Source organism: Petromyzon marinus, chromosome 19, assembly GCF_048934315.1.
Source record: "Petromyzon marinus isolate PM22_M1 ecotype Great Lakes invasive population chromosome 19, UKy_Petmar_22M1.pri1.0, whole genome shotgun sequence".
In the NCBI taxonomy this organism is placed as follows: domain Eukaryota; kingdom Metazoa; phylum Chordata; class Hyperoartia; order Petromyzontiformes; family Petromyzontidae; genus Petromyzon; species Petromyzon marinus.
Genome location: NC_133685.1, coordinates 9,724,842 through 9,785,789, shown reverse-complemented (window position 1 = coordinate 9,785,789; position 60,948 = coordinate 9,724,842). Strand labels below are relative to the sequence as shown.

Genomic DNA, 60,948 nt, shown 5'->3' with positions numbered 1-60,948 from the left:
TCTTCACTCAAAACTGCTCTAGAGGAGTTGTACAACCCTAGCTGCCACTGCTATTCAGTGGCCTAAAATATGGCTCTAGATTTTGGTGTTATAATTAATTTATGTAGTTTATTGTAAAAAATTCGGTCACAGTCCCTATGATCACTGTTACATTGGATTTATGGCTTTCATTTTGGTGATTTCGAAAAGTTTTTTTTTGTTTTGGCCATGTTTTTGTTTATTGTAGTACGGAGTTCACTGATGGCCTTAATCTTAGTTGTCTTGTGGTTGTTGTTATTTTGACTTGCATCCCACTGGGATTTTTGCACACAGGGTTGGTGTACGGTGCTATTTCAGGAATATTTTGATATTTTTTTCCTGTATTTTCTGTTTGCACAGTCACATAATCACTTTAAGATGTTTTCTTGTTTGTGTTTTTTGTTTGTTGCGGTTGCACCCGATTCAAGAGCCGAATGGCTCACAGGGCTATACCAAATAAATGAACTATGAACTAAATGAACTATGGCACCCTATCACCCTGCACCGACACCGGGTTCAGTGCAATTCGTTCACGGCACCCTATCACCCTGCACCGACACCGGGTTCAGTGCAGTTCGTTCACGGCACCCAATCACAACCGCAACCGACTCCGGTAGCGGTGCGCGCTGATTGGGCGCAGAGCAGCGCGTTCGTGCCGTGGTGACGCCCCCCCCTCCTCTCCCCTCCCTCCCCGGCATTGTTTCTCTTGGAACACAAAAAAACATGGCTGCAGAGGTGGAGGGTGCTGAGGCGGCTCAGCCCGCGGCTTCCGCGGAGAAGAAGAAGAAGCTGCAGCAGCAGCAGAAGGCGGCGGAGGCGAGCCGGGGCAAGGCGAGCTTCCTCGCCACGGCCTGGCTCATCTTATACAACACGGTCATGACCGCCGGGTAAAAAAGTTGGAGTGTCTCTCGCCACTCCTCCTCATCCTCCTGTCGTCTGTACTCGGCAACTCTTGACGCCACCACCGCCACCAACACCAGCACCACCAACTCACAAACTCCCCACCACTGCCTTGTCGCTGGCGTGGGGAGAGAGTTGTGCACGCGCGCCACTAAACGTCTCGCGTTTGATATCGGCCGAGTTTGTTGGTTTGTTTTGTTATTTTTGGGCGGGATTGTGCCCAAGGCCTTTTGGCGATGCTAAGAAATCTCCGGCGCTGCATTCGCCTCAAGCTCTGACAATTGGCACGGTGCTTAAATATTCCGCTTGAACAATTGCAACGCGATAATCGTCTGCTTGCCATTGTGATCATTTAAGCTTGCGCTGCATTAACAATATTTACGTTTTACGTGTTGCATATACTGTCATGGGTTCACGTGGCATGTCCAGCTACTAGAGGCCGGCTACACTTAACGCGGCGTTAAAATTACAATAATGAACAGTTGCACGGGATCGCATAATTAATCGAATCGCGAGGATGGCGAAGCTTATCACCGCTAGTTATCGTTAGTAACAGGTAAAAGTACAGTCCTGTCATTGCCAACCCAGGTCACTGCTTGCCGAAGGGCCCACGCTCTGCCCCCATCACAGCTGACCTGCAATAAGTGGAACGTTCCACTTTTAAGTGTGTATTAATCGGGCTCTATGTCGCTGCGGTCATAACAATGAATCTTCAGAACCCTTAAGGATTGACTTAATCTGACTCTACGGAGCCCCCGGTGATTAAAGTAAACCCAACGAGTTTACACATATCACTTGGTTTTTGAGCCACGATAATTATCAGTGAACCTAATAAATCGTACAAGTTATCTTAGCCGGGCTCGTTTGTGCCTCGTGTAAATAATACTGCGTGCTAAGAATCCTAACGCTTATTTGAGTCTGGAGACTGTGATCCTTGGGGAATAACGCCGATTTAAAAAACCCAAGGATTGCTTTAGTCTGTCTGGCTCTATGATCTCCGGGTATTGACGATGAAACCTTAAAATATTGGTGACGTTAATCAGCATCTCTGAGTCACGCTCCCACATAGAGGCCTAAGAGTTTTGAGCGTGCGTTCATTTTATTTATTGCACTGATGCCCTCCCCCCCCCATGTAACAAGAATCGTAAGGGTGCCTTGGTCTGGCTATGTGGCCTATTTTTTTTAATAGATTCCAAAGTACAGTCCTGGATGAAAAAAAATCAAGTACTGTGCTTTAAATAGGTGAATGTGTACATGTTTATCCAAAGTATATCTAATGTACAGTAATGTATTTCTAAGGTTTTTTTTATTAAAGTGTGCTTCCTGGAAACAGACTGTAGGAGGTACACAGTGTCCGACGAAAACTAGTACCAGCCAAATACGCCCTTGTCAAGATGGTTTCAATTTAATCACAAAGTCCGCTATACCCTTGGCATGCAGATACGCACACTGTAGCAGTTGGACTTTACTTTTAAAGTTGTGTGATACCGAGTGAAGAAAATGGGTTGTGGAACTACGTTGCAGCAATTTTATAAAACATGTCTCCTTTATAAGAGAGACTTGGGCTCACTAAGCACTTCAAGTCTGAAAGTCAGATGCCTCCTTGCTCGCATGAACCTGTACATGTCAGCGGTTTGGAGCCGATGGTGAAACATGTTTCATGACAAGGCTCATCTATCCATTAGACAGTTACTGTATGTGCACCATAAGACGTGCTTATTTTTTTCACTTAGGTGAGACGATGGGCTGGGTTGAGCCCTCATAACTGAGATTTAAATGTTCGCCATCAAGCCTGGTTTAGATTCAACCTTAATTTTAAACCAAGTTAAAGTACTGTCCATCCGCTTACCTACCCAGCCATACAGCTACCGACCTACTCATCCACGCAGTGATTCATGGTGTGGAATGAAATCAGAATGGAGAAAACCCACTCTTTAGACAGGCGTAAGTCAAAAGCCTTCTTGTCATACTACCTTATACATGAGACTCCCACCAACGCCATGTGTGTGAGAATCTATTTCACATGATCAACTGCGCCATCTACTACCCCTGATAGGCGCGCCATCATGCACAGTATGCAAGCACTCTGTAAATTAATCAGCCCACAGGGAGACAAAAGCAGCTGGGTGTGTGGTTTACTGGCCACATCACCCCACTGTGACATATATCAAGCTTAATAGGCGTTTGCTAACATTGCCTGCATCTGGGAAGATTTGCTGACAACTGGTACAAGTTGTTTGTGAGGAAGAAGCTCGTGAAGTTGTACCACTGGGCATGGTGCAACTCCAGCTGGGATTCGGCAAGCTCCGGAAAAGTGCTTGAATCTTCTCGTTCCCGGATTGGCGTGAATGCAGACTGGCTCTAACTTACTTCACAGTCAAACACGCCACCCTCCAGTGCCGACTTCAATTCATCACCCTGCGGCTGTCGCAATCGGACAGTCATTGCCAACATGCGCGTCACGTTACAATAACTGGTCATTCTTGCGTGGGGTCACAGGCGGCCTAAAAAAAGTTCAGTTACAGTATCTTCTGGTTGTACTACCAGTGGCATGTGATGTGACAAATACGTTGTCATTCAGAAGCGTCACAGCAAGAAGTGCATAACCTTGTGATAAAGAACGCCTCCCAGAAAATAATGACAGAGGTGACAGAACTACTTAGTTACCTAATTTAAACCTCTTTTTTCCACACTGGGTGTCAAGCTTTTTTACATGCCCTGTTTGTGTTCACCGCATAGAAAGTTGACTTTTAACATTTATTTTAATAAATAGGTCAAATTCAGTGACAGTTTGGAGTAAAGTTTACTTTTTAGTGCAGTTACATATGTAGAGCTGAGACCATCAGTTTTCTACACTTGCAGAACCAGTTTAATTAGAGCTGTTAGAAACCTATATTAAAATGTAGGATCTTATTGTTTGCAGCACAATAACCTCAATCACTCGCTGATTTAATTTTACTAACTATTCCCCAAAATTACAAATCACAATTTCGCATTGTGTTAAAGAAAAGTATAGCTGTGCATACTTTACATTGCACACAGTCTGAGCTGCGTCACAAAGAGAGGTAGGAAGCTTTGTGGGCTATAATGCCTGCATCAGATCCATTGGACCAACACAGCCGAGATAACAGGTTTTAACCCAGGTTTCATTAACTGTTGATCAATCATGCAGAAGTTTATTGTGTGGTCTCAGCCGGGTCACCTTTTACTCAAGTCAAAATGTCTCCTTGTTCACTCATACATGGAAAGGGGTTCTCATTTCTGTTGTTTTCTCGTGAGCCTGTGGTGAAAATTCTACATTCCCATGACTTGGGCCAGTATGTTCATATCACTACTGCTTTTGACGTCTCAAAATGTGGAGCTAATTTAATTAACCCTGAATGGACATTGGGTTGAATGGGTCATTTTCAATGTTATTATGAGCCAAGCACTCTAACCACATTGCCACCATGCCTGATTATAAATCTGCAATATAAAACTAAACTCTACAATATATTCTTTCATACTCTTTGGTTCTTTCGGTAAAGTCACGTAGGTAATTTTTTAAAATTATATATTTTTACCTACGTGACTTTACTGAAAGAACCAAAAAATATGGATTCCAGCAGTCACGAAAGCTTCAAATCAATAATCTTTCATGTTTTTATATCTATGGATTTAAAAATATTGGCTTCACTTTACAGCTTATTTTCATAAAAATTAAATGCAAACAAAAAATGTGTAAACCAAGAAACACATTTCCCCATGTGTGCACTGTAGACTAAAAACTGCTCATGTAGAGGTGACTCTAAGCACAGCCATATCATTCACATTCCTTCTGATATGACCCACCAAGGTAATTGCTCATACAGCTGTATTTAACTCGACAAAGGTTCATTATCTTTGGCACGTTGGCCCTATGGGTAGTACAATTTGTACAGCACTCGGGCTGATAATACAGTGTTTGTATTAGAGTATGTCGGGACTATATTTAGCAGGAAGCACGTTGCAGAACACTTTCTAATGAGCAGTGCCATTCAAGTCTTGAGCTGTACTTCAGTTTCACTTTAAATACATTCGTAAATTTGACTTTACATATTGATTTTATGGCTTTTAGTTGATGATCTTCGTAATGGAAAAAGTATTTTTTTAAATTAAAATTTGTAATCCATACCTGTGTATGTGTGCAACCTACTAATATAGAGATATGTGGATTTCGTGACCGTCAGAAATTCATAGGACAGTGGCGTGTTTTGGCTGTCTTAAGGATATACATAATGCGCTCTCATGAGGAATGCATGGAATTAACCAAACTTAGAAATAGCAGAGAAGCCCTATGTGCTGCCTAGTGTTGTAATCTTAAGTCAACCGGTCAATGAAAAGTCTTCCATATCTGCTTGGTTTCCAAAATAGCTGATTTTGCCAATTTTGGAATAGGCTATGTAGCAAAGTTTACTGCATGGATCAGTGGTGTATTGTGCCATTCATTGTGGCATATTAATCTATCTATTTATAAAAGGGAAATGTGTGAATGTGTGTCTGTTCAAAATGTTTAGCGTACTTCCTGATATGCAACAAACTTTAAATTTGGCATGTAGGTACTTTCCAGACTGTACACCATGCAAAAATTTAAAAAATTGCATGGCAAGTGAGCTGTGACGTCACATCTGTCATGTCACCCGCATGCGGAAGCGTAACGCAGTTTGCCTGCTGATGTCACGCATCCCCCCCCCCCTACCTTCCGCGAGTAAAGTGGCATACAAATGTGTTGCAGGTCTAAGGCGTTCTTCGCGCAGCATTGCTTTATTATTTCAGTCGTTTACTGCCGTACGCACCCTGAAAGTTGCGTGTCTGCAGCAAGCGCGTCTTTGTGTACCTATGGACGCGCGCGTCTGTGTGTGTGGGGGGAGCGGTAGTGTAGTGGTTAGCGCTACGCTGCGCTACGAACTCGGCGACCCAAGTTCGATTCCCGCTCACGGCCACCACCGGTGACGATTATTTGAACCGGGGCCTCCCCTAGGTCGACTCAGCCTCAAACAATTAACTGGTGTGGTGTGTGAACATCGCCACTGGGGAGACAAAGGCGGCCGGGCGTGGTGAATTCAAGTCCCGGGCGAAGCCGGGTAGTAAAGCTAGCTTATAATAAGTATAAACACTCCATTTTCAATATAACAATACAGGCCTTAACACTTCTGTGCTACATTGTACTTGCATTCTACTATGCTTGTCTTTATAGATGTAAGAAACACAAGTGATAGTGGGGAATTATATATTTTTAAACCAATGGGACTAATTTTTTATTATAATTTCAAAAACAAGTTTTACTTTTACATGTTAGTGCTGATGTATTCGTTGTCTTGCTATGTGAAACAGGTGTTTAAAAAGCACACAGTTCATAAATGTTTTTTCTGTTGCACAAAACCTTGGATTGCTCGTAAGTTTACGGTGGTGGGGAAGGGATCATTACATTTCCAGCTGTGGAAATATTGGGCTGTGACTAATAATGAGGAGCTAAGAATGCATGACTGAGTGTGTAATGTGTGCAACACGGAAGTAGATTCTGCCTATAGGTGTAGTCTAGCCTTTCCAATCTATTTCAAACCTTATGTTTGAGTACATGTGGAACTATCATCGGGAAATAGTGCAAGTACATATTTACATGTAAAGCTAATTTGTGAAACAACTGCTGGATGAGGACCTCTCCCACGCCATGCAGGTCACGGACGTTATTTGAGCATACTTTACCATGCTGGTCAGTGTGGATTACTGCTGTTGCGGAGGTGGAAGCCTCATTATATAAGTACAATAATGCAGTGCTTAGGCCTTGCTTAGCTTATAAGATCAGATGAGATTGGGTGCATTCGGGGTGATTGGTCATAAACACTATGAATTGTATATCAATAGTAAAATAAATTGTGGCATTTTAAATGCATTCATGTATGTAATATATAATTAAGGGGCCTCTGTTACCCTAAGGTTGATAAATCCTGAACCGAGGCACTGTGTGGGGGCCTGCAAAATAATGGGTTTGTCTCTGGTTTCTTCACACCCAGGTGGCTGGTGTTGGCTGTGTCCATGGCTCGTTATGGGCTGGCCAAGGGCTCAAACAGGGGTCTCTATCGCTCAATCGAGAAGACCCTAAAAATCTTCCAAACGGGCGCTCTCTTGGAGGTAATTATGATCATGGTATCATCGTGCCATCATCGTGCCATCATCATCATCGTCGCGTTCACAATTAGGAACATCGTAATAGTATAATTATCATATTCTTGGTTCTTTCGGTGAAGTCACGTAGAAGGGAAACAGTAAAATAATAAAAATACAAAACAATAAAATGATCACGACGTTTCGACTGCAACACAAGCAATCATCATCAGGTGTCAAAACCACAGCAAGAAAATTTGAAAAAAAAAGTGGCGTTTTTTTAACGTTAGCACCGCCGAGAGCGATTTGGCAGTTATTCAGATGGACGAGTCCATCTATGTTCGGAAAAGGGGAGGGGGGAGACGAAAATAATGGATGCGGTCTGAAAGCCACCGTAAGCGTGAACAATCAATTAAGACCCGAAATGGTTTATTAAATCCTTCCAATGATTGCTAAGCCAGAATCCATCTTCTCGGTTGAAATTGTCTCTGTGTTTGTATATGTGGATAGCCTCATGAACTAATCTCTCATGGTAGCCAGATGGCTTTTTTTTTTCAAATTTTCTTGCTGTGGTTTTCACACCTCATGATGATTGCTTATGTTGCAGTCGAAACGTCGTGAGAATTTTATTGTTTTATATATACATTTTTTTAACTATTTTATTGTTTCCCTTCTACGTGGCTTTTCATCATCCCAGAAATCACTGTTTGCCATGATCATTATAATTGGCTATCCTAAATTATCATAAATCATGATCATTATCAAGTCCATGATTTTGTGTCACATTGCAGGAGTTTCAAAAGTGAATGAGTATCAATCATAATTTAATGAGATCTGAATTAGGTAAATGTACAGTAAAACCTTGGATTGCGAGTAACTTGGTCTGCGAGTGTTTTGCAAGACGAGCAATTTTTTAAAATAAGTATTAAGTTGATAGACGAGCGAGGTCTTGGAATACGAGTAGCACGTATACGCTTTGTCTGCCGAGCGTCACGTGATCACAACTGATATACGAGTGCTTTGATATACAAGTGCTTTGGATTACAAACACGTTTCCGGAACGAATTATGCTCGCAATCCAAGGTTTTACTGTATATGCAAAACTGATACGTGACTTGCATCGAGCAACAGTCAAATAACGTCCATCATCAGGAATCTGTTATAATAACAGCCCAAGCAGGTTTCAGCTTTTGACTCAAAGAGAGACAAGTGTATTTTAGTCAACTAGTTAAGCATTTGCTCTCGGTCGTTCAGTTAGTAAACATTGGAGGCATTTTACTGTAGTATATGTAGCTGTAAAGCAAAGTTCACCTGCCACAGAGCCGGCTTGAGAAATTACTTGGGTTTCTGCTGTATCCTTTTTAATATTCCAAGATAAAATCTCATAGTGCAATGATGACTGATATCAGTTTCTCATAGCTGTGTAGTTGTATTTCACAATTGTATTGTACTTCTTTTTGTGCTTTGCTGTGCTCGTGTACAAATAAAGATACTTATTAGTTCTTCACCTGCAGTTCACTTGGCTTCATCGGTTAATATTTTCAATCTATAAATTGTATTGTTGTATCTTTTATTTATCCAATAGATTAAATAAACCCATTTAGACACAATGCAACTTTTCAGCAACATTTTATCATTTTACTCTGAATATAAATACGCTTATTTAGAATACTGTTTATTATTATTGAAGGGGTTGTCTGCTGCTCAATAACTAATATTAGTTGAATTAGTCATATGCCTCTTTAAAAACTGATCAGAAAACATTCTACGAATACAATTTTCATCAGGGCCCCAATGTGTTAAGTGCTTGCTCTTTTGCAAAGGCAACCTGGTTTAGCACACATGCTGTCAGTTACAATGAAACGTGCTTAAATAATTAAGTGAACTGTGAAAATGACGATATAATAACCACCACACCATCAGTTACTCCAGAAAAACATTACGCAAATCACTAAATTTATGGATAATAGTGATTTATTACAACTTTATTGAGTACATTATTTCGTAAATTAATTTGTCAGGAAATATGATATTTGAGAAAAATAAAATGACCAACTATTATCACAATGTGATGATATTTTGCAAAACAAATAATAAACTTATCACGGATCTTGTATCGTACGATATATTGTAGTATCGCCATGTCGTGCCAACGATAGAAATGACCAAAGCCGTACATTGTATGTTAAAGACCCGGTAACATGCTTCGCAGAAGGAGGCCGATATATGTTATAATGGCCGATATTCAAATTCTATTGTAATTAAACTTCCGCAAAGCATTTTGTAGAGGGAGGCAATTTTATTTAAAGGAGAAACCCATGGGTATATAAGAGTTTGTTTTGTAATTTCCTACTATATAAAATACTGTTTTAATATATCCACATAACAGACAGGGGATACACCATGTGAAAACATCTGTAATAGCCTACACAGACAAACCTTATTAACTGTATATGGGGCAGTGCCATTTGCGAGCACCTGGTAAGGTCTGAAGCTTGTGATATAGCTGAGGACACTACGCCTGTCAGCATTCATCTCTCCAGTAATGATATTTACACACTGAACACTGGTACACATTTAAGGCCGAGTAGACCTGAATATATATCTTATTATATTATAGATAATCTAGCAATATTCGAACTGTACTTGTCAATTACTCTTCATAAACAAACCCGCTTTGTTTTTTTTCACAGGTGGTTCACTGTGCCACTGGTAAGTCTGTAGTCATCTACCTATTCATGTGTGCATTTGTAGAGTGGTGCATTGTTTAGAGTTCTCTTCTCTGATACCACTACAATCCACAATTCCCTTGTGTGTACCTTGCTTGCATTAAAAGGTCCTCACAAAAAACAGTTGCCTCTATGGTCTGTAAGTATAAATAGATAACTTCTTTGTGTATGTGTGCACAGAATGGGTGATTAAATTATAATGTACATCGGAAAGTATCTTTGTACACCATGTTCCTCTTCACCGGTTCAGTATAAAATGTTGCCAATTGTTGTGACCTTTAAGTAACTGCCTATGGAGGTCTGTGACGTCATCTTTAAGGGCAATTTCCGGATATGATGCCTGGTGACTCTAGGTCTCCAGGAGTTAAGGAAGAACCAGGGTTTCGTCACCTCGTGATGTGACTCCGATAACACAATTTGGATATATTAGGTTATAAACAGCTAGAGTCGGGTTGGCAACACTCCACTCTGAACCTGGCAACACAAGTTTGATTCCTGGCTGGGTGAATTATATGTTAATATATCCAGGGCTTCATTCACCGTTCCATATTGACCAGCATGAAGAAGTATTCTCAATTACCCCTAAAACAGGCATGGTGTGGTGAAGCTTTATCAAGGAGTGGATTGACAAAAAGCTGTACATTATGATAGCTTCAGCATACATATCCTAAAAAGACCCTTAAAATAAATTAAATCTGTATTCCCATTATTGATGGTTTATTGTGATATCGGCATTTATTAAAATGATAAATCCACAGCATTTCAAGAAAGCATAAATTTTTGTTCGTAATTTTAAGAAATGCAAACCATATTGCACGCTCAGCAAAGTGCTCAATTCACAGTCACAAAGTAAGCAAGTTCATATCCTGTTTGAGGGTTAACTCAACCTATCATATTTCCCAGGGACATTAAATTTAGCACTTGTGTCTGGGATGTCCACAGTTGTCATCTTAAGTTTGTCAACTGTCCCCTTGCCAAGAACATGTGCAATTTCCAGCACTGGCTTTTGGCTGCCGTTGAAAAGGACCACCTATCCCATTCAAGTAATTCGATGAGTGACTTACATTTAACAAGGGATGTTCTGCTGCTAGTTTGTAGTCATATGGTATTTACAGTTAGGCAGTACTGTTATCCTGCACAATATAAAAAGGACGTGCCTAAAATCCCGCTGCATCCTTGTTCATCCTTAACCTAAAATTGACAGTCTAGCCATAATGAAAATGCTGACTGCAAGTGTTACTATTTCTGTAGCAGCGCCGAGCTATCCCTCTGCCCTGTGCCTTGTCTCCGTCTCACATAATCCAGGCGTGGTTTACGGAGGCTTGTGTGGATAGAGCTGCGGCTAGAGCAGTGTTCTTCACAAACTTTCAGAGAGGCGGCCACTTTCGCAGATAATACATCGCCAGTGCGAGGGCCACCACATATTTGACACCATTGGGTTTGACAGCATGATGGGGTGTTTTCACATGTGTGTATTGTGGGGGGCCACACGTCAGGGCCCGCACTAAAGGCCGCCAGTGGCCAGTGGGACTTGCAATGAAAAACATTGGGCTTGAGCATTAGACTAGCAAACACAACGTTTGCAGGTTCAAATCCAAGTTGGTGAGCCATTCATAAGCATCCCTCTGAGATTTATAAAATGAGTACCCACCTTGTTGGAAATAAAAAGTGGTCCCTATGGTAAGATTGGCTTCCCGTAGTAAACATTTAGAATTTTAAACACTGGGCCAAGGCTGCTAAGGAATATGAACCAACTGTAATGCTTATAGGAGTATGAAGACACTTATACTTGAAAGAATATATAGATATAATTTATAACGGCGCAGCCCTTGCAATGCATTGCTCATGCCACTGCTGGTCGAAGGGCCTCCAAGGAGGTCCAGACATCTTGGAAGAAGTGGGAGTTGTTACGCTTTACCCCACCACACGCAACCTGCTGATCAGCTAATTGTTGTATACCATTTTATATTACTGGGTGCACAGAGGAGGGGGAAGTAAAGAAACTTGCCCATAGTTTAAACTGTGGTGCCGGGAGATGAAATTGAACAGCAGATCTTTTGATTGCAAGTCCAGTGTGCTACCCAATACATCACAGAAACATCCTTATTTACCAAAATATACTGTGTGTGTGTGTATATATATGGATAATCAATGATACTATTGGCATTATTTGAACATTAAATTGAGACATTTTCATCTGGAACACTCACAATGAGCAATGTAACACAGTGTATAAACAAATTTTGTAAGAGAATACTGGTGGACGTTTACACTACTGATGAAGCCACTTTAATCATTCACCCTTGCTGAACTTCAATTGGTGCTTTGTTTATGCCCAGACAATATTGTCAAACAAGACACAAACCTAAAAGTAATTGTATGTCAAACAACTTAGCTATAATATGCCACGTTAAATTAACACTACGTTTAAGATCAGCCTGCACTGTGCCACGGAGATTATGTTTTAATAACTTGCACCCGAAATGCACATTCAAACCAATGGGCCTTGATCTTGCTGGCTTTGTGCTCTAACATGTCCAACGTGAGCCTGCTGATCCACCCGGCCAGAATTTAATATTAAACACCAAGGCGAGTGAGTGCTTGTGTTGCTCTTCCCGCAGGGATTGTGCCATCTTCAGCTGTGCTCACCGCGTTTCAGGTGTCGTCTCGAGTTTTCTTGGTGTGGGCTGTCACAGACAGCGTGAAGCCAGTAAGACCACACATTATCACCATCTTCACGATCCATCCTAGCCACCGTCATCAAATGTACACGTTTTGTGCAATTAACATTTGAAGTAGCTGGGTGGCTCAGACGATGCCCAAGCACAACAACAATCGCCATTTGTCACTAAGTGGCGGTAACGTCACCACAGCGCTTGTGCCAGACAATGGGCACGTTAAGCCCATGTTAAGTGTTGAACGCCCGTTGGCGGGAGGTTACAGGTCAGACCCAGGTGCCATGGGTTGACTGAATGAGATGACTGGCCGATGCACCACCTGTGCCCCTACTGTGCCAACTTTAACCGCCCGGCACTGTGCTCATTGTTGTGAGCGTCGCTCCTGCCCTCCATTGTTGCTGGAGGGTGACTGCTTCCAACTGCTCAGTAACATCCTTCACGAGCCTCCTCCCCAGAGGCCAATCTTGACACCACTGTTATTAGTCATTGGCAAGTCCACTCAGCTCCACGTCCAAGCACGGGCATGGCAAGACCCTCCAATGATTAAACTTGATTCTCAAGTGGAATGAGTTGTATTTATTTCAAGAAACAAATACATGTTTGTTCCACTTTGGCTTATTCCAGCTGTGCAAATTAAACTTTTCGGTTTGATTGGCATAAGACAAACACTTTGCAGGGAATGTAAAACGAGTGCTTGTGTGGATAAAGATGCCTTTGGGATGGATTCATGAATTAGTTATGTGATGTTCTCTTTTGGGGGTTTTTCTTTTAACTCCAGTTGGCACCTCATAGTTAGATTCCCAGGTGAAATGTCTTCATCAACTTGGTGCCGATTGGAATATAATTGTGTAAAGAAGTTTCGGCCTGGGTGTGAGTCTGGAACTTTTTCTTCGTTACGACTTCCACACAGTACGTCACACATCAGGGAATTACTTTGTTCTTGAGCTAACCTTAACCCCTTTATATCCCTCCTTTTATTCTCTTCCACTTCCTTTCCAGAACCGATCTCCACCAATCTCCTTAATTTCTCCGAACGGTCTCCCAACCGACCCCTAATTTCCACTGAGTTCTCCCTGACGTCCAATCAGATTTGAATGTTCCCAACCTTCAAATCCGATTGGGTGTGCCCTACGTTGGCTCCCACCTGTGATAGCTCTTCTCCAATGAGAGTCGAGCGTGCCAATCAAACTCACATGCCGTTAAATTCGTGTATTTGAGAAGAGTGTATATTAATTTATTTTCTTATAGGACTAGCCTCTCACAATCCCTTACAATTGTCATCTAAAAACCTGATCATGATCACCATGTTCAATTCAAATGATTTTTCACTCTTAAATAATCAGTCATCAATTAAAATGTGTTTGTCATTCTAATAGACAACTAATGTTGACGGCTTCTCATGTTTGCATCCTCTAAGGAATCATGGACTGAGTCAACGCTATGCTGAGATTTGAACGCCACAACCTTAAGACTTTGAGTGGACTGTATGCAACAGCACCATCCAGCCAAACAGCCTCGGTACAAAGCAAGCAGATAATTAAGAAAAAAATGTTCATCTGATGAATAATTTGAAATTGCAATATCATAGCATTTTATTGCATTGTTAGAAAACTCCACATTCTCATGGTGGAAGCCATTTGAACATGAACACAAATTATGTTTTTCAGGTTCAGAATGAATACAGTGTCCTGATTTACCTGAGCGCCTGGACTCTGACGGAGATCGTCCGCTACTCATTCTATACCTTCAGTCTTCTCAAGTACCTCCCACGTGCCATCAAATGGGCCAGGTATGTGAGCCGCACGTCACTAATAATTAAGTTACCTCTTTGCCCAAGCGCTCGAGGGGACTAGGACAGTGTGCTGGATAATCACGTGGCTCTGACTTGTAGGCTGGAAGCGTGGTGCAGTGGTGCCACTTGTGCCTCGCAGCAAGAAGGTCCTGGGTTCTATTCCCTACTCGAGCGACATCCTGCGTGTAGTTTGTACATCCCTCCCCCCCCTGTTCTGTACAGGTTTCTTCCAGGTTCTCCGGTTTCTTTCCACAGCTAAAAAAAACACATTGTAACTGGTATTGGCCAAACACCCCTGCAAATTACTCAACTGGGAATACAAAGAGTAACATCGTCTCCTACTGCAATAACGTGGCAGTACCATCCTGAAAAAGAGTCTAAAGGAGTGAGTGAGGCTTTCCTGTTAAACAAGTGAAATAAATCAATGTTACTTTAAGCTTCAAACTTATGTTGGGATAGCCTTGGGACGCACAACATAGGTTGCGTATCTGCGGAATATGACTCGATTATTTTCTGAGTTGCATCTGATTTGGACGTATATATTTATTGAGGCAACCGTGCTAATCGGAGCGGCGGGCTTGGCGGGCATTTTGCTGTCACGTTGCCCATTTAGGTACACGCTGTTCATCGTGCTGTACCCACTGGGCGTGACGGGCGAGCTGCTCACCATCTACCATGCGTTGCCCCACGTCTACCGTTCCAAGCTCTTCGCGTACCCACTCCCCAATGCCCTCAATATCTCCTTCGACTACTACTACTTCCTCATCATCGTCATGATCTCCTACGTGCCAAGTGAGTGCTCAAGGCCTTTTTGTCATTTGAATAAAGTCATGAGGAAATAATTACATTGTACTGCATTTGCCCAGGAACGCCTCATAGTTGGACCATAACACTGGCGGCGAGATGTCAACTACCTCGCCTGGTATACAGGAGGGTGGTGGGTCGCGCTCCCAACCCTGATGCCTATATATTTGGAGTTTGCTTGTTCTCCCTGTGGTCGCATGGATTTCTCTCGAGGTCCTCCGGTTTTTCTCTCCACCACAAGAAACGTGTGTTTCAGAGTAATTTGGCTGCTATACATTTCTACGTGATAAGCCACTTCGTTGAGCTATTGTTTATTGCCAGGTTGCTTCTGAAAAAGAGCTGTAAAGCTCAGTAGGCCTTACTTGGTAAGATAAAAATAGTGAAAGTTTAAATTTAAGATTCGATACTGAATATTGCCAGATGAAATTTATTATCGGTTCAATCTAGATTTGACGTTTTCGTGACTGCAGGGATCCATACTCTTTGGTTCTTTCGGTAAAGTCACGTAGGTATAAAATAAAATAAGTTCAATCACGACGTTTCGATCGCAACACAAGCAATCATCATCAGGTGGGAAAACCACAGCAAAAAGCACAGTATCTCTCTCCCACTTCAGCAAAATAATTTTCTTTCTGTGGTGTTGCGATCGAAACGTCGTGATTAAATTTATTTTATTTTTATACCTACGTGACTTTACCGAAAGAACCAGAGTGGTATGTCTTATCGGTGATGGGTCTGAAACTACAAACTATGATTGAGAATCTGTATCCCTAGATTTAATTGTTTCTGGCTTACTGCTGTGACAGAGCCATTGAGCTTCTTCTAGTTTCCTAGCCACCTCACTAGACTCTTCTTTTGAGGCAGTAATAATAATAATGTTGCCCTTTGTTTATCCTGCAGAGCCGAGCTGAGTATCAGTACTCTTCTCAGTAGGCTCTTGCATGGAGATGCTTGGTCACTTGATTTTCAATGTGTTTTTGAAAATGAGAGCAAGATGGAGAACCTTGTGGAAGCACATGGATATTATTATCCTCGTTTATCTAGGAATGCCTCGCTGAGCCTCATGAATATTTCTTGGAGGGTCCTGCGAACAGTTGGGAGGCTATAATTGCTTAAGTTCCAATTTTGGAATTTGCAGGTAATTTTTCAAATTTGACAAAGATATGGATGTTGAACTTCTTTCGCACTGGACGTAACCATCTGTGCTAATTGGAGGTGCGGGGGGAAGGACTAAATTAAACACAAAATTCAGTTCTAAATAAATGGGTTTTCAATCCAGATTTAAAAGTGCATAGCTCCAGTGGCTTCCTAATATCGGAAGGAAGAACGTTCCAGTCGGCCGCAGAAACGCATCTGAAAGCACGCGATGTAGTTACTGTGCGATGCGGTTACCATCTTTGTTCGATGGCGAGCCAAAAAATGTACCAAGATGCCAATACACAACGGTCTGCTCTTGCGAATGATGTCGCAGGATCGTTGACTGAAGCAGACGGGATGTATTTTTACCATGAATTCACCTGCAGTACCAATCGGGCCAGTTGCTGGATTCTAACCATGAGCCTCTGCAACAGGCGGTGAATGCACAACCGCAAGGTGCCGTCGCTTTGAAGGCATCGCACTCAAAACAGTCCTCGGCAATAGGTTTTAAGGCCACTTGCTTCAATGCTTTTCCCTAGATACATACTCTGCATAGTGGATTCAGAGTTTCAACGCCTCATGTTAATACTGAATAAATGGCTCTCCATTGTGCTTTCGGGTTTTACCACGTGTTATTCGGCATGATGTCCGACATTTCACCAGACGAGTTCCCGAAGAAGCTCCCAGCACATGAAGCGACGTGTCAGATATAATGCTTGAACAATGCGCAGCACGACCCAAAAACACATCGGAGGGCAGTGCATGTTTACGAAACCTACATGAGCCAATCCCACACAAAATCTGCGGCATATGTCGCGACCACGTCTAGCTGTTGACGATTACATTGCGACTTTCCTTTGGTCCCTTTCCCTTGCCCTTTCGCCAGTCTTCCCACAGCTCTACTTCCACATGATGTCCCAACGCAAGAAAGTTCTTGGAGAGCCGAAAGCCAAAGAATCGTAACGGGCCACAACCTGTACACCAGCCGTGACGAAACATCAGGGACAAGGCTGTCAAAGGAAGATGCAACACAAATGGGCAGTATGTCATCATTAATAAAATACAAATCAACCATGATGCGACAGTTACAATCTGCTTCTTTTAATCAAAAACTGTCGGTTCACCTCCCAAATACCTCCTCCCGTTTACAAGACAAAGCGCTGCCAATACGGTTTCAAATTCCCCCCTCTTGAGTCGAGCTACATAAACGAATGTGAAGAGACTCTCACAATGAACCGCAGTACGTTGGCATGCAGAAGAAGTGTTGGGGCTGCTGCTGCTGCCTTGTGAACGGCTGTGGGTTTGTGTTGCGGTTGCTAGGATGCATCAGCTGTGCAGCTGCATGGTGCAGTAATAGACAGATTGTGAGCAGGGCTGGAGGGTGTTGTCCCCAATATCACACTTGGGATTTTCACCCACGCACACATAACACAAGTCATGTGATGTGTTTTACAGCCATGCCCTGGTGACATCAGTAGAGGGTGCTGTAGTGAATGCCCCTTTCACATTCATGCTCCTCTGCACGTACTAAAACTTTAAACTCGTGTCAGACGTCGCAGAATATAGACACTAAGTGTGCATGTCTGTATTTTGGATTGCTTCTTAACATTGGAAGTTTTTCTTCCTCACTGCGTGGAAGACCATTTGATTTTTAGAATCCACTGGAATTTTGTTTAATCTTGTTATAACCATTTGAGGTTGGCATCACTTGAAATTAATCATCAGGATAGCCATTTTAACCTTTAGCTGGTTATATATATTTTTTTCTTTTTTGCAGACAGTAATTTATCATTTGGCTTTTGATTTCAGAGTGTATAGCATTTATTTCAAAGCATTGGGCTGTTTTTTTCCCTTTTAAATTAGTAGGCAGCTGTAGACGTCAAGTCACATTGGCTTGGCAGCTACTGCACTAAATCCATAAAACACTGATTGAAAAATAAAAATACTATTTTTTTTTTTTAATATTGGTATGCCCCCATCCTAAAATGTGAAGGGTGGTGCTCATCTTCGTTGGCAGTGGTGGAATTCCACATTCCTATGACGGAGACCAGTGTCTTTCCCATTACCTCTTGCCGGCGAGCCTTCGCCACTATACTTTCTTTAGCTGGCAAAATTGCCGTGCTAGTCACAGCCACATGGTGGCAAAATGGTGGCTGTGTTGGCTGGTTGGTGGGGAGGGCAGGTGCAAGACGACCATCATGGTAGTCTTGATGTCCAGTTTTTTTTATTGGTCCTCCATGGACTGGTGACTACCATCCTCTCCGCTCTCTCATCGCTATTGCCCTCCACGAGCTCTCTGCTCAAGCAAAGCTTTCTGTTCAATCCATTAATCTTCGCTCCGTTGGGAGGGTTGCTCATTCTTCTCTACTGCACCCATAGGCTGGAACTCTTTTTCTACCGCGCCATCCGTGCTGTCAACTCCCGTTCCTGTTCCAGTCCCAAGACAATTTTTCCAACCTGCCTCGACAAAATATGTTCAGTGCTTCTCTACAGCATCTTGAGATGCAATTACATTTCAAGACATTTACATTTTTTATCATGTCTGCACCTAATCTGCTTAGTCATTGACATTTTGAATACGCATATGCTTATTTACCTTCCATATCAAGAACAGATATCCATACATTGCCAATTGATAGTGGAAACCTGTACACAAGACATTTACATCCTAATGTGTAATGTACTTGTATATGTCATCATACCTCGGTGCATAAACCGTACCTGATAGGTGAGTACATGATGTTGAGGACAATTCTGTTTTATGTATGATCTAATACAAATTGGGTTCAAATCTGAATGGTAAATTATAACATTTTCACCCTTATGTACATTATTTTGGTTTAACCCATATCAGAGTTTGATGCAACACTTATACTTTTTTCCCTCATTAACGAACGTTAAAAAGCTGCTAAATCACCCAGAACACAGCATATGAATCTCCTACATAACTATTTTTTAAGTTGCATCTTTTTAGTCTGAATGCATTTGTCTTGTGTGTTAAAGAGCAAGTCATCAAGTCACATACATCATCTGACCGAAACAGTGTACAAAAGAGCTAAGTTATAAATACAAAACACAAGCCAATTGAAACTGTGACACCAAACATTACCAAGGCTAAATGTTAGACAACTTGGGAAAACGTTGCACTCACCTGCTTAACGTTAGTGAAGTGTTCACATGCTACTTGCTGCCCTTAACCATGTTTACACGGATACAAGCTTACTAAATTATACACTTTTCGACAGTGCTTTAGCAGTAGGGCTTTATTGCTGATTTTAAAGTGTGGTCGGTTGAAGGGTTTAATTGTGGCAACGCAGTAGTAGAATACCCGTGAAGTTGGTAACAATACTATTGGGGAAATGTATACCTTTTTGTCATAGGGCCCCAAGAGATGTTGGTGAATGTTCTAATTCATCCGATTGTTGGTGAAACATGCTGATGTTTGTGTTGTCAACAATTACAAGCTTAGCGAAGGCAATGTGTTGCAGCTGTGTAATCAAGATGTGAAACTGGCCCATAGATTTTTAAAGCTGGAGGTGTTATTGGCCTGTTGTGCATACACTGGATTGCTTGCCATATGGGCTTTTCCCCACAACACAACGGACTCTTAAACACAAAGACACAAATAAACCAATGAAACAATTGCTCAAAAGTGTTCGGGTTTTTTTCTTCCATATACATTTACACAACTGGCAATATACAGCTGGCAACATGCAAGAACATTTAATGTCATATTCTTCTGCGGGCTTTTGCTTGCGTTATGGGCCCTTGATGTGCAGAAGAAACATTCGAGGGTGCAGCATCTGTAACCTGAAAAAACAAAGTTATACCTTGTTAAATGAAGAGATGCATACGGTACACGATATAGTTGCCAAACTATCCTGTCTTTAAAGTGTCAGAGTCTCTGCTCAACTCCACAATGGGGTATTGCTCATCTCTGTTGATGGCCCTGAACCAGCCCGTGGAAATACCACATTCCTATGGGGTCATTCCCTCAACGGGACAACCTCTTGACTTCAACTCGTTTTCGACTTGGGGAAGGGTGGCAGCCTGAATTGATCCCTGTATGGGAATGGATACCGATAAGCTATATTTGATTCAAACCCAGAAATTCAATGGTACTGGCTCAATGCATTACCAGGAACATTGATGATCTCCCCGATAAATTCCAGCCACCTCTATAAGATGCTACTCCTTAAAGTGGTGGTCACGTTGATGACATTACTGATCACATTACTGTTAATAACACTTAGAGTCACATGACGAATGTGAATTCTATTGATACTGTTACTGCGATTGAGCATGATGATAATGTTGATTTATTATGTTATGGTCCTGTTGATGCTGGTGACATGCTGTAGCTACGTGATACTTTGCTCATGCCACGATGCTCGTCGGTAAGTGACCTACCTGTCGTATGCGATCCCGTATAAGTTCGGCCGAGGCATTGAGCGAAGCATCTCCCAGGTCCACGTCCTTGGGGATCTCTGGAGGCAGCATAGGCCCAACCAGCGGCTCATTCACATCCTGATGAGACGTCCGTCCACCCATACCTCCCTCCAACCTCAGCTGATTCCGAGCCTCCAGCAGCGCTGATCGTGGCACAAACCGCGCCACTGCCTCATTCTTTCGCCGCGAGCCTTGGTGGGACAAGGGACCCCTGGATTCTGTATGTCCTGCGAGCGTTGCTCGTTCCCGAGAATCGGAGTACGCCCTGGATTCTAGGTACCCCTCCGTGCCTTCACTCCGGCGCCATGTGGGCGGCATGCGGGCGGCGGGCGGAAGGTGCTGAGGGGGCGGTGGGATCATGGGGAAAGAATATGTTGGAAATGATGGTCCCTGGTCCCCGCTTCCTTGCTCATCTTCGTTGTGTGGTTCTCTCCGTCCGCGTTTAGGCTCGTGAGGAGGGGAACGGCTCGTGGGTTTACCAGTGTCATCGTGTTTGTCGTCTGCAAAGACAATGCGTGTGGTTAGTATCACTGATTAAAACAGCATCTGCATGGCACCCATCAAAGGATATAGACAAATAAAATATATACTCTTTGGTTTTATTCAGTAAAGTCACGCAGTTACATGCTAATTTCTAACTTTAACACCCTGCTGTTTCAACACTTTAACACAGCTATTTCAATGCTAAATTCCCCTGTTTGATATGTAAACTCCTTTGTTAAGGCGCTCTGCTCCTCCCACCGAGCTTAAAAGACGCTGCGAATCTTAGCAGCGTTCATTGAAGTGCTGTCGTCCTGACAGTTCTGTTCCTTCACCTGAAGAAGGCCACTTGTGTTGTGGCCGAAACGTCGTGTTTTAATTGTTTCTTTTATTTTAATTTTGTTTTTTACCTACGTGACTTTACCGAATAAAACCAAAGAGTATGAATTCTTGCAGTCACGAAAGCTTCAAATCTAGAAATAAAATATAATGAGGGACATTGCTTATGTCGATTTGCTGCTCTGAGCCAGTGGTGCAAGTTCCTTGTTCTTATGGCAAAGGCCAGTCTATCCACAAGAAAGCACTGTTGCCTTCCCACAAAGTGGTGCTCATTTTGTTGAGGGGGGGGGGGATAATGGGTTTACAGTGCCAAGTATCATTTGTAAACAAACAGAATGTTTTCAATGTTGGTCTTACCAATGTATGTCTCATGGATGAAAAAGAGTGCAAAGATGGCCTTTATAGGCATGCATGCATATAAAATAGCTTGGTAGATTCGTACATCGCCTTTATTTAAACCTGATTATAGTCTAATAAGACGGACACCAGTTGCAATCAAATATCCACACTACGAACTACCTACAAATAGCACAAACGGTAAACTCCCCCTTTCCACCCTGCAGATAACCAGATTCTCAGAAGTCCCACGGCAAATGGCTGCACCTGGCAAGAGGGGGCCGGGCATGCGTGCAATTCGCTCGACGTAACGCCGTCTCGCCTGCAGCTTGCTCCGTGCCTCCTCCACGCTCTCAAACTCGGGAGCGTAGCACACGTGCAGCACTCCTCCAAAGAAGCTCCTCTCGTCCAGCCGCCTCTTGGCCACCCTGTAACAGCGAGGCAGATGGGATAGTGTAGAAGGGGCCATTAATAATTGGGAGTGGACACTGAAAATCCTCCATCACAGATTTCCTCAACTCAGTGTTATTTTCTTCTTGCTCGGTGCATCAGTGGTTGCAAAGCCAACATGCAACCTTCAAGGTCCACTCTTTGAGTATTGCCATCAATACTAATGCTCTTGGTAGCAGATGATCTTTTGGTGTCACTTCAGTGTCTGGCTCCATAACCTGCCCTCCCCTCTTTGCTGATCGTGTGCCACCCACCACAACTTCCTTTTCCTGCTATATATGCCATGCTTTCTAACTCCATTATTCTGCTGCTTTACCGTATTCCCAAGTTACTTTCACTATATCCTGCCAATGCTGGGATCTTCACCAGAACTTGGGGTGATGATGTCCAACGCTTCTTTGGGAGCTGAAGCTCCCAGCATGTGCTGTGAAACGCGAGGGCATTGTTCCGAACAACACGCGGCACAACCCAACAAAAATCAAAGGAGAGCTAGACATCACCACGACTGCGGCCCTCCATACCGCGGGTACTTGTGTGCAAGCGGCGAGCAGGCCTCATACCTGGCGCTGTGCACGTCGCCGTACTTGATGAGGTAGACGTCGGTGAAGGGCTCGGCTGGGTACTCGTCCATGGCGTGGTACTCCTGCACGGCACCGTACAGGGCAAACAGCTGCACCAGCTCCTGTGCAGCCCCCACGGCCGGGACACCCTGCACCAGCAGGTAGCGCGACTCCTGCGCAATGGTGTACACCTGCAGGAGGCCACAGTCATGGGTATCAGAGACGCACGTCTGGAAAAGCGGTGCACTGCGGCAATGATGATATATCACGGCCAATGAAGAGTAACGATTCAGTGAGTGAAATGCAGATACACACCGCCTTAAAATGTATATTTGGGGAAGTGCGAAGTTCTACGACCCACGGTTTGCTGTTTGTAGCCACAGTTGCAATCCTTACTGCACCGCAGGCATAAGGAGATATATATCGACGAGTGGCAGGCAGGCAGGCAGTGCTGGCTTCAAACATGTGTGTAGTAGTAGTATGGAGACGTGACGTCATATGCGGTGTGAGGTGCGATGACGTAATGCCACCTGGGGGTTCCTCGTGACGAAAGCGGGGTCGTCGTGGGAAGCCGGGGATGGAGAGCGTTTGAAGAGACAGCCAGGGGTGAGGCTGGGAGAAGTCTACAAGAGCCAGCTGGGTTTACGTGGGGCGCTGCTCTCCTCGGTCGGGCGGTGTTGGTGAAGCCACCGTCCCGACTCGAGTGAGCCCGAGGTCCCCGTGAAGGACCCAGTGTATGGGGCACCTAACCCTTTGTGCAGTTATTGCTTTTTTGTGTTAATAAACCGGCGCAAGCCCTTACCTGGAAGCCTGACTCCGAGTCGTCATTCACTACACAACACATGTGCAATGAGGACCCACTTTTTTTTAAAAGCACCTCACGCCAAAAAAAAGTGTGTGTTCGTCTGTATTCATGTCTGTTTTATTCCTCCATGCCGGTCTCCGTGGGCATCTCTCCCCTGGGCTCTGAATTTGTCTCACGGCATCTCTCCATGCCTGTTATCTCTTCATATCTGTTCCTTTCCGAGACTATCTCTGTATCTATCGCCGCTTCTATTTGCCTGTCCCGTGTCTGCCAGTGACCCGTGTCTTGCCTCTCATAAGTGTCTGTGTCTGCGTCGCTCCTCGGGTCTGTCCAGGGCCCCGGCTCGGACAATTTACTTTTGTCTGCGAAACAACACGCTCAAGGTTTCGACGTTTCGCTCCACTTCCCGAAGAATTGCGCAACGTGGCTGCGGGGGAGACGTAAAGTGAGGGATGAATGTGAATCCGTAGCTTAAAATCTTATCAATTAAATCACATCGAGGGGTGGGGGGTGGTGTGGGAAGGAATTGCCTTCCACTCAGGTGCAGTTAAATCATCTTGGCCACTGCAAAGTGTAGTAATGTACAACAATGCTGGAGAGTGAAAGTGTCTCCCACGCTCGCTGAGCAATCGATCGGTGGTGGAAATTACACGTTACTATGGCGGGCAGCACGCGATATTTGTCCGCTACTAGCGTGTATTTGCTGTACGTCGACGGAAAACAACGACAGCGCATTCGAGTGCAAGAATTATTAAAAGGCGACGTGTTTCGCTACTCAAAATGAGCAACGGGGCGGCGTCAGCCGCGGAAATTCCGTATTCATATGGCGGGCGCCAGTACATCCGCAGGCCAACCAATGTTAACGTGGTACTGTCGTCACCAATACCGCGGTTAAATGCGATACTACTGCTGCGTTGGCAGCGGTCCACAAGCCACAATTCGACAAAACATTCGTGAATAACACTGCGGCCTTAAAGGGAAGACACGTATAACAGGCGACGTTTCGGTCAATGGCCCTTCGCGGTGCTTAAACGCCGTTTGTAATTACCTTCACGGCCCTGGGCCGGTTCCCCTCACGGTATTTAGGTCGATTGAAGCAATGGGGCTGCTGCTGGTGATGTTTTTGAGGCTCCATAACGCTGACAATGGCATTAACAATCGGAAATGTTAAAAAAAACCTATCCCGACACTGAACACGGCGTGCGTGCCCATTCGCAAGTGGCGGCCATCTTACTCGGGGAAGCGAAGCGAGACACGTGGGGGGGGGGGAATCGTGATGACGTCACTCACGAGCGGTCATCTTCCCAAGTTCACATTGTCTGTATGTAATTTTCTTTATTTATTTTGGTATAGTCCTGTGAGCCATTCGGCTCTTGAATCGGGTGCAACCATAACCTAAACAACAAAAAAACACGAACAAGAAAAACATCTTAAAGTGACTATGTGACCGTGCAAACAGAAAATACATGGAAAAAAAAACAGCAAAAATATTCCTGAAAAAAAATCACCGTACACCAACGCTGTGTGCAACAAATCCCAGTCAAACAACAACCACAAGAAAACTTAGATGAAGGCCATCAGTCTAACTCCGTACTACAATATAACAAACATGTCCAAACCAAAAAGCGTTTTCGAAATCAACAAAAAATAAAGCCATAATTGCAACGTAACAGTGATCATAGGGACTGCAATGGAATGCAATGTCTGCGTACCCCTTACCAAAATGTCTGCTTATCCCTTACCAATATGTCTGCTTGTCCCTTACCAATGTTTGTATATCCCTTACCAATATGTCTGCGTGACCCTTACCAATATGTCTGCTTGTCCCTTACCAATGTTTGTATATCCCTTACCAATATGTCTGCGTGACCCTTACCAATATGTCTGCGTATCGCTTACCAATGTCTGTATATCCTTTACCAATATGTCTGCGTATCCCTTACCAATATGTCTGCGTATCCCTTAGCAATGTGGCTCGGCTCCTGTTAGGGGCGTCGGTTGTGTACCAGGCGTCATCACAGGGCGCCTCACAAACACCAACCCGGTCGGTGATCGCCTCTCTCCGCCTACGGTCAGTTCACGAGCTTATTATTGATGTGCTTGTTACGTTCATTTCAACATAAACACGAGTTCTTTTGCATTCGGTGATCCCTCTGAATTATTGAGCGCTTGCGCATTGCGAAATAAACCCGCGCGGCCGATGCAAAGCGAACACGGAACAGCAGCGTCCGTGCTGGTTATCCCCGTCTTGTCTGTGGGGAGATGGTGGGGGGGTGAAGAGCTTTATAGCTCATCGGATTCCTCCAGTATGAGTAAATATTCTGATTTTGATTCCGTGGCTACGCTGTTATGCTGTGAGAGCTTCCACGGTTCGGTTCGATTTTCGTGGGGCGCGGCAGTTTAAAGAATGCGCGTAAGTTTTAGTTTTTATCACCTCCCCACTTTCCACTGCATCGTAATTGGGTAACGCCTCAGGCCCATTGGCAGATTGTGGTGTGGAGTAAAAGTCTCCTAAAGTGAACTCTGCGCCTTCACCTTAGGGACCGTCCATACATGACGTCACGCTATTTTTGACGATTTTTGACCCCCCCCCCCCACCCTTCGTCACACGACGTCACAAAAAGTCAGACCCCCCCCCGCAAATATGACGTCACAAAGCTCTGCCCCCCCCCCCAAAAAAAATACATAAAACATGCTTCAAATCTGATGTTGTATGAGAAAACATTTATTAAAAGAAGTCGATTTAATTAAGTAGAACGTGTTGCTTATATTTTTTTTAAAGCTGCGCATTTTGATGTGACGTCACATTTCTCAACCAACACCCCCCCACCCTTCGTCACACATCGTCACAAATGTCTGACCCCCCCTCCCCCCCCCTAGGTGCGTGACGTCATTTATGGACGGCCCCTAAATGTAAAAAAAAATCTCGAGTCGGTTGCCATGACAGCATCTCTCAATGCACTACTGCTGCGTTGTGTACGGATGTGTGTGTGTAGAGTTTTCGTGCTTTGGTGCTGCCCGGGTTCCCTGCCGTGGTGTCGAGACGTTCCATTCACCAGAATGTAAACACAAAACGCGGTTGCCATGGGCCCGCATGTGTCAATGCACTTCTTCATCTTCTTCGTGTCTCCTATCCAACCTACATGGCCTTCCCCCCCCCCCCCCCCCCAATATTCTGTACATGCCACCGCTTCTGGTGTTAGTTTTTGCCAAACATTGAGGAGTGCATTGTCGTGCTGCAGGGCATCTCAGGAGATGATCTAATGGTTTGCTTCTCCTGACAAGCACAGTCTTCGGTTTGTGCAGAAGCCCCATGATTTCATGGGAGAGTTGCGTCTGCCAAAACCCACTCCTCAGTCTGTTTAGGCTCTGCCATGTGATCCATTTGGAATTGGAGCCAGGTGCCAGCTCCTCACTGGGGATGTTTCCTCGCTGGCTCCATTCAGCAGTTTTTGTCACCTGATTTTTTTTCCCGTATCTTTTTGGCAGAGGGAAGTTCTTGCAGATTCCGGTGATTTTTTTTTTGGTCAGTCGTACGGTGTGAGCACAAGAAGCTGTTTCTCAATGGCAGACGACGGTGGTGCTGGCTGATGGCCACGTAGCGGATGACGGACGTCCCACTCTATGACTTGCCGGTCGTGGTCACATGCTCACCTCCTCCTGATGTTAGGGGGCGCTATGCCAGTGCATATAGGCAGGGAACACACGGGTGGCGGGTGGCTCTCAGGCACCATGATATGATTCTACACGTGTCATTTAGGGCGGTGTCGACATGCTTTCTCTGGATTGAGCGTCCCCAGGCAGAGCATGCATATTCAGCCACAGAGAAACAAAGTCAATGCACTCTGTGTTGCGTTGTGTATGGATGTGCGTGTCGGTATTGAATGCTGGTGCTACCCCGGGTTCTCTGACGTGGCGCCGAGATGTTCCATTTACCATTAATGTAAACGACACCAGTGACGATTATCTGAACTGGACCTGAGCCCCCCCCCCCCCCCCCCCCCCTAGCCTCAAATGAGTACCTGGTACGGTGTGTAAACATGGACAATGGGGAGAAAAAGCCGGTCGGGCATGGAGCTGGCCACCCACTCCCTCGTCTGCCGCCGTGGCAGCCTCCATAGGTGCTCGCTAACAGCTCTCGCCCCAACAGTCTGTTAATAATACACGGGGGATCTTTGTCTGTGCAGAGTTGCGTGCTGGTGCTGCCCTGTTTCTCTGCTGTGGTGCTGCGATGTTCCTGGTCGGTCTCACGGGAGGCATTGCGTCTGGGAAGAGCACCGTCGCCTCAATCTTCCGAGAGCTGGGATGCCCCGTCATCGACGCCGATGAAATTGCTCGTCTTGGTGAATTTCAGCAGAATCTGTTCATCTATTAGCATGTAAAATGTGTCCAGGAGTACCGATCAAACATTCCCAAAGTACCTCGGCAAAATGAGCACTAGGTGGCGCCCATATGCACCTTTAAATTCAGATTGAAAACGAATTGTCTCTCGAACTGCTTTTTGTGCACAGTTTGTTGTCCTTCCCGTGCATCTCCGATTAGCACGGTTGGCTACGCTAAAAAAAGATGTTCAACATACATACATATCCGTTGTGGCAGCTTTGAACAATAGAAATACCTAATTTATATTCAAATGGGCAGCAATGGTGATTATTGTGCTTCACTCTGAACCTGACCACCCGAGTTTGATACCAGGCAATAGCTAAAATCAGTTGCAAGTGTTATATGAACTAGTCCTCTGCCTCCCAGGACCGATGCTAGGCCTATTGAACCTTGAGTTTTAAATGACAACCTATGGTTGCGTGGTGCATTTGGTCACAGCCTTGCTTGGTCAGATAACAACTAGAACATCCCAAAATAAATTAAACATATTTTAGACAATAACTTTTTTCGAATCAGCAGCCCCATGTGTTTATGTTTTTCTAATAAGACGGTGTTACCGAAAGTCGTTGCAGTCTTTTTAGTTTAGCTTGTGCTTTTAAACCACTGCCAAAACTGGCCCTTAATTTGTTTGTTAATAAACTGATTGATTCTTCGCTTGGTGATGTCATGCATGTGTGTTTGTAGTTGTGGAGCCAGGCCGGCCAGCGTTGAAGAAAATTGTTGAATTCTTTGGAGCGGAGGTGCTGCATTCAGATGGACGTCTCAATCGCGAAAAGCTCGGTGCCATCATCTTTGCCGAGCCACAGAAACGCCGACTGCTCAACTCCATTACGCACCCCGACATCCGACGGCATATGCTCAAGCAAATCCTGTGGCACTTTGTGCGTGGTGAGAGCTTCACCAAGTTTGGTTGCATTCCATTGCATTTACTTATCAATATTAAATTAAGTGTCTCTAGCTGAGATGGCCGGCGTTGTGATCCGAGTGCCGGACTCACAAGCAGGAGGTGAATTCAAACCAAAGTCGGGGGTTGTGTCAGCCCATCATTCCGAAGGAAGTGAGTAATGTTCTAGATTTAAAGCTTTCGCGACTGCTAGGATCCATACTCTTTGGTTCTATTGGGTAAAGTCACGTAGGTAAAAAAATAAAATAACAAAAATCACGACGTTTCGGCCACAACACAAGCGGCCTTCATCAGATGAAGGGACGAGACTGTCTGGAGGACAGCGCTGGAGTGAAAAAAGCCACGCTCAGATCACGACCTTTAAGCTGTGTGAGAAGTAATATTCTTTAGGAAGTCAACATTGGTCTTATTGGTATACTGCCACATAGTAAGACGACATATGATTGGGACAATTGTTTACGCTTAACGTGTTTTCTCTTAATGCAGTATTTTTCAGGAACGCATCTACCATGTTAAAGGAGGAATCTGTTTATACACATAGTTTTGGGACAATTACTTTTGAAAAGTGGTCAGTTCCTGATATATTTATTATTTAAAGGATTAGAGGTATAATTTGATACAATATTTAGGAGTTGTATTAACGTAGAAGTTTTATTGACGTAAAATATTTACTTGCAATAAATGAAATTGGGTTCATTTATTCTGGGAAATAACACTATGCTGTGGTTGTAGGCATTTTAACTTCATACATATGCATTAGCTCCTCCTGTCTTTGCATTGATGTAATCATAGCCAAAGCTATCGATGTCACCACATATCACTAATGTTTTCCAAGTCCCCTACCAGATCCTGCAATTGCTGCACAGTAGACATGTGACCTCCACGATTTGCTGTAACTGGATCCAGCCTACTTGTCCGAAGCCTTCCCCTAAGTGGATGTCCTCTTGGAGAATACTCCAATGCCTAACTCCGGAATCGACCCTTCCCCATCCTGCACGTGTCCCAACCAGCTCAGCCATTTTTCCTTATTGTATCTACAAATTACCTGCCCTGTTCTGTTCTGGACTTCTGCATTGATTATCCTTTCTTGCGGCAAAAGTCCGAGCATCCATCACCTATGCTCTGATGCCATCAAATTATATTAGAGCTGCATGGGTTCCAGCTCTCTCATCCATACAGTAATACGGATATCACTGACACCTCAAATACCATTTTCTTTACACTTTGACTTATCTTTCTTCTCTTCAACATGGTTTCCATTGCCCATCAACAATCTGAAATATAGCAATGTGCCTGTTCACCTTGAAGGGGAAACATCAAAATGGTTTTATGTTTGGACATGTTTCATCTAGAGTTGTATGTTGTCTCCCACTTAGTGTAATGTTGTGCTTGACTATGCCTAAACACTGTGTGTAGGGTTAGCACAGTAGAAAACCCAGCTATGAATACCAGTGAGATGAATGTGTGGGACTTTGAATGTGCAGATGATGCTGGTTTGGGGCCTGGAACTTGACCATTACCACATTTTTATAGTTTTTGTTATAAAATTAGTAGTGACATGGAATCACCTGGTTGATTCAAAGGAACACTAATCCAGTTGCACAATGAAGATATCGTAATCATGCAAGAATTCCAAGAGCTGGCTTTGACAATCTGATTACAGCAATGTACTAACCCTGGTATGCAGGAGGGTTCAATCCCGACCTTGGCGCCTGTATATTTGGAGTTTGCATGTTCTCGCTCCCCGTGGTCACGTGGATTTTTCTCCGGGTCCTCTGGTTTTTCCCCCCACATTTAGAAACATGGGTTTAGAATATTTGGCTACGATAATGTGCACATGATAAGCCACTTCGTTGAGCTATTATTTGTGGCCAGGTCACTTATGAAAAAGAGCTATATAGCTCAGTGGGCCTTACCTGGTAAAATACAAAGTTTCGTTTATATTTTGTTGTTACTTCCAACTTGGGTTGGCTCCACTGACAAAAATGTTTTTAAACTAAGTTAATCTTCAGCTTTAAATGCTGATGAACAGAATAATGTATTCAGATTTCGGCTGAAGAACAAAAGGTGCTCTTCGGTGCACCTCTACACTTCACTTTACTTATTACCCTCGGCTAACAGTCTTGGGGTGTACGTGTGGAGCTGTGTGACTAGCATCCCTTCTACACGCTGTGTGTCCACCCTTTCAGGATACCACTATGTGATCCTTGATGTCCCTCTGCTTTTCGAGAATAAGACGATGAGCAGATTCATCAAGCACTCCATTGTGGTCTACTGGTGAGTATAACACAACATCAGTGCCCTCTGTAATTGACTTATAGTAATTGTTTATGATAGTCCCTCCTACACGTGAATTTTCTCCCAGCTGTCTGTTTTCTGTCAATACCTTATGATCAATAATTAGACAAATATTCAAACAAATACTTTGCATGGATATGCAATCGTTAAGGCATACATGATGCAGTGGGTGAAACAGGTGGGTGCCTGATGCACGTGATATCATCTTAGCACTTTCTACAAGTCTTTATGCAGCTGTATATGTCGAAACAAGCAAATGTCCTCCATATACAATGCCTATACAGTGTATGTATATTGAACTTCTTTTGCATCGTACGTAGCTAACCGTGCTAATTGGAGGTGCGGGAGGAGGTCAACAAACTAAACACAAAAAGCAGTTCTAAAGAAACGAGTTGCAAGTGTGTGTCACTGCGATTTCTCCATTGCAAACAAGCCATTAACATCTTTAAACGGAGGATTTCTTCAATAGAGGAGTATTATTACATTTGTTGTAAATAATTTTTCTTCTAATATTTTTTTGCAGATATTCACAAGTAAGCTCTGCCAAAATGAACTACAATCTAGTGGATAGTATATCGGTCACAAATGCAAGGCTTTTTTAACAGCTGCTATTGGGCGCATAGTGATAGTCATCAATGGGACCATCCTAAGGATAGGCTTGGACCCACCATGCAAATGTAGACTTTTTGACACGGTTGGCTACATACGGTGCGAAGGAAGTTATACATACATATTATTTATATGTTGCCAGTAAGCAGGCTCCATTGCTCGCTTGACCACTTTAATGCAACCACCAGTGTGTGGTGCTATAGATCCATGCTGCTGAATTTCAGACTCCAAGGTGACCAATATAGCTTGCTGTTCTGTGCCCGTGGACAAGACTTTGTATCAGTCAGCAGTACGACACGTCTTTAGCAGAAACGAACTGGCTAGGTGGCGCTGCGGTCAGAGCATTGGACTCACATTTGGAAGTTTACTGGTTCAACTCCCAACTGGGAGTCACCTCTGCCTATCTTCCCCACTGGTGTCAGTGGGGAAGAGACTCAACCATGCCATGGGAATGTGAAATGTCACATGCTGGCTCATGGCTAGCAACAGAAGTGAGCACCACCTAGCATTTCCTTGAGGGTGGAGACAATGTTGTTTATGATTAATGATGTTCAAAGTAAATAAAAAAAGTGTCTCCACAATGCAATTTGGGGCAGCATTAATTAAAATAATTTAGTTTGGGTGATGCTACAGTTATTAATACCCATTTTTCAATCAGAAAAGTTGCAAGTTTAAATCCCAATCGGCTTTCAACTCAGCTTATCATTCTGCTGGGATTTACAGAGAGCTACTCAATTTGTGGAAATTCAAAAATGGTCCACCTATAAACAAACTAGTTACTGCCATGGGAATGAGGACTTTCCACCATTGATACAGCAATGCCATTTTGAACGAGTACCGTTTCATATTCAGAAGCCGCTTTTTCGTGAAATTAACAATATTTGTGTTACGGTGAGACTGGTCGCCAACATAAAACTCCGGAAATTCTATCACTGACTCAGAAACGCCCACACATGATTTCCCACCCACCCAGTGTTCGTTTAAGCAGCAAGACACTTTCACTCATTGAGGCTTCCCTGAATGAACGAAGCACTTTGAATGAAGTAGCAGCAGTTCCATGTGCACCGTTGTCTCTCTCTCTCTCCGCCCGTCGTGCCCCGGGCGCAGTGACCCCGAGAGCCAGCTCTCTCGCCTGATGCAGAGGAACTCGCTGCCGCGGCACGAGGCCGAGCTGCGCATGCGAGCTCAGATTCCGCTGGACCAGAAGCGCCTGCTCGCCGACCACGTGATCGACAACTGCGGCGAGCGAGAGGCGACGCGGCGGCAGGTGGTGCGGCTGCACGCTCTGCTCGACGCCTCGCTCCACCACCTGCCCGCCCGCCTGCTCGCCGTGCTTGCCCTGAGCGCGGCGGGCGGCGTCACAGTGTGGCTGCTTAGCAAATTGTGCGTCGGAGCCGGCAGTGGCCCTTTGGGGCTGGGTTGAAATGCAGGGGAGGGAGGGAGGGCGGTCGCTCGCTCGCTCGCTCGCTCGCTCTGCTTTGTACGAAGTATGAGGGCGATTGAAATTGAAAGGTCTGCGCCGTTGTGTAGAGGAAATGAAAAGTGGCACGGAATGAACGGTGGTGATTTGTCTGCAAGCAAATTTTTTTGATTTGGTCATTCCGACATGATCACCCTGAACGTGACCGATCTCGCCAAATCAGGTTGAGCCAGGGGTTTGGATTGGGCTGTGAGGTGGCCAGTTGATGGCAGTACAGCAATGGATAAAAGCCATCTGTATAGAGATTTGAGTCCTACTTGTGGTTTTCTTGGGTTTTATGATTTCTTCCAACATGCTAAACGGTTATGGCATTGGCCAAACATCACATTGTAGGATCCTCCTTAAATAAAGTCTTGAGATTCATGATTGTTTTTTATGATTATTATTAACTAAAATTGACTGTTCAGTTAAAGTGTACATTAAAGAATGAACATTGTATCGGAGTAAATGAATGGCATAATTTTCATGGGTGACGAAAATAATAAAAATTTCAAGTATTGGAAAATTGAATTTTTTTTTGGAAAAGCCAAAAGATTGTTACTCATTTTTTTAAACAAAGCCTACATCCTAAGACTTTTTCAGGAGACCTTGCTTCGGGATGCTTTGCCAATTCCTTTTGATCTCGCGTTTTGCATGTGGGATAAAACCAAGGCACCTGAAGAAATCCCACCCATACAGAGGATAGTGAAGTCAAAAAAATGTTTTTGTTAAACACGTGGACACCTTTCTGGCAAAAATCTGCAACTCAAAGGATAGCGCTCGAAGTTCTGATGGTTTCCAGACCCTGCCTTTTGTACTGCCATACTATTTCCACAAAGCAAATTTGAGAGTTTTACAAATACTGATCATCCAACCTTCATCTGCAAAGCACACTAATGTGGTCACGTGTCAGCACGCCCAACTAAAACCAGATAAAATACAGGGAAATCTGGCTAAAACTCGGACCAGTTTTGCCTGCTAGTGACTTCCGTATGTTGTCTGAGCAAAAGAAATTGCGTGGAAGAGCATTGTTTGAGTGACAAGGGATGTGTGTTATGAACTATTTTCTTGACAAGTGAGACAATTATTCTGGCTGTGGAGTAAAGTCTTGGAACGTCAGTTGACCAAAGTGCATTGAACTTCAATGGTGCAAAAATAAGATAATTACGTAGACAATAAGCCTCCTTTCTCGTGTCTATTACTCCAGGTAAAAAAGTGAACTTATCCCAACAGCCACACGGCCTTCTGCAAGTGCATAATTTCAAGACAATTGGTTTAACACAAGAAAACTGGACCGGTTTCAGCATTCATTGTCATGTCACCAAGTTAGACTTGCTTGAACTAATACTGATTAATTGCCAGATATGTATAGGCACGGACCCTCTTAATTAAATTGTTAAATATGTAACGTTAAATAATCATAAGCTTGGCTGCTGATGAGACACTCAAAATGGGCCCAGATTTTGCTGTATTGAATCAATGCTGCTGAAATTACGTACTCCCAGAAGCCCATGTGGCTAATGGAATGTGTAAATCATACTTTGAGCACATGTAACTTATAATACTTGTTTTTTTTTAAATCTGGATGAAGAGATATGGGAAGGAGGCGTATTTCCTGCTTATTTCTTAATTTTCTTCCCCACAACGATCCAAATACTTTTTTTTGTTTTGAGTAAAAATAACGGTTTTATTGTGGTCATTTGGTCAATCATCAATTTCTCTGTCAGGACACAGACTTTTAAATCAACCTCGTATGATATTTTTCGTTCAAATGTATTGTACGTCTTGCATTTAAGCACACAACCTTCTGGCTGTCGGTTAAGCACCCTGATCACTGGCAACACAATGCCTTGCAGTGGAATGAACTCGTCCCAGATAATGGCCCTATCTTCTGAAGACACTTCAATCGTCATTGTATCCACACTAGTCCCTCGTTACATACGCTGTAAAAAAAGGCATTTGTCACATTTCAATCAAAATGATATGAATAGTCCTCGGAGCTAAATTATGAATGTTATTTTAACGAGCTAATATAATGTTTTTTTATTTAAATTACATTTCAGTATTTGGTGACGAGGTGAGACCATCCACTTTCCCACATTTGATCAACCAGTTTGGCGTTTCGTTTAAGCCTAATCCAGTGGTGAACCACTCATTATAGAGCATCAAAGAGCACTGTTGAGTGTTAAGACATTGCAAGTAATTATTCGTGGTGTAACGATTCATATTGTAATGTCATCAATTAAGGTAGCAATTCCACTCAATAATCAATTGTTTTCGGTTTAATTTTGGCCGTCTCGTTTCTATTGTTACTAAATTATTAGCTTACATTTTTTGGTTTTGCTCAGCATTTATTTTGCACACTTTGGATTCATGGAGAGATGCCAGTTCTTGTCGACACAATTCGATACATGTATCTTGAGCCTTAAGCATGAACAGCAATTGATTAATCTATACATCTTTACACCCCTCGTAGTTATCACTTTATCCTGCTGGGTAGGCGGGTAGGTTTTGCGGTTCGAGTGTTATAATCGTAATTCGAGTTGTGGCATGTTAAATTAGCCTATCCTGGGGTTGCTAATAATATGCATCACATTGTGGGAAGTAAAGAGTGGTTTAAACTTTATTTGAAGCTTTCGTGACTGCGGGAATAGCTCTTTGGTTCTTCAGGTAAAGTCACGTAGAAATAAAATAAAATAAATAATATAATACGACGTTTCAATTGCAACAGAAGCAGTCATCATCAGGTAGAACTAAATTTGAGAGACAAAACACAGACATGGAGACACAGACACAAAAGCAGAGAGCAACACAATATAGACACACAGAGACCCGATGCCTCTGTGTCATGGCCTTAAATAGAGAGGTGGGGGGGGCAGAGAGAGAGGTGGGTTTGCTGGAGCTGAGAAATTAGCATGTCAATGAGAGAGCTGTGTGGAAATCCACCCCGCAGCGGCAGGGGGAGAGAAAGACCCAGCAAGTCTGGTACATTTTTTTTTTAGAGAGAGCTGTGTGGAAATACACCACACAGCGCGACTTTAGCAATCTTTGGAGAACGTAATCAACCAGGCTATGCGTTAACTGTGTGTTAGCCGACTCTGAGTTGCATTGCATTACATTGCCAAAAATTTGCTAAGTTTTCTCAAACTGCCTATTTCTCTCTCGAAAATTTACCAGGCTCTCATAGGTCCATTCGCTCTTTCTCTCTCCCGGCCGCTTCGGGGTGGATTTACACACAACTCTCTCTAAAAATGTTTTTACCAGACGTGTTGGGTCTTTCTCTCCCCCTGCTGCCGCGGGGTGGATTTCCACACAGCTCTCTCATTGACATGCTAATTTCTCTGCTCCAGCAGACCCACCTCTCTCTCTCTGCCTCCCCCCCCCTCTCTCTCTCTATTTAAGGTCACGACACAGAGGCATTGGGTCTCTGTGTGTCTATGTTGTGCCTCTCTCTGTGTGTCTCTGTGTTGTCTCTCTCTGCTGTGTCTCCGCGTCTGTTGTTTTGTCTCTCAAATTTCGTTCTACCTGATGACGACTGCTTGTGTTGCAATCGAAACGTCGTATTCTATTATTTAATTAATTTTTTTTCTACGTGGCTTTACCCAAAGAACCAAAGAGTAATCAGTGGTTGTCTTATGCAGAGGCTGACCCCTACGATAGAAATGGGGCAGGGGATTGGTTTTACATGCACTCAGATATAAGTGCTGACCTATTGCTTATTTGAGTAGACGTAACATCATTCTAGAAAAGTAGATGTTACAAAATGTCAGGAAAATATAATTGTAGGACCGTATAATGTGCTAATTTTAATGACATTGACTCACAGTTTACTTTATAGACATCGGAATGCTTTGATGATCACTTAATTATCAGAATAGGTTCCTGAAAAATGTAGCAGGAATCGAATTGTCAACACTGAACAAAGGGATTTGATGGCATGTGATATGGCAAACAGGCTATACAGCTGCCACGCTTTGTGTATGCTCTGTATATGCTTTGCTTACGAGTGTATTCACATTTTCATTCACGAATGCAGTAAAACTGAACACTATGTTCTGGGATATTCGAGAATGATTTACATTCTTGGGTGATATTTTTGTGGGCAGGCTCAGAAATAAATGAAACAATTGTTTTAGAGGACATTGATACTATTGGGGGGGGGACCCAGACAGTTAAAGTTCAGTGCAGCGTTTTTAAAAGCTGTTTTGTTTTTTATGGATACATTTATTGACAGTTTTAGCCTAATTGGAGTAAGACAGTTTTTCATTTACGTTGACACTTGATCAATGTGATGTACGCTCCCTGTTTTTAATGAATGATTCATATAAATCTGATTATGCGAGACTTCCTCGCTTATATTAAATAAACAGATGCGTGTCTTGCGATTGAATTGCATTTTAATGAATGTTGAGTGCAATAGACCATTTTTGATGCAATGGGCATTGCGTGATTGCTGACTACTTAAACTGTTTACAGTATACGTTTTGCATTCATATATACATGTGTGGGTGCTCGTGTGTGGATTTGTTTGCATACTACCATGTGTGGGTGTGTATTTATTTATTTGTGTGAGGAGCGGTGAAGTAGTAGTGTTAAGGACTCTTGTGCTACAATCCCTTCAACCTGAGTTAAATTTCATGCCATGCCTGACTTTGTTTCGAACCTCCCTGAGGTTAACTCGGCCTTGTACACGTGTCACTTAAGGGGGGGGGGGGTAACTAGAGCTCATCTCTGTGCTACCTGTCTCCCCACTTGTGATGTTTACATACCACACCAGTTACTCATTAAAAGCCAAGCCCACCCAGGGACCTACTGTATACAGATGTAAAGGAGAGCCGACAAAAGGTTGCAGGGGGTTCGTCTTATTCCTTTCTCCAGGCCACACCTGTCCCCAGCCGTCTCAATCTCGTTCTCGCCAAGATCCTCCTCTTCCTGCCCGTTCTCTCTCTTCTATCTCCTCGCTTGCTCCTCCCCCTTCCCCTGTCACTGTCCCACTCCCCCTCCTTTTGGTGGGAATCCTTCCCCTGACACCCGTTACATCACCCTCCCCCCCCCCCCCCCGGAAGAAAAAAACCTGTCCTCGGTCCTGCCTACCCCATGGACCATGTAAATCTCCCCATGAGCCTCCCTCCACTGACAGTGACGACCGCCCTTAACCCCCCTGCAACCATACAATTCAATATAACACAACAACATCAATGGAACGGTCTGCCCTCGTCTCCAGCCAGAGCCCCGTAACAGCCCAGATGACCGCGGCGGCCCCCTCCGTCGGAGGGTCTCTCGTCGCGGTCCCCGGTTCGGTGGCGCCGGTGCCGCCTTGTCTGGTGCTGCTGTCTCTCCAGCCGACCTCTCCGTCAGGCCTCACATGGGGCGCTGTAGGTGACAAGGGAACACAGGGCACCGAACCCCCTGCCGGTCGGCGAGTGGTGGTCAGCGACCTTGGCCTGGGTGGGGGTGATGATGATGGCGGTGACGATGGCGGTGATGATGGTGGAGATGCTGGTGAAGAGATGTATGGCTTAAGGCGGGTGGGGGTGCACAAACCATCGTCGCTTGCCCAGTTGGACCTGGACGCACTGCGGTCGGAGTGCTTTAACGACCTTGACCGGCCCTTTCCAGGGTCGGTGCAGTTTCGGTGAGAGGCCGGCCGGCACCTGAGGACAGTGTAGCCATGCCTGGTCCCCGACTTTAAAGGGCCTGGCTGTCACTGTCCTCTCCCGTATCCGTGCATTGCTCCCTTGGCTAGTGGCCGATGCGACCTCGGCTGCCTGGCGGGCCTCCCTCAAATAAATGAGGGAGGCCTTTAGTGCCTTTGGCCACGCGTCGGCTCTTGCGGGAATGTCCGTCAGCTGCACCTCAATAGGCGGAACGGGATCTCGTCCGTACATCAGGATAAATGGCGAGAACCCCGTTGCTGCGTGCGGGGCCACCCTGTACGCCGCTAAGACCGATGGGATGTGGAGGTCCCAGTCGGAGTGGTTTTCGTCCACCACTTGGGACAGCATGGCCACTATTGGTGAGGTTAAGCCGCTCCACCATCCCATCGGTCTGGGGATGATACGGAGATGTTCGGACCTTTTTAGTGCCCAGGATAGAGCAGACGTCCTTCAATTGCTGGGAAGAGAAATTCCTGCCTTGATCCTTGAGCAACCGCTACGGTGCCCCCTTATCAAGAACATAGCCCCCCACGAATGCATCGGCATAAGTATGTGCTGTTTGGTCCGGGAGGGCCCACGCCATCGGCCACCTTGTGCAGTACTCGACTCCAACCATCAGGTATTTATTTCCTCGTGGTGTGACGCAACCAATTCATTGACCCTGGTCACCGTGATGGGCTGCAGGGGCGCCCGCGTTACCCGGGGTGGTGGCTTCCTTCGCGCGCATTCGACGCATGTAGCGACCCATCGGTGCACGTCAGTGGTCATGCCTGGCCAGAAGTACCGACCCTGTAATGTGGCCAATGTCTTCCGCCCTGCCAGGTGTAGCAGCTGGCGGCAGTGCACGTCCATCACCAATTGTCGACGCAGCGACTCTGGAACCACCAGGCATCGCTGGCATCCTGCCGGGTCCCATCGCATGAGGAGGTCCTCCCATATGATGTACTCCTCCCCCCCTGCCTCCGCTGAGGCACATAGCTCTCGCATGGGGGCCTCCTCCAGCTGGAGATGTCTCCAATCGTCCAAGGTCAGCCCCGGGTCATGGTCGGTCAGCCGGACCTCACCCTGTGTGCCCTCTGCCATGTGTACGGGAGCGATGACCGTTCCCTCTGGCCTCACCTCCTTTCAGCGTGCCACGCCTGTGGTGCATGCACAAGGGCCCTGGGGCGCCAGCCAGGACAATGCGTCCGCATTGGCTTGTTTGGTACCCTTGCGATGCACCACTTGGTACCTGTACTCTTGCAGGTGCTCTATTCACCTGGCCAGCTGGCCCGAAGGCTGGTCGATGCGGAGCGAATACTGCACGGCCGCGTGGTCAGTGCGGACCGTAAATTTGCGACCATACAGGTAGGGTTGAAATTGCTGCACGAAGTGGACGACCGCCAAGAGTTCCCTACATGTGACGCAGTAGCGCTGCTTCGCTGATGAAAGCACGCGACTACCGTAGGTGATAACCACCTCCCGACCCTGCTGGATTTGTGACAAGATGCTGCATATGCCCACATCGCTGGCGTCCGTGTCCAGGATAAAGGGGAGGCCAAAATCCGGAAAGGCCAATGGTGGTGCATCTGGCAGATGCGAGCGCAGCTGCTGGAATGCCTCGTCCTCCAGAGGGCCCCAATAAAACCTCTGGTTCTTCGCTGTCAACACATGCAAGGGCTTCACAATGGTTGCAAAGTTGGGTACGAACCGGCGGTAGTAGGACACGAAGCCCACAAACCTGCGAACCTCTGGAACCGTCGTGGGGACAGCCCAGGCCCTCACGCAGGCCGTCTTTTCCGGGTCTGTAGCCACTCCAGACTCACTGACGACGTGGCCCAAGTGGCGTACTGACAACTGCATAAGGTGGCACTTCAACGGCTTTAGCTTCAAGTTCGCATTACGGAACCGCTGGAACACCTGAATTAATCAGCCAATGTGTTCATCGAATGATCACCTGAAGACAGGTCCAGGTACATGAGGCACGTTTCCCATTGGAGGCCTTCTAAGGCCAACTTCATTAAGTGTTGGAACATCGCCGGTGCAGTCTGGAGGCCCATAGGCAGGCAGTTGAACTCGAACAGGCCCTGTGGTGTCCAGAACGCTGTTTTAGGCCTGGAGTCTGCATCTAGTGGGACCTGCCAGAAACTGGACAATAAATCCAGCATACTGAAATTTTTTGCTCCTGCCAGTGCATCAAGTGAGTCGTTGATACATGGTAGGGGATATGCTTCGGCAAGCGTGACAGCATTGAGGCGGCGGAAGCCCACGCAGAATCTCAGTGACCCATCTGACTTCTTGACTAGGACCACCGGTGCCCCCCAGGGACTTGAGGATGGGGAAATTATGTCGGCCCGCAGCATCTCCTGCACCGCGTGTTGAATGTGTCCTTTTTCCATTGGGCTCATTCTATATGTGTTTTGGCGCAGGGGTGCGGAATCTCCCGTGTTGATGTGGTGCTGCAACAGATGTGTGCATCCTCGGTCGAACGGTCTCCGGCTGAACACGTCCGAGAATTCCTGCAATAATGATTGCAGCTGGTGCTTCTGGCCAGGCGGCAAATCTGGCTCAGGCCTCACTAACTGGTCCATCCACGAGTCGACCCCTCTGTCCTCGGACCCGGGGGGTCCTAGTGACAAGGGACTAACGTTGGCGACAACCGTTCCTCCCTGCACCGCCGCTGCTCTGTTCGAGGTGTTCAGCACCTGAATGAACAGATGCTGGTACCCCTGGATAATAGTTTCGGCCCCCACCAGTGTGTGGCTATCTGTGGCGGCTCACGCTGGAGACACCAGGATGTGTGAGTCCGGCTGGGCTGTCACGAGGGAGGACCGATATCGCAGCGGAATCACAATCTAGGCTGCCGGGGGAATGGAAACAGACTCATTGACTAGAACCTGCACTTAGGGTACCCCCCTGCCGGCCCCCTCCGCCTTTAGAAAATGGAGATGAGTTCCCTGGACTTCCAACTGCCCATTTGCCAGATCGATTTTCAAAGGAATTCACCTCAGAAAGTCGGTCCCCAACAGGCAGGGTACGGGCAGCGTTGCGGAGACAAGGATGAGTCCTGATACTGAAAGCTGCCCGATCTGTATCGGGGCTTCAACCTGGCCCAGGAAGCCCGTGCTGCCTCCATTTGCTGCGATGAACGTCGTCTTGACGGGGACTAAAGATTTTCATCCGGCAGGATCTCATGCATGGTGCTCGAGATGATTGTGGCCGACGCCCCCGTATCAACCAAGATGCGTGCCGACACTCTTGCGATTGCACCGACCAGGACCGAGGTTCCCGACGCGGCCGCTACCACCCGCCTTGCCAGCTTCCTCCATTGCGTGGCTGAGTCCAGCCACTGACCAGGCGGCGGCTCACTATCCTGCGGTGCATGGCGAGATGACGGGGACTGTATGTGAACGGGCCGAAGATGTTGTTCCCCCCTTTGGAGTGTGTCGCAGCCGGGTGAATGCAGCCTTGTTACGTGGTGTGGGCTTCCCCCTGGGGTGCGGGCTGGGCTCCACGTGTGGTGCGAAGTGGCCCCCTTTGTGACGTGGGTTGGGCCCCCCTTGTGGTGTTGGGCGGCCCCCCCACTGTAGTGGGGGGTGGGGATTGGGGGTGGGCCTTCCCGTGATCCCATCCCCCCTCCCCTTCCTTTGTCACGGGGGCGTGGGCCCCCTTCATGGTGTGGCCCCCCCAGTCCTGTCCCGCTCCACCGCATTGTGAAGCGGTGCGCAAAACTGCTCCACGGTGCACTGGCGATTGCATGTGCTGCCTCAGCCCCAGGGCCGTTGCATGTGGCGACTAACCAGCATTGCAGGTAAATAGTGATGTCACCCCCGACCGTGACGCCACTTCCGCCCGTGACTCGATCGCAGGCCCCGTCGCGATCCGTGGCCCCGGCGCGGTCCCCTTCCCTCGACCAGGACGGTGGAGCCCGGGGCCCGACACCGACGTCGCCCACCCCGAGGAGGCCCCCGGTGAGGTCGTGGTGCCGGGAGTGTGGATTTCCGGCCCGACCGGTAGGCCGGGCGGGACAGCGTCACTCGCCTGGTTCCTGTCGGTTTTCAGCCCCGGCGGGTTCCAGGTGGAGTTGGATGCCTCCGGCTCCGTGCTTCACCCCCTCGCCACATGCCTCTCTCGACCACAACGGTGGCAGACCCACGGGGCGTTTCGTCGGGGTGGCTCGGCGCGGTGTTGTAGAGGCAGCTGCGAGTGGCGCGGCGGTTAGTCCCGACCCTGGTCTCTCTGCTCCGCCAGCCCCCAGATCGCCACGTAGACCTCCTGCAGCGATGGCTCTGGCTCAGACGCTGGAGGTCCGTTCCCAGCTGCCACGTAGACAGCCTGCGGTGACAGTGCAGGTTCGGCGGTTGGCGTCGCTGGTCCTGGTAGCGCCACGGTAACGGCCCGGCTGCTCCCCCCTGCCACGTCAGCCACATGGCCCACGGGTAGCGCCCTGCCTATGACCTGTTCATGGGCTTGGAGGATCCGGGCGGCCCACAGCGAGGTACGTTCCTCTGGCGTCACCACTGGCATCACAACGCCGGCACGGCAAGCGTAGGCGGTGAGGTGCTCGACCACGAGGTTCTCGAGCGCCTCGTCAGCCAGGCGAGGGAAAGCCCTCCTCGCCAACATGAGCAGCGCACCCCTGTAGGCTAAAGGGGACTGTCTAGCCCCCGCTGGCGGTCCTGGAACCGTCTTAAGGCGCCCTCAGCTGGGCAGTAGATCTCCCACAAAGCCTTGTAGGCCGCCCGTAGTGTGGTCTTGCTGTGCGTGGGAAGGGAGGTGTAAGAGGCGAGCGCATTGTCGTCTAGAATGGATGGCAACGCTCGTAGCGCCTCTTCGTCTGACCACTCGAGAGCGTGGAAGGCAACGTCGAATCGGTGGACGAACGCCTCCTAATCACCTCTCTCGGCCACGAATTTCTCAACAGGCCCCGGCTGGCGCGCCTGTCCTGCCGCCTGCTCCCCTTGTTGGGTGTTTAGCCCTGGCGGCTTTGGCGGGAGCGGCGGCGGCGGCTGGCGTGACGAGGCTGGTTGCGGCTCATGCCCGGCTGGCCGGTTGGCCTCCAGGTCCCGTGGCGCCTCCTCCCGTGGTACGCGTAGGAGAGGGGGTCCTGGTGCTGGCGGGCCCCCCATAGGGAGCCGCCGCAGTAGCTCCTGGAGTGCCCTCTCCACGCGGGCCATGTGGCTCTCCATGGGGTCCGGGCCCCCTGCTTCTGCTCCTGGTAGCAGGCCCCCTTGTTGCCCTGGATGTGGAGGATCCCCGGCCCCTGCTTCCTCTTCTGTTGGCTCTCTTCCACGGAGGTTCTTCCTTGTAGCCATTGTCGATCCCACCGCTGCCACCAGATGTAAAAGAGAGCCGACACAAAGTTGCAGGGGGTCTGTCTTCTATTCCTTTCTCCAGGCCACACCTGTCCCCAGCCGTCTCAATCTCATTCCCGCCAATATCCCCCTTTTCCCGCCCGTTCTCTCTCTTATATCTCCTCGCTTGCTCCTCCCCCTTCCCCTTCCACCGTCCCACTCCCCCTCCTTTTGGTGGGAATCCTTCCCCTGACATCCCTTACACAGATAGGAATTGCTACAATTGACAATGTGCATCCATAGGATTCGAATTCGTGTCATTGGGATCTTAGCTTATTGTGCTTACCACTGTACAAGTAGCAGGCAGGGCTTACATGCTGTTGTCCCTGATATCCACCCCTTTGTGTTTCTTAATAGGTGCTCACTAACAGCACTCGCCCATACACTACACAATTGACAGTTCTAGTGGAAATGAGGTGATGAGGAATAGGACTATAATCGTCACTTTTATCACAGAGGAGACCCAAGGTTCGGTCCTAACCACACCACCCCCGCGTATGCCAATTCCGTCTGTCAAGTGAAATTGTGAATATTTGAAGCATAAATTGCCAGGTTGCAGAAGTGGGGCTGGTGGATCACTTGCACGTGGTATGTTTATGACGGACACCCACCTGTGGGATAACGAGGTGGCGCCTGTGAGAGACTATACAGCAAGTGCCGCCGCCTTCACGCTTGTCCGACGTTCCTTCACTCGCGCCACCCGAGTCGTTTTCGCTCTTTGAGAGCGAGCCAATGCTGTTGCGCGTTTTAATTTGAAAGTATCTTATGCAAATAAGTTACAAAAGAAATCCTCAACGCTCGTCACACCAACATTGCCTTCCAAGTAAAAAAAAATATAAATCGGCGATGTTTTGAGCAATGGCCTTTCTCTCATGTGCTATGAAAAAGGGCAATTGCCTGAAACGTCATCGATTATACATTTTATTATTTAAGGCAGTGTTGCTGATGAGTGTTTTGTGAATTGTGCTGTGCATCACTGCTAACGCAGCATAACCAAATAATTTGTATACATATATGAGTGGGCTACTGAATATTATCTAATGCAGGATTTGAGTTTGCCCCTCGTATGTGTGGGTTCCTTCCTGAACGTCAATATTGAAATCGGTCCATCATCTTCAACCCTCTTGGAAATGCGTTTTAGCACTCAGCGTGGCTCTCCTGGGTATTCTCATTTTCGAGCTAAGAAAATTGTTTAACTTTTTCTAATTATTTATAGTAAAACCTCATCTTATATCTGTTTATATTTCAGTTTCGTCAAAGAAGCCATAAGATAATGTAGATGAATGTATATAACAACATTTATTAAAAACCATCATCTCTAATGAATGGCATGGCAAGCACTTCACTAATACAGTCATAAAGGTGCTGATCATATTGTGGCAGTGATTAACGCCCGCCGAGAACTTTTTGTGTGAATGTAACAGACAAGTTTAAATAACCACATACAAATGAACGTATATTGTTTTTGCATTAAAAAGGCAGCATGCACATTTGCCTGAAGACATAGTTTGCACTCTGTGTGTATTACTGCCGGGTGGTGGTGTTGGCTACGCACATGGCCTGTAATCCAGCACGGTGAAGGCAGCGAAGGTTGGTGGATCGCACAAACGTTGGGGAAACTCCCTTCCCGCAAGTGTCGAGTTAACATAACCCTGGCCTGTCCTATCTCTAGGGGATGTTTCCCCCTCACACGTGTGGGTGTTCTCCCGGTGCTCCGGTTTCCTCCAGTATGTGTAAACAATCATTAACTGGCTAAAAACACATTTTATCCGTGCGCCTCCCAGGTATCCGGATTGTGCATCGTTGTGTGATGTAGCTGTATAAATGATACTGTTCTATTTAAAAAAAAACAACTCAGTAGCGTCACCTGTCACGTCATGGACCAACAACGTAGACAACGACAAAGATGATAGAATAAAAACATGAAAGTGAACCGCGAAGGCATGGAACGATGGATGCTTTTGCATTAACCTGAGACAGAAAGGGGGACGCGTGGAATTGGGGAACAAATGAAGATCGGACATCTTCACCGTGAATGAACGTATGTGTGCTTGAGCAGGGCATATCGTTACAAGGGATGACGGGTGATGAATGAGACTCGGTGATTGAAGGAGAGAACTTTCCCGAGGGATCAACTGTGGAGATGAGGCGATATAAGGTAACGTGCAAGAGTGAAACGGATTGTGGCATCACGGAACCGCGAGGGATGGAGATGGTCGAAACGATTCCTTCATCTAGCAGTCGATCACGGAGGATTGTGATAATGCAGTTACGTTTAGGCTAATGGGATGGACACATTGCCTAAACGAGATGACACATGAGAAATATTCTTTGGGTCTTTCGGTGAAGCCACGTAGATAGAAAAATAATAAAATTATCACGACGTTTCGATCGCAACACAAGCTATCGTCATCAGGTGAAAACATATAGCGATAGAGCTGCCGAGGCAGGAGAAAATACAGCGGGAGAGCTGCTGAAGCACGAAGTTATATAGGCTTGAGATGGGCTCAGCCCAACGGTAAGTGGGCGGGGCTAGAGGTGGAATTTGCATGTAAATGTAAGATCGGTGATGTACCTCCACGACAACGACGCAGCTGTAGAGGTGGCCATTGTATTGTGAGAGATTAGCATGTCAATGTAAACGAACCAAAGCAGCGGTGGCTGTGCTAGTGAGACATCCAGCTCGTTAGAAAACGAGGGACAACACCACATCGAGGAAAAGGAGCAACGGTGGCTGTGTGAGTGAGACATTTAGCATGTATGCAACTCAGAGAGATGGAAATAACTGCTAGCATCAGCAGGTAGGATGGAAACATCACAGCCAGTTATGACTTAAACTGGTTACTTAGTTTGTATCCATCTTCTCGGTTGAAATTGTGTCTGTGTTTATATATCTGGATGGCTTCATGAACGAAACTTTGTTGATAGCCAGTGGGCTTGCAGAGTACTTTGGTCTCGGAAAAAATAATGTCGTGTGAGCCCACCGCGTTCATACAGTGATCAGCCACGGCAGAGGTATTAGTTCTGCCGAGTTTCAAATCTGCCTTGTGTTCACGAACACGGTCCGAGACATGTCGTTTCGTTTCCCCAATGTAACTGCTACCGCAGACACAACTTAGTTTGTACACACAAGGGTATTTCATGTCAGGAATCACATCCTTCACAGATGGGATCAGGTCACGGATTTTGTGTATTGTGTTGAATCGAACCTGGACCTTGTGTTTGTTTAAGATTTTGGATTTTTTTTTAGTAACCCCTGCTATGTATGGCAAGGTGATGGTTTTGATTTCAACCCTTTAGCTAGTACCGATTTTAGGCTGTCGATAATTGGGCTGTTACTGTGATTGATAACAATCTTGTAAAAAAAAATAAGTGTGGCTCTGGCTTATTTTGAAAGCAATCAGGTTAACTTTACATTTGGTTGACATTGAAGTAGCTGAAGAAGCTGTCATGTTATCTACATGGTCCCAATCATATGTGGAATTTTTTTCTGTTAATGCTAAGTGTGATTGTAAGAGAGTTTTGTCTACATTATCAAGATCAAATCAGAGCAGTCTTATTCTCTCTGAGATTAAAGCTAGGCTAGCCTTAAACAAGATCCGTTTAGCATTAGGAGAAGTGATAGCAGCAGATGTCAGTGTAAAGGTGATCGGTATTACCTTTGTGTCGCGGCATCTCTTAGGAAAGGTGAACGACTCGATAAGGTGAGCCTTCTTGCCTCGTAGTCTAATAAAAGATCTAACAGTTGTGTGAAAACCCTCCCCATAGAAGCTCTCTATCCCCCTAGTGGCTGATATACGTCAATACACATTGACATGCTAATCTGTCACGATGCAAAATTTAGTAATCTTTGGACGGACGTTGATCAACCAGGTGTAGTGAGTTGCATTACATTGATAAGTTTGCTAAGTTTGATATCTTTTTTCTTTTTCTCTCTATCACCTTGTTCCCTCTGTAAATTGCATTAGCTGACGTTTACTAGCCTTACGTTTGCTAGCCTTACATTTACTTGCAAATTCCATCCTTAGCCACGCCCACTTACCCTTGGGTTGTACCCAACACAAACGTATATAACCTCTGGTTGCAGTACCTCTCTCGCTACATTTCCTCCTGCCTCAGCAGTCCGCCTGCTGTATTGTTTCACCTGAAGACGATGGCTTGTGTTACAATTGAAACGTCGTGATCTATCAGCTGTTTTTCTATCTACGTGACTTTACCGAAAGAACCAAAGAGTATTAATTCCTGCAGTCACGAAAGCTTCAAATCAAGATTATTGTTTTTTTGTGTGTGTTGGTATTTATAAACAGGTATTTATTGTGACCGAGCTTGGTCCCCTGTTTTTCGTCCTGGGTGAGCACCACAGGGATCGTTTGAGTGGATCTGGCGGAATAGATGGGGGTAAACTTACGCCTACGTTTTTTTCCACCCACAGGCTTCACACATTGATACTTTTCTCCGTGTGACTTCAATTTATTCTTAACTCTCAACAAGTGTTCCGTGCCATCTCACGCATATTAACGACATTGTTGTTTTTTGTTGCCAAAGTGTCACATATAGCTCCTTCATTCACACTTCGCCTACCTCTGGGAACATGTTCATTTCTGCTGTATTGCAATTCTTATCCTTAGTCTTCCAATGAGAACCTTCGAAATTTAACCACTTCTTTGGCGATACTGCGTTGGCAGTGACTGCACGCGCACAGATATGAAATAAAATACTAAACACATCTGTCAATAAGTCTGTGGGCTTCATAGGAAATCGATGACGTTTCGGGTAATGACTCTAGCTCATAGCACATCAGAAGCAGGACTATTGCCCGACACATCGCCAGTTGTTTTATTTTTCCTTTAAACACCACAGAGCGTCACTGACGAATGTATTAAGTGTGTGTTTTGTTAAATATTCAAGCCCCAGTCCAAAAATATGCTTGCTGGTGCCCCTCTGACAATGTTTGCGGCAAAATGGTTAAACATTCGACTCATTTACCCAAACACTGGTGCTTTGGGAGGACAGCCTTTGAAATGTTATTCGTCTCCGACTGCTGCTTTATAATCATAATCAACCATGGAAGGTCTACTGCTGTAGTGGCCAAATCGAACACTGGATACAGGGCAATGTTATATTAGGGAGCGATGTGTAAATTGTTGCGTATTTGATAATTTAAAACAAGTAATTGTAGATTGAGACAGACTCACAATGCCTGCACGTTACATCGAGGTTTAATTGTCAATTAAACATGATGTCTCAACTGCTGGATGAAGGTCCCCCCCCCACCCCACTGTTTACATCTCTCAGATTTGCGATGCAACAATCCTTCGAGCTCCTGCACACAAGCTCATTTGAGTAACCCGTCCCTGTGGTGGGCGTTCTCTCAACCGTGCTCCCTGCTTGGGCTGCTTCTTCTTTCATACGGCTGGTGTAGATGCAGTGCAACCGCTCCAATTTCACATTCAGGTGGTCAAACCAGATAACCGCGTCAGGAGTATCGGGGTGTATCGCTGTGATGTCTCCTTATTTGTGGATCGAGCATCGCGTCGATATGTGTTGTGCGGTCTGTTCTGGATGAGCACAGTTGCACATTGCCGGAGAGGTTTTTATTTTTTATTTTCGATTTGTGCAGCAGGTATCCGCATCTGTCACAATTCGTGCGGATGCCATTTAGGGTGGCTCAAACCAATGGGATCTTCTGTGTTTGTGAGTTATTTTGAACTCAATTCAGCTCTTGGGCTGCTGTTTCTCCTTTAGCTTCGACCACTGGACCTCATCCCTTCTGGCCATCTGTCTTGCCCAAGCCCAATTCTTAATGGTCAAAATTACGTCCGTAACTGTTTGATGTCTTCCCATCCACATGATCCCCGCCTGCCTATATGCCTAACTCCAAGCATGCGCGTCCCTATCATTCTTTACGCGCTTTTAAGCGTTTGCTATATTTCTTTGTTCATGTCCTTTGTTTCTGGTTCACATGTCATCGCAGGTAATATGCACTGATTGCAAACGTGAATCTTGAGGCACGTTTGGTTGAGTTGCTTTTCATTATTATCGAATTGCACTCTCAACAAGCTCTCGCGTTCGTATTTCATTATTTTTCTAATCCCAATCGACCTCCGGTAATTGTCCTCAAGAGACACACACTCCGATGTGTTTTGCAGCTGTGTCTTTTCAACAGATATTTTTAATTTGTTAGGTGAACTTTTTGTAATCGGTGACTAATTAGAATATGTATTTTTTGAGCCCCACTTTATAGCCTTCTTTATTGAGTTCATTCATTTCCTGCCATTTATTTCCATCGGTTGTTATAATAACCGCATCCTCAGCAAATCTGAGATTATTGACCTTTTCTCCACTTAAAATCGTTGCCTTAAAAGTCCATGGGCTAGAAGAGAAATTGGTACCACATAAGGTAGCCAAGCTTCAACAGGACAGATTTATTTACGTGGCTCATAGAAGTTAATAATTTGAGAACCCACTGATCTTAATTAGTTATAACAATAATTCACCGGTGTTGGCCACATCCAGACATTGGAACATCTTAAACTCTGCCACCTCAGGTGGTATTGCCAAGTGAAAATATCTCATTTGGGCTCAAGGACTATCGTTTATTTAATAGAAATGTTTTTAGACAATATATTCTCACGTTTCCATCAATACATTTGGTCAAAAGCGCATCCTCTTGAATGACTCTCGTCACTTGTGTTTTGTAACTTAATTCATTAATGCAATCTCGGTGTAGCTGCGTTTCGTATAATCTCCCAGTGGCACTGATATGGTAAATGGATCGCGCATTGAAAGTTGGGGGGAAAGGTTTAAAAGCAACGAGGGAAAGTTACATAACAATGCTAAATAAATGGGATGCCTAGAAATAGGAGAGATATAAAGTTCATGGAGATGCTAAATAAAAGACTGTAGACACAACTTCATGCAAAAATAATCATTGTAGTCAAACAAAATGATGCGTCGTTATTTCTAAAGTACTGTTATGTACGTATTATTTTGTTAAATCCTTAATTAACAGGACTGCGATGACATTAATGTAGGCTTTGTATCGCATGTGTAGTGAGTCCAACTGAGTCGCAGACGTTATTCTTCAGAGGCAACACATTTATTCGCAACATGTATATACAAAGGGGTAACTGCCCCTTTACCTAGCCTAGGGTGGTGACCACCCAGCTAACTACACTATACATAGGAGTTACGGCTACGATGGGTCGGACCCTCACTCGGGTCCCCAGCCACGTGTTGGTGCCTCTTCAGACGTAGGACGTGGAGCTTGTAGAATGAAGCGACCCCGGTCCCTCTAAGGGACCCACCTTATATCCTCCCGGGTCAGGGCTGGCTCCGCTCTAGGCCCCGTCCACCTTCGCGAGCGTTCGAGCTCCCTCTCGATCCCTCTCGAGAGCTCTCCCCGGACACGTGATCACCCCCTAGCCCCCCCCCCCACCTGGGGGCCTCTCTGTGGACACTCCGGATCACGTGTCTACGGGGTCAACCAGAGTGCCATGGCCCGGGGCAACCCTGTCCCTGGGCTGACACTCTCCCGCTCCCCCTTGTGGGAGCCCGCACTACACGCTATGCGTGGTGCCCTCGCTATCCCAGTGCTCGCCAAGCCCCGCTAGGGCTGGTACTACACCCACCTACGGAGTGCACGCGATGACGACAGTGCATCGCACGCCGTGCTGTGCTAGAGCCGGCCTCACTCAGCAACACACCCGGTGGTGCTGTCCGCGACGTCGGAACATCGCACGCCACGGCCCTCGCGGGCCGGCACCATGCAGTGACATCCCCGATGTCACTACACATGGATGTGCTGCTGTAATTGCATTAGGGGCCGTCCATAAATGACGTCACGCACCTGGGGGGGGGAGGGGCGTGTCAGACATTTGTGACGATGTGTGACGAGGGGGGAGAGGGGGTTTGAGAAATGTGACGTCACATCAAAATGCGCAATTTTAAATCAATATATACAACACGTTCTACTTAATTAAATAGACTTTTTAATAAATGTTTTCTCCTACAACATCAGAGTGCAGCGCCACATTAAATACGCACTACAATGACAATCGTTTAAAGCGATTTGAAGCATGTTTTATATATATTTTATTGGGGGGGGGGACAGAGCTTTGTGACGTCATATTTGAGGGGGGTCTTACTTTTTGTGACGCCGTGTGACGAGGGGGGGGGTCAAAAATCGTCCAAAATCGCGTGACAACGTGACGTCATTTATGGACGGCCCCTTAACCTAAGCTGTAACTATCCCACCTGATGACAGAGGCTTGTATTGCTTCTGAAACGTCGTGATTTGATTAAACGTCACTATTTTTTTACCTACGTGACTTTACCGAAAGATCCAAAGAGTGTGGACCATTGCAGTCACGAAAACTTCAAATCTAGAATGATACAATCTATTTTAATTGCCTGTGGAATCATTTTATTGCGAGTAGAAATTAAATCACAAACAGTTACAACCTGTTGCATGCCAAGTAAAAAGCGGTGCAATTGAATGGAATTGCGCAAACTTTTAATTGGTAATGTGACTACTGTGCACCAAGGTGTTGCTTCCCGTCACTGCTAAAACATGGCTGTGACGAGCACCACCACCACCACCACCACTGAGAGTTGAGTGGGGTGGTGGTGGTGGTGGCTCTCCCACGTGGCCTGTGACCCAGCACTGTGGAGGCAGCAAGGGTTGGTCGATCACGCGAATTATGTAAAACTCACTTCCCGTGGTGGGCGTCGAGGAGTGGCGATACTTTGGCTTGCCTGGATGAATGCGATAGAGCCAAATGCGGACTCTGCCTGTTCAATCAGCATGATGCCCAGCGGTGGTCCCCCCACAAGCATGGGATTTGTCCGAGTTGTTCAGGTTTTTGCTCCCACGTGTAATACTCATTGATTGGCCTGTAATAGAGGGTGTCCGAAAATGAATATACATTTCATATATATGAATATATTTTAAATGTACGTTAGTTATAATATAATAAGTCCGCCTGTTAACCCGAATTAACAATTAACAAATTAACCTTTGTTATCTGGGTTTATTTTGTCTTGAGTAAAGTCCACACGAGCAAACCATGGGACCTTGAAGAGCTTCAACAATGCATCATCCATCCCTAGAGCTGTGTTGGAAAATGTTTCCTCGGAGTTTTAACGCCGAATTAAATTAATGATAGTGAATGATGGACGACATGTCGACGTGTATGAATAATTCGAGAATAGCTAATGAATATCATGACAAACAAAAAAACCGCATAAGTCTATTACGTTAATTCACGTTACATTTGTGTCAGTATCTCGAAAAACAATAACACTGTTCAACGTTTTTTTTTAGCATTTAATTGTCGGACACCCGCTATATAGAGGACTGCAGAGCTTGAGGAGGAATTTTGCACCGGCTCATCACCTGACTGTTGCCGCTTTCCCGCTTGGCTCTGCTTCCTCGCTCCTCTGCGTCATTCGCTGCCTTCGAGAGCGACTGTACAAATCAGCCAGCAGTAGATTGACAATGAGCTGTACTTTTATAATAAGCAGTGTCTCCATGCTGAACTGAACAATGGATGAGGGGTGGGCGAGCGGCCACTCCTATTTGCAGCCTGGACCGGTGGTGGAAATTCCACATCTAAATATTCCGGACCAACTATGCAAACGTAAAATAATGGGCATCATTACCAACATTCAGTGGTACTTATGAACATTTATTCACGCCTCCGATTAGCACGGTTGGCTACTTACGGTTCCAACGAAGTTCAACACACGTACAATGATTGGTTGTACTCTACCACCTTTTTTCGTCAAAAATATAACTCTTAATTACATTCAATATGGCAAGCTAAATATAAAGTGATTGATTAAGCTCAGGTAAATGTCAAAGAGGAGGTATTTAGGAAATGTCTTGTATGTTCCCTTCATGATTGAATTCCCATGTTTTGAAAATTGCCTGCGGCTGTATGGTTCCAAAAGAGTAATTAACAGCTATAAGTGGACGTTAAATTATCACAATACTTCGTCAAGTATTAAGTTTCATTGGCGGAGCTTCCACATTTACATGGTGTGGGCCAGGCACTTCCTAGTGTGACCATTTTTGACATTCGGATAAAGTGCTGTTAATTTTAATGTCGGTGCTCGGTTAACATTCTACCAAAAAGTAATTTCACAAACATCTGATTGCCAGTAGAGTTTTGTTTTTTTAAACCACAATGCCACGACTGGATACAACAACAATATTCCCCCTATACAATTTCGACATCGAGCCCAAGTCTTCTTTATAGAAGTGACAATTAATCCCTTTTGTGCTTTCACCCGATTAAATACAGGATTGTGATTGATGATGTATTCTGTGCAGCCAATCTCATGCAAACTTCCTCGGGAAGCATTGAAAGACATCTGTTGATTCATACAGCCTGAAAAAAATGCATTGGTGTGCTCGTAGGCCACATGATATGCGTTGACATTCGGGCCAAATGTTGAGCCAAGTCAATCGGACATAACATTGGCCCAGAGCATCACGTTTACCTCTTAGGGGGCATCAATGTAAGGAAACCCTTGAACGTATAAAACCACAAAATCCAGTGTCCAAAGAGGTCACACTAAACCAAGAGTGGACGGTTGCTCCACACCCCCCTATAATTTAAAATGCAGGTCAAATGAGACCGTATTTAGCTGAAGCGTAGCCTTGGGCGTTTAAAAAAAATAAAGGGTAGAAGGACGGGAAGGGCACGATCGAGAGTGTGAGGCAGCGGGGAGGGAGAGAGAGGAGCAAGGGATGGACATCCATGAACGACAGCGGAGATGGATTGGAAGAGAGAATTAAGGAGGAGGGGGGGGCAGGAGGGAGGTGGGGTGTAATGGAGGGGGGAGGCTTCAAACTCGCGGGAAATATTCCACATGCGTCCTTCTACAAGCCGTCACATTTCCCAAATCCTGACCGCGCACAGCTGGTGCGCAGACATTTTTTTTGTCCCACAACCGCCTGTCCGCGTGGTGGGAAAACGAGCTGATTTATTGAAACAATCTATCTTGGTTTCTCCGCTGTCAAGTTAGCGCTGGTTATTGCTCTATCCCCGCGGTTCGTTCTCTCACCCGTCGCACCCCCCCCCACGGCCCATGAACACCCTCCCTCCCCTTCCTCTGTGGCCCATCCATCAGAAGAGCCCTTCGCAAGCTCAGCACACCCAGCGTCGCTCCCTCGCGCAGCCCTCCTCCGCTAAGGCCCTCTTCCCTACGACCTCAACATTCACGTCTCTCTCACCTACAACGGTATCTTCCCCCCCCCCCCCCCAGCCCAGCCGTCTTTCGCTAGAGATTGTAGTTGTAGAAATATGTAACACGAAAAGGACCTGCTTTTTTAAGTCTGGCCAGAATTACAAACGAAGGAATGTGTGTTCGCCGTTCAAACGTACGCTAAGCCGAGGCCAGCACTTGCCCCGTGCTTGTTTGAGCTGCACCACTCACACTGACACGTCTAGTACGCGTACGTACCTGTGCATCCCTCACAAAGTTGCTCTCCTTCGGTTAAATAAAGGATTATTCACAATGAGCGTGATGTCTGGCTGTTTAGTATGGGTTTTTAGGGCAGTAGTGGCAATTTGGGAGATTTGTTATGGGTGCCTGTGCTTGCATTTGCATGCCTGTTTTTACGGGTGTACCTGTTAAATCTTGATTTATGAACAGACGGTTATAATTAATATACTGCAGATTATTGTCTTAATGTTTAAAGCGAAGCTGTGCGTAATTACAACCAACAGACCTTCATGCTCGTGCAACTCACAACGGTGCAAAATAAAGACAGTTATCCGCTTGGTGATTTATTTAGCCACTTATACTTTTAGAAAACCTAAGCACTTAAAAAACACTTTCTAATAGGTAAACATATACTGTAACTTATCTCAAATACAGCATTTTTTGACTCACTAGCGGATACAACTGGTCATTAGTGGATACAACTGGAATAATTAATGCACAGTTTATAACGAATTTTAACTTAAAACCTAGGTTTTCATAGCCGATGCAATGATCCCAATGTGTTTTGGATTAGGCCATGTGGTGGTAGTGTTATGCCAAACTTGTTGTCAATAACCCCTCTCCACCATCGGACAAAATTGTCACGTTTACGAAGGTTATATTTCTACGTGCCAATGTATTGATGCAATTTGGACGTTTTGCAACTAAATTCACTCAACTGTTTAAAGCGAAACTTTTTTTTCATTTTACCACGTAAGGCCCACCGATCTATATAGCTCTTCTTCAGAAGCGGCCTGGCCACAAATTATAGCTCAACGAAGTGGCTTAAATGGAAATGTACAGCAGCCAAATACTCTAAATATATGTTGATTCTACATGTGGAGGGAAAAAAAAATCCACGCGACCACGGGCAGAGAGAACATACAACCTCCAAATATACAGCAGGCATCAGGGCCGGGATTAAACCCACGACCTCCTGTATACCAGGCGAGGTAGTTAACATCTCCTAGCCACCGTGGCGCCCCTGCACAGGTCGTCCACAGTGTGACTGTGGACGGCTTGAAGTGGCGAAGAAGCTTGATGGCCTTGAAGACCTGGGGATCTCAACTGGACAGAGGCATCTATATCAGTGAGGCACTCAGCGAGATGCAAGACCAAGGGCGCCCCCTTCGCCAACCCACACTGACCAGTGTGGTGAAGTATGGTCAAACAACCTTGATGAATGGCACACCTAAGCGTCCGGTTCCCAGTCCCCAGTGGCTCTGAATCCAGCAGCCATTGTGTTGAAGTCGTAAAATCCGCCTTCAAAAATATCCTGAAGCAGAAGATTAGTGCAGCATACAACTGCATTTGCAAATGTGATTTGTAACTTGCATCCTTTCCCCGTTACTCGACAGTTAGTTTTTAATGTGCAATTTTATTGAGGGAACTGTGCGTTGTCTTGGTGTGGTCTTCGACTGTTTTTGCCGTTGTTTTGCTGCCTTGCCCAATCTCAGGGAATTGGTGTACTAATGCAATTTCAACTTATATACTTGATCTATTTTACGCATGTACAGTATGTTAGTGATTTGCTTACCTTTCCTATAATTTGCACTCCTACATTTGTTTCGTATTGTTTGTTGTTGTAACTTTCTGACCGGCCCCTACTGGACATCTGTGAAAAAGAGCTTCATAGCTCATCAGATTTCTGAACGATAAATATATATTCTGATTCTGGCTGGATAGGTGGAGGAACAGGGACTGATGAGTATCACTGAGTACGAACAGGAAGCTTTTGAAATTTTCCGTTGCTACGTGCAACATCAAACCTCGTTGAACTGGAACCAGAATTGGCAAAAATATACTGGGATATAGCTGGACTCAATACCATTTAAATGGTGGAGACCTCTACCATAGAGTAAAATAAGATGGAAATTTACGGAGGAATTGGGCCCTTAGTCGCTGCAGAAAAAAAACATATACAGAGTTTTAGGATTAAAAGTATTTCCCATAGAATTGCCCAAATGACATTGAGACTCTCAAAGCACGACTGCTTAAAGGTAATTCAAATATACGCCTCAGTAAGCCATGAAGGTGCATACATAGACCACGTGTGTATAAAGACACAGCATCTTGGCGAGATGCACGCTTAGAGAATGTCCACTGAAAGACTAAAAAAAAGGAACACACGGACCGAGGGAGAAAAAAAACACACACACACACACGAGAAACACGTACGGTATTGACAATGACGGCGAGTAAAAGTGCCTGGCCAGGACGCGTCGCCGCCCGACAGGACGATGACCGATGGACGAGACTGGGGATGGAATGGCAGCCCACAGAGAGAGAACGCGTCCAGGAGGACGGGACACGTGCGGAGACGGAACGGTGAGCAGGAGTGAGAGGGGATGGCAGCCGCGCTGGACCATGGGGAATTGTGACGCCTTGGGAGATGCCTTCATCTAGCACTAGATAGACAGTGGCCGATGGTGATGATACTCAATATATGTTTTATACGTTTAGACTTAAGTTATTTCAACTAAACTATTTTTTTATTTAGCCACGTAAGGCCCATTGAACTACATAGCTATTTTTCAGAAGCGACCTGGCCACAAATGATAGCTCAACGAAGTGGCTTATCACACGGAAATGTATAGCAGCCAAATCCTCTGAACGCACATTTTTTCCAAATGTGGAGAGAAACATCAACGCGGCCACCAGGAGGACATGCAAAACTCTAAATATACAGCAGGTGTCGGGGTTGGACTCGAACTCACGAACCTCCTTGCACACCAGGCGAGGTAGTTAACGTTTCGCCACCTTGGCGCCCACCACACCGTGTCCACCCCCCCCCCCCCGTGCCACCGTATGTCGTCGGACACACACGCGGGTATGGATCTCCCGCTGGGCCCATGACAGTTTGCTTATGCTGTATTTATTGCCGTACATATTTCAGGGCGCCCGTCAGATCGATACATGCGCTCGGCGGGATTTAGAGGAGCGTCTCTCTTATAATACAGCTCCCAACCCCAGGTCCTACTTGCCCTGCGTAATGAACCACGAGTGCACGCATTGAATCCTACGCGGGGCCATTATTCAACGAGCCATCACATAGTTTCGTGAGAATGGAATCGTAAGATATTTACGTATTCATACTCGTGACCCTCCGCGTCGCCACGTTCAGCATCGTTCAGTAGTCGCCCTGCCAACATCAATTCCACTTGTTGTCGTATCTGATCATTACATGGGCATTTGTTAAGAGGTAAAACTACTGCCCTTGCGATTGCTTGCTCACGCCACCGCGGACAGAAGGTGGCTTCACTTGAGGGAGCCATGCAGAGCCCCTTTCTCGGGCACAGCCAGAAGTCTTTTGAAAGTGATGGGGGGGGGGGTACCCACACTTTTCCCCACCACACGCGACCTAACTGCAGCATAACCCACTTACACTGCTGGGCAGACAGAGGGAGGGGGGAGGGGTTAATAAACTCGCCCCATTGTTTCAACTGCAGCGCCTGGAGATTGCATTGAACCGGCAACTTCTGAATTTAAAGTCCAGATTGCTAATGATTACACCACAGCAGCCCCCCAACCCACTCCCCTCCACACCCCTTTGAGATTGTATTAATTTGCATAAATTATATCAATTATGGCTGGCTGGCGACGATGCTGATGGAGTGGCATTCAAAGAGCAGACGATGACTTCGCGCCGCAGAGATGGAACGATGAGTTCAGCTCGCTTGCAGGCGTTAGGCGAATTGTTACACCGCATTATTGTGAGGGATGGCGATGGTCTGGGGAGGCCTTCATCCAGCCGTGGGTTGATTGTGGCTGACAATGGGTGACAGAAGGGCTGTAAATGTATCAATATTATTTTGACTGCGATTCGAGACTCAGCAGTCGCCTATATCAATTGGCTGCTGCGTACTTAGCAGCGGTGATCATATTCCACATTGGAAACGGACTAATAATGCAGGAGTCCTCGCTACCTGCCTTTGATAATCTGATTACAATAAAATTGAACATGCAACTCAATGGACTTACACCCATGGTCATAACCTGACGTATTACGTTAAGTAGGTAGCAAGTGTGTGTACAATGGCATGGAGTGCAGTGCGTGTATAGTGTATAGCCCCCGCGTTGTTAGAATGTCCCAGGAGCCCATGACAAATGCTTCTGGACTTCCCGCGATTCAATGTTATATTGCGTTTTATATATATAGCATCACGGAGTGACCTCAAACAAGTAAACAGGGCAACCTATGTACGTGTGTGTGTGGGGAGCAGTAGTGCAGTGGTTAGCACACTGCACCACAAACCCGGCGACCCAAATTCGATTGCCGCTCACGACCAATAACAGTGGTGAATATTTCAATAACAGTGGTGAATATTTCAATAAAGTGATGAATATTTCAATAAAGTGGTGAATATGTCAATAACAGTGGTGAATGTTTCAATAACAGTGGTGAATATTTCAATAACAGTGGTGAATATTTCAATAACAGTGGTGAATATTTCAATAACCGGTGGTGAATATTTCAATAACAGTGGTGAATATTTCAATAACCGGTGGTGAATATTTCAATAACAGTGGTGAATATTTCAATAACCGGTGGTGAATATTTCAACGAATCCTGGGCCTTCTCGACGTCGACTCAGGCTTAAATGAGAACCTGCTGCAATAAACAGCACCATTGGGGTGGCAAAGACGGCCAGGTGTGGTGTCAGCCACCCACCACCTTGTGCGCAATCGTGGCCATCATAGGTGCTCACTATCAGCAATTACCCCAACAGCCTGATATCGGCTACTATATACAGGGGATCTGTCTTTGTGTTTGTGTGGCGGGGGGGGGATTGTGGCAGCAACCACTGCACTAAATACTAACACAGCTATCTGGGTTCAAATAGCATCAGTGGTATTTGTCATCTGAATCTGCATTGGGAATTCACCCACGTCGACTCAGGCTTAAAGTAGTACCTCGTCTGTCAGCATAAGTGCTAGGGAGTCAGCGGCTTAGCCACGAGAGGTGCTGGCCACACCACTCCCTCCTGTTAGGGTTGGGGACTTGGCCAGGTTTTAACCCAGACCGTTTGAGAATTGGCAGAAGTATTTTCGGCTGACAGGGATTGATTTGTACTGTGGTCTGGTGGCATTCTCTATTGAATTGTTTTGCAGTATATTGCACAGTTTTGATAGGCCTAGGCTGGCTTAGAAATATGTCTGGGTTTAGTCTACAGTGGGAAAGGTGGCAACCCTTACCTTGTGTGTCAGGCTG

General features: G+C 45.7%; 3 protein-coding genes across 9 annotated transcripts; 2 read left to right on the top strand and 1 right to left on the bottom strand.

Annotated features, from left to right (window-relative positions):
- Positions 1-697: 697 nt before the first annotated feature.
- Positions 698-19,825, top strand: LOC116943858 (very-long-chain (3R)-3-hydroxyacyl-CoA dehydratase 1-like). 2 transcript variants are annotated; one of them, XM_032957126.2, is made up of 7 exons: positions 703-905; positions 6,951-7,068; positions 9,735-9,753; positions 12,392-12,480; positions 14,116-14,237; positions 14,854-15,032; positions 17,068-17,258. In XM_032957126.2, exons 1-7 carry the CDS (start codon positions 742-744, stop codon positions 17,142-17,144), a joined length of 768 nt encoding a protein of 255 aa, XP_032813017.1. In that variant the 5' UTR covers positions 703-741; the 3' UTR covers positions 17,145-17,258. The 2 variants fall into 2 exon arrangements, with proteins under 2 accessions (XP_032813016.1, XP_032813017.1); XM_032957125.1 differs by lacking the exon at positions 14,854-15,032 and having other exon boundaries at positions 698-905; positions 17,068-19,825.
- A 2-nt stretch (positions 19,826-19,827) lies between these two features.
- RBM48 (RNA binding motif protein 48) lies at positions 19,828-24,861 on the bottom strand. 6 transcript variants are annotated; one of them, XM_032957121.2, is made up of 6 exons: positions 24,649-24,861; positions 23,598-24,027; positions 22,796-22,986; positions 22,053-22,213; positions 20,592-21,130; positions 19,828-19,991 (listed from the first exon to the last, which is right to left on the bottom strand). In XM_032957121.2, exons 2-6 carry the CDS (start codon positions 23,637-23,639, stop codon positions 19,911-19,913), a joined length of 1,014 nt encoding a protein of 337 aa, XP_032813012.1. In that variant the 5' UTR covers positions 23,640-24,027; positions 24,649-24,861; the 3' UTR covers positions 19,828-19,910. The 6 variants fall into 6 exon arrangements, with proteins under 6 accessions (XP_032813012.1, XP_032813013.1, XP_075924256.1 ...); XM_032957122.2 differs by having other exon boundaries at positions 23,598-23,962; XM_076068141.1 differs by having other exon boundaries at positions 23,890-23,962; positions 24,649-24,860.
- Positions 24,862-25,534: 673 nt separating this feature from the next.
- On the top strand, positions 25,535-37,643 carry DCAKD (dephospho-CoA kinase domain containing). The gene is made up of 5 exons (XM_032957127.2): positions 25,535-25,671; positions 27,788-27,943; positions 28,668-28,871; positions 31,077-31,164; positions 32,902-37,643. Exons 2-5 carry the CDS (start codon positions 27,832-27,834, stop codon positions 33,215-33,217), a joined length of 720 nt encoding a protein of 239 aa, XP_032813018.1. The 5' UTR covers positions 25,535-25,671; positions 27,788-27,831; the 3' UTR covers positions 33,218-37,643.
- Positions 37,644-60,948: the final 23,305 nt, after the last annotated feature.

Excerpts from the sequence above, each read along its gene's own strand:
- LOC116943858 (XM_032957125.1), top strand. The coding sequence starts at position 742 with ATGGCTGCAGAGGTGGAGGGTGCTGAGGCGGCTCAGCCCGCGGCTTCC. Across the intron at positions 906-6,950 it reads AACACGGTCATGACCGCCGG|GTGGCTGGTGTTGGCTGTGT; the intron begins GTAAAAAAGTTG and ends CTTCACACCCAG. Across the intron at positions 14,238-17,067 it reads CGTGCCATCAAATGGGCCAG|TCTTCCCACAGCTCTACTTC; the intron begins GTATGTGAGCCG and ends CCCTTTCGCCAG.
- RBM48 (XM_032957119.2), bottom strand. The coding sequence starts at position 23,260 with ATGTTTGAAGCCAGCACTGCCTGCCTGCCTGCCACTCGTCGATATATA. Across the intron at positions 22,214-22,795 it reads GGCGACGTGCACAGCGCCAG|GGTGGCCAAGAGGCGGCTGG; the intron begins GTATGAGGCCTG and ends TCGCTGTTACAG. Across the intron at positions 19,992-20,591 it reads TACGGGATCGCATACGACAG|GTTACAGATGCTGCACCCTC; the intron begins GTAGGTCACTTA and ends TTGTTTTTTCAG.
- DCAKD (XM_032957127.2), top strand. The coding sequence starts at position 27,832 with ATGTTCCTGGTCGGTCTCACGGGAGGCATTGCGTCTGGGAAGAGCACC. Across the intron at positions 27,944-28,667 it reads CGATGAAATTGCTCGTCTTG|TTGTGGAGCCAGGCCGGCCA; the intron begins GTGAATTTCAGC and ends GTGTGTTTGTAG. Across the intron at positions 31,165-32,901 it reads CACTCCATTGTGGTCTACTG|TGACCCCGAGAGCCAGCTCT; the intron begins GTGAGTATAACA and ends CCCCGGGCGCAG.